The sequence below is a fragment of the Astatotilapia calliptera genome, chromosome 20, assembly GCF_964374335.1.
Source record: "Astatotilapia calliptera chromosome 20, fAstCal68.1, whole genome shotgun sequence".
NCBI classification, from domain to species: Eukaryota; Metazoa; Chordata; class Actinopteri; order Cichliformes; family Cichlidae; genus Astatotilapia; species Astatotilapia calliptera.
The window spans coordinates 2289005-2360861 of NC_137441.1; the positions used below are offsets into that span (position 1 = coordinate 2289005).

The window sequence follows — 71857 nt, forward strand, 5'->3', positions numbered from 1 at the left end:
GCGAAATGATGCACAGCAGAGAAAACATACTGGCTGTCTGTATAAATGTTTATTTGTTTATCTTTGTTTATTTCACATGCACGAATAACAGCTATCAGCTCAGCGCTCTGTGCAGAATATGAAGAAGAAAGTGGTTTCGCTTCTATTGTTCTACTATCTGTGGTTACTGCGTAACCTACACAATTTTGGCCTGTGCTGTAAGGTCAAATGCTGTTCTCCTAGCTTCCACACTTGCTGATCATAAGGTGGATCTGGGCCTGGAGGTTGTTTAAATGTCAGAATGTTGTGATACTCGGTCGGTTTCTGGAAAGTGGATGTGGCGGGTGTCATTTAGCATGCACTCAGGTGTAATACCAGAAAAGAATGGCATGACTGCTATCTTAAGTTCTGTCAGAGCGTCTCTACCTAGCAAATTTACTGGACACGACGGGTCATATATGCATTTAATAAAGCACCTGCGGCCACTTGCTGTATGTACTAGTTCTAAAGGGGCAGTTAATTGTTGTACAGTTGTGTGGCCTGAAGCTGACTTTACAACTAATTTGTCCTTTGAAAACTGTAAGTTCTTAAGTGGCTGCCTCAAAACTGTTTTGCATTATTTCTCTGTGGCCTACTCCTACAATCTCGTGGGAAGTGACCTTCCTCTCCACGGTTCTAGCAGGCGTTGTCTCTATGTTATCTGCTGTTTCTGCGTGGCTGTCTGCAGCCTTGGTGTTTGTGACTTTGCTCGCCTCTCTGTTCCTGATAGCCACCTGCGAATTAGTGTTTTAGTCTATTGTCAACACGTCAGCCTTATTTTTAAGTTACAGAATGCTTCTTCTTTTTTTGTCTTGGTTTGGGAGAATAGGTGCAACACTACATTTTCACTTAAGGCAGTTTTAAATAATTTCTAGTTTGTCAAACAATTCATGGATCTCACACATTTCAAACTTTCAAGTTAGGGTTGTTTCCCATTTATACATATATATATTTAACTTTGCATTGCTCACAGCTCATAGCTCACAGCTCTAAACCTAGGCATTTTTCAATCATATGCCTAATCACTATGTGTCACTGTGACTCTCAAGTATTGTCACAAGTTCGTTTAAATTCGTTTCCAAAACCAACAAAATAATCAAACAAAAACAAAAACATAAACGTGTCAGGACACAAAAGAAAAAAGAAAAAAAAATGCTTTTAATAGCATGCAGCTTATAACATGGTAGACTAATGTGCCTGTGTTAATTCAGCTCCATATTATTGTGTGAAGTTGCACTGGGTTGGGAGTGGTTTTGTGCGTGTCACATTTTTGGTGAGCCAATGGCTGGAATGGGGTTGGACTAATTAGAGGCAGGTGTACTTGATTGCACTGATACACTGGTCTTCTTATAGCCCACACTACAAACACTGCTGTGTCGTTTTGTCTTTCTGTGCAGGTATGTAATGTGATGAAATCAGATATGTTTGGGATGGATGGGTTTTGCGCTATGAATTTTATATTAAGTGTGTCGTTTTGTCTCTCTGTGCAGTCCAGGGCCTATTATATGCCACAGCCTAAAGGCAGCAGAGTTGCAGAGGCTTGAGTGACCACTGACTATATGCTTGCAGGGTGGTGGGTAGTGATGGGCAGATGAAGCCCCATGAAGCACTGAAGCTTTTCATCCAATTGGTTCACCCCAACGCGAAGCTTCATGAAGCTTCATTTGCTCTAGCAGGACACCTACTGGACGTAAAAATAATAGCTGGCATGAATTTGAAGAGTGTGGCATTTTGCACACAGCCTGTAAATGTCAACAACAAAAGGAGTGTGTAAAACATGTATATTGTAGTGATGGCAGTATACTGTGTATATTTATACTGGCAGTATGGGAAATGATTATTTGGAAATGCTTGAAATGGAAATGATCATTTACTGTGAGGTGAGGTGTGGTTGGGGTGTGGACAGTAGTTGTGCTTTTGTAACGTTGAGGTATGGACAGCTACACACTGAGGCTTTGAGCCTCAGTCCTGCCTGTTCACATTTTATTCTGTAAAAACTAAATTTTCACTGCTTTTATGACCTTTTTAGTGGGGAGAACATAGCTAGGATTTAATGATTTAACAAATCTTTTGAATCCTTTGTCCTCCACAATGCTAAATGGCTGTGAGTCCTCAATCACCATGCTAACCAGGTCTTCATCTATTTGAGATTGTTCTCCTGAGGAAAGACAATAAAGACAAAGCACAAATATAAATATCACACACGTAACTTATAACAGTTGTATAATATTGTTATATCATTTAGTAACATTACTGCATGCTATATTATCATTGCATTTGATGGCTCACCTGGTCTTGCTCCACAATCGGTGTTCCTCTTATTCTCATGCAAAGCTCTGTAGTGCCTAAGCATGGATGAGGTGTTGTTGTTATATCCCAGCTCCCTGGCACATAGCAAACACTTCACCTTGTACAAAAGTCAAGACAGCTCAACATAAATTGTATTGCACCATCAGTATCATGACAATACATCTTCTGTAGAAATTTACATACCTTGTTGGGAGGAATAAAATCAAAATGTTCCCACACAGGGGAGGACATCCTCCTCTTCTTAGCTGGCTCCATTCTCTCCTGACTTTCTCTCCTCACTCTCATAAACCTCCAAACTGTCTCCAGACTCTCTCTAACCGCAACTCTCCATCAAACACCCACATTTTGAATGAAGTCTGAGGGTTTATATCGCTGTCATATCTCGCGGCAAAGTTCGAACCACTTCATGAACCAGTCACGTGGTACAGCCGGGCAGCGAGGCTTCGGACGTCATCATTTTCAGCTCCTCCCATAAATGAAGCAAGCCTCGATACGCGCTTCGCGGAAACGCCCCCTCCATTACTCGACACACGCTCCGAAGCCTCGATACAGAACGTCACATCACTAGTGGTGGGTCTCCAAGGACAACTTCTAACCCTGTTAAAGGCAACATGTGGAGTGCAACTTGGCCGTGTGGCATAGCTGGCTCTGGCCTTGGGACTGTGTGTTTTTATACAATTCATAAGTGGGACACTGGACTGTTTTATCTTTTATCTCTTGATATATTTTTCGTCAATAAATTATCTTTTAGAATTTTATTGACTGTCATCTTTTTGCCCACGACTGAGACGGTTGGTCAGACCTAGAGTCTTTCTTTGGGTGTGTTACAGCAGCTTCTGCTCTAAAAGAAACAAATGAATAAAAAGAAAAGAAAATGTGTAACATGCTCATCAGCTTAGCAGTGTCTACATATTTAATTCAGCTTCTCAATCCTGTAGTTTTAGCTGTTGTCTACAGGGTTTTGCTTATTGGTTGTTATTATAGGTGTGCTCTATATCTCAGCAATGTGTCATTCTAGGATGATAAGTTTCAAGCTGGTCAAGTGCCTCTATGCACTTCATTGGTTTAGTTATTCTCTGTATTGTCTTCATCTCACATGTCATTACACTGAGTTTCAGCAAACCTTAAGCTTGATGCAGACTACTGCTTAACAATTATCCACCTCACATCATAACCGATTAAGGTGCCTCTTCATATTAATATTATGTCATTGTTAATATTATCCTTTGTCTTATATAACAGCAATAGCATATTATATTTTATCAGTGTGTACCACTATACTACTACTGAGCCAATTTGATAGTTAGGATCATCTTATTCAGCAAACAGATAATTTTGAATTCATCCAATCTGCGGTCACATTTGTTCTCTCTGTTGCATGGCGGACCAGGCAGGTCTATTATAATGTATTATTTATATTTTATTTTGTATCCATCAAGGGCTTCAGATGACCTGCAGAATCACCATTTTCCCAAGGTGGAGACAGTTACCTTTTCACACACTGTCATTGGCTGAACAGTGACACAGCCTTAATATACTTTATTTATGTTATTAAAATATTTTCGTGTGAATTATTTGCTTTATATTCATTTTATACATTGTGGGCATGGTCATCATGCCAACTGTGCTTCATTGATAATATCACTTTACAGGTTGTTATCCTTGCTATTATTAATTTCAAATACTCTAAAGATCATTTCTACTGTAATTTTCCCTTTGTTTATCTTTATTTCGTACTTTTTATATTTATATCTACTCAGTGGGGTCTGTTTTCAACCCTTTTAAACTACTTCAAACTACTGTGATCTCTAGTTTTCACTTAATAAGGGATTATTATGTTCTTCCTGATATGGGTGTTGCTGCAGATGCGGCTGCAGGAGTGAGTGATGGTTTACTAAAAAGATTGTGGGGACTGCACAGTGTCTCGTCTTCTGGTTTTACTAAACTGGCAGTTGAGTTCTGTTCTTCTGACTGTTTATATTTTGTTTTCTTAAATCTCTCAGTTTACAGACACTGTTTTTGTCCGGCGTCTGGACTTTTCTTTTCTCACCACTGCTCGTCAGCAGGAGTGAGTTTTAATTTCACTTGCGTGATTACCCATCTTATTTATGTATTTACTTATTTTTGTTTAAGTAATATATACACGATACAGGTGCTATCACCTTCGCTGGTATTAGAAACGAGAGTGGTTGCTCACACGCCCTTCTACTTTCGGACTATTTCCAAAAGCGGTGTGAACTTTACGAGACGGAACTCGACCGTTCTCTCAACTCACCAGCACGTCAGTGAACAGCAGTAAAAGAAAACACAGTAGGAGCAGCTCAGTCTCTTATTGGACCGTGAAAATTCAGCTTGCTCCGTTAATTAAAACAATACACACACACAAACAAACACACACACACACACACACTCTGCTTCGACGCGCGCGTGACCGGAACCCTTATGATAAGGGGAGCTCCCAGAGCTACTTACTCCCTAGACCCAGTCTAGACCCAGCTGGGGGAGCTACCCAGAGCTCCAAAGCTACCAGTCGACGAGCTTCCAAAGCTTCCAGTCGACGAGCTACTTCCGCTATTTTAAATTCCCTGAATTCAAAATGCGCTTTTACGCAAGATTGTGTCAGTGTGTCTGTATCTACCTGGTCAGTGTCGTTGGGTCTGGTCCACCTCGATCGGGCCCCACCACCGTGGGTCGCTTTCTAAGACGTTGGCCAAGACCCGAATTTTAACGCTCTTGGTCTTTTATCACACACCTGGTGTGTGAGCTGTCGACAGGCGAACAACGTGGACTGGTCACGGAGATGGGACACGATGGAGGCGATCCGGCTCCGAAGGACCAAGAAATGTTGGGGGAAAACTCTGTTAAAGACCCAGGAGAAATAAAGACACAATGAGACAAAGTTACTTTCTTTATCAAACGTGTACACGGGTGAGCTGCGAACAACTCACAACGTGAACAGAGGCTTGGCACTTTTTTATAGGAAAGACAGTGAGAACAGGATAAGAAAATACAAAACAGATAAAATAAACAACTCCATATGTGGCGCTAGTCTCGTCAGCAGAGAGCTGTGAGAAAGCTGTGAGAGATAAAACAATCTAAAACAATATGTCCCAAAACAGTGTCTTTGCTGAGAAAGTCTAAAAGGATAATTCTAAACTAATCTAACCATAGACAAAGGGCATCTTTGTACATTTAAAAGAAGGTAAAGAAACACAGAATAATTTTTCCTGTAACATCCGCAAATCAACCTCACCATATGCCTCTCCAATAGTGTGTGTGAGGAGGCGGGATGGAGGCCTGAGACTGTGTGTCGATTATAGGGGCCTCAATAAAAAGACCATTCCAGACAGACACCCTATTCCACGAATACAGGAAATCCTTGATGGACTTGGCGGTAATACGTGGTTTAGTGTGCTTGACCAAGGCAAAGCGTACTATCAAGGTGAAATCAGCGAAGACTTGAAAATATATACCACCTTCACAACACCCTGGGGGCTGTATGAATGGAATAGAATTCCATTTGGACTCACCAATGCGCCTTCAGCTTTCCAATGTAGTATGGAGGAAAGTTTAGAAGGCTTGAGGGACAAAATATGCACTCCATATTTAGATGATGTTTTAGTGTACAGTCAAACATTTGAGCAGCATATTGAAGATTTGAGATCAGTTCTCAAACGTCAGCAGGCTTGGGGCGTAAAACTAAGACCTGATAAATGTGACTTGTTTAAAAATGAGGACGGTTACAAAATGGATGAAAAAGAGGTACAAGCAGGATGAGCTTTGAAGGACAACCCACCGACAAACATTAAAGAGCTGAGAAAGCTTTTAGGATACTACCGAAGCTATGCACAAGATTTTTCAAGACATGCAATGTGACTATATGATTTACTCTCAGTTGACCACACCCAAACACCAGCGCGGTCAGCCAAGGCGGGGCATGCTGCACCCACCCAAAAAAATCATATGGAGTGACAGCCACCCAAAAAGCACTAGACTATTTGGTGGATGTTTTGACTAATCCACCCGTGATGGCTTATCTCAAGTTTGAGGAACCCTTCATTCTGCACATCGATGCATCAGAAGAAGGCCCTGGTGCAGTTTTGTACCAGAGGCAGGACAGTAAATTAAGAGTAATTGGATATGGATCAAGAACATTAACACAAGCTGAGAAGAACTACAGGTGGCACTCAGGGAAACTGGAGTTTTTGGCACTAAAATGGGCGGCGACTGAGCGCTTTAGAGACTATTTGTTATATGTTTCCTCAGTGACAGTATACAGTGACAACAACCCTTTAACCCAGGGGTGGGCAATCTCAGTCCACGAGGGCCGGTGTCCCTGCAGGTTTTAGATGTGTCCTCGAACCAACACAGCTGATTTAAATGGCTAAATTAGCTCAACATGTCCTGAAGTTCTCCAGAGGCCTGGTAACGAACTAATCATGTGATTCAGGTGTGTTGACCCAAGGTGAGATCTAAAACCCGCAGGGACACCGGCCCTCGTGGACTGAGATTGCCCACCCCTGCTTTAACCTATGTTTTAGGCACAGGTAAACTGAATGCGACAGGACACAGATGGGTTTCCGAGCTGGCTGATTTTAACATAACACTGAAATACAGACCTGGAAAAAGTAACGTGGATGCAGACTTTTTGTCCAGAACACCTTCTAGTATGAACTCATACATGTCAGAATGTACTGAGCTGTGTTCGCCTGAAGTGTTAAGCGCAGTACTGAATGCCATTGAAACACAGGAAGAACAACAACTGGATTGGATATCAGCTATAACGTGCAATCCAGAAGTAAATAAAATACTTAGAGAAACTCAGCCAGATGTGAGAATCACAACACAGGAGCTATTACAAGCTCAAAAGCAGGACTCTGCCGTAGCTTATGTTCTCAACTTAAAGAGCACAGGTGCAAGCTTTGACAAAACATCAGCGACCAAAAATCCTAAAGTAAAACAGCTACTACATGAGTGGAAAAAGCTGTTTATTTCAGATGATGGGTTGCTGATACGAAAGATTGTGACTTATACTCAGATTGTGATTCCAGAATCGAACAAAGAACTGGTGTACAAACACCTTCACTGCGAAATGGGTCACTTGGAGGTGGACCGTGTGATGAATTTGGCAAGGAGTAGGTTTTATTGGCTGAATATGTACAAAGATATTGAGTTTTTCATCACACGTGTGCAAATGTAATATTCAGAAAAAACCTACAGTTCAGCGTAGCGCCTCCATGTGTCACATGCCGGCTACTGCACCCCTTGAAATGGTTTCAATAGACTATGTCCATCTCGAAAAGAGCAGGGGAGGGTATGAGTATATTTTAGTGTTACAGGACAACTTCACCAAGTTTGCTCAAGTCTACTCTACACGCAACAAATCTGGCAAAACAGCAGCAGATAAAATTTTTAATGACTTTTCCTTGAAATTTGGTTTTCCTGGTAAATTGCATCATGATCAAGGCAGAGAAAAAGTGATTTGATTTGATTTTTGAGAATATGAAAACCATTTATTCAAACAGCTGCAGAAGTACAGAGGAATAGCTAATTCAAAGACTACACCCTACCATCCACAGGGAAACCCAGTGGAAAGGTTTAATCGCACCGTGCTGTGAATGCTGCGGACCCTGGATGAGGAAAAGAAAGAAAACTGGAGTGACTATGTAAACAAAGTTGTGCATGCCGATAATTGCACAACTAGTGACAGGATACTCGCCCTTTTATTTACTCTTTGGTAGACATCCACGTCTCCCTATTGATGTAATTTTTGGACTGAGTGAGACAAACAAATGCAAATCAGGATAATGATGAGCCGGCCCATCTCATAATATTCGTGCTGTCAGCTTTAATCTAGTTAAAATGACGCTAACGCCATAACCGCACCAATGTGCAAATCTCCGTTAGCAAGTTCGCCCCGTGCGTGGGGCTGACCTGCTTTTGTGAAGAATGCGCCATCTTTACAGCCTCAATCAGCTTCTAATTCTGCTTCTACTGCATCAAACACTCAGTGGCTGTCTGTAAAGTGTGTTACGATTTCAAAATTGGGGATGGAGACAAGAGAAAAAAACCACAATAACAACACTGGTCCGGCCGGGTTAAGTCAAACGATGATTTTAATAGTCACACGCGTGGGAGATGGACACTGTATGCAGACAGCCTCAGATCTCAAAATGGTGGAGCATTGATCAAACTCTTATAGCCTCTGGTGCCCCCACCTTATCATAAAAGCCTAAACATTCACATGCTTTCTCTCACACGGCGCCTAAGCTACGACCTTGGCTCCCCGTTTATCTGCTCCTGCTGAGATGGGGCAGAAAACTCCAGCATATTCTGTTTTCTTCTAATCAGACAAATAAGGCGATGACTTTCTGCGAACAGTATTTCTTATAACTCAGCAGTATAATGCATCATAAAACAATATCATTCATCCACAATAAATCAGCAGTCTAATGTAATGCAAATCAGTTTAACAGATGCAATAGTTATCAGCTTCTTCTAATTCAGGAGAATAATGCAAACTAAAACTACATAATAATTCACAATCTTTAATTAGGGGTATAACATGGCATAAAATAATATTATAGTCTAACAAGTGCAACAGCGAAAAACCGCATGTATTAAAATTACAGTGAACTGTCACCAAATACCCAGCAAACGTCTTGTGTTTTAAATGTTAACAGGTAAGAATAAAACTATGTAAAACTATGCAAAGACATCATAATTAGATTTTTGTTTTGTTTGGATGATGATATTCACACAAAGCATAGAATAATATGATAATATGGCACAATAGCACTTGAAAGGTCAAAGGCGAAAGCAACAATTCTTGAACTATTTTCACACGATGCTCTTCTTCTTCGTTTCCTCGTCCTTGTGGAAGACCGATCCATCTGAGTGCTTCCTCCAGCTCAGTTTGACGTCTCCCTGTACTCCCTGCTCCTTCAGCTTCTGTTGGATCTGACACACACAAATACTTAACATTACTCAGACAATAATATACACTAAATTCTTCAGAATCTATTTTTAAGAGAAGATATTTAAATTTACCTGACTCAGCCTAAGGTACATGAGCTGAAGGAGGTGTTTGTGCAAACAAGCATGACAAAACATTTTGTGTAGACAACTTTAATACACAGATGAAATCATCTCTAATAGTCAGTGTTTTGAATATTGAAGAAAAATGTATTTATATGCTGTAATAAAGCACTTGTTTAGTGATCAAGTAGAAGTAATACGCTGCTTTAAGTTTGATTTGAGAAAAATTCTTGTTTCTATATTGTTGTGAAGCAGATACAGTCGACTGGCAGTTTCAGTGACACATCACGAGGACAGACCCAGAAGTAGTGAGAGTCTTAAGTTGTTCACACAGTCGTGCAACTGAATCCAGCCAGATTGTTAGGTCCACATTCAGTGTTGTGATAAAGCTGCAATTCAGTGAGAGCTTCAATTTTTAAATACATGCACACATACACAGATGTATGTGTGCATGTATAATCTCTCTCTCATGTATATTAATAAATAAACATGACTTGCCTGGTTCAGCGTGGCTACCATCACATCAGGGTGGGTCAGATCCAGACCGGAGTTTATCAGGTTCACTTTCACCACTTCCTTGTAAACAGGTGCTTTTAAAATAAGAACAAATTGTTACATCCTTCATCAGCTCTATCTTTCACTTGCATTTTCATATTCTGCTTTTAAATGCATAATTTACTTGCAATAAAAAACTTATGAGTGCCAAAATCTCAGATTAACCTTCCTGGTGTGTTGTTTGCTGTTTTAATTTTATATATAAGCGACAACCAGAAAACAGAAATGGCCCATTTGTTATGACCCATCCTGTCATACTAATATTCACAATAATTTTACAGTGTTCACTTCAAACCTCTGAACTGAACACAACGGTTGATGCAGCTTCCATCACAACACTGAATGTGGGTCTGGCAGAATAAACTGTGTGACCACTTGAGGTTTCTGGGTGACAAAATGTGAAGCCAGCAGCTAGGAGCTCACTGTACAGGACTGTTTTCTCACATACAGTTACTTTCACATATTGAGCAGCTGCCACCACAACAGCGGATGTACAGCAAGAACCTTTTACATTAGGGTGTAGTTTGTAAATTGTGACCAATAGCAGCCAATGATTCAGGTAGTAATGCTTACCAACATTGCAAACAAACTCCTTCTGTGAGCCACAGGCCCAGTCCTCCCAGTTTGCATTTTGTTCAAAGTTTGCTGCCACGCAAGGCTCTGGTCCATTGGGTTCATTTGTTTGCCAATATGTAAATGAGGAGTTACTTCCATCCATCCACTTCCAGGACTCTGTGAAAAGGCCGATCCACACCCTTATCCCTGGAGGTACCAGGTCATCTATCTCCTGGTTCTCTGTCATGTTCCTCACACTGGCCAGGTCGGTGTAATGAAGTCTGCAGTAGCTCTGGGCGTTCGCCCATGACGCTATAATGTCAATGAAGACAAATGTCCTAGTCGACCCTGAAAACAGACCATACTCAAGTGCTGTGTACAACTGTAAATGCATTTGTAAGTCTAAACAATTAGGCCGTTGTTGAAACATCAATAAAAGCACAGAACAGGACCTGTTTTGTTCTAAGCTTCTAGTTAAGTTGAAAATCCTCACCTGTGTTATTAGAGCAGACGAATCTGAACACATTCGTACAAGGGTCATAAAACCACGGTCCATCAAGCATAAATACGCAGTATTCTATAACCCATTGGTTATCTGGTTGTCCAGGTGACCAGTTTCTGAACTCACTGGTTTCTGACGTTGACCACTGCCAGCCAACGATGTCATCATACAGCCCGATCCAGGCTCTCTGAAAGCACCAGTGGGTTTGTTTCATTAGACATAAAATATATGAGTTAGGCTGTCAGATTATCAGTAAGCACTGATATATACAGTATAAAACATTTCACATCTTGTGATATTTTGTAATTTAGTTCTTTAATTTTTTCCATTTTTATTTATAAAGATTAATACAAATTAAGAAAATCTCAATTAATTTGTAGATTTTTGCATCACAATTTTTCTGTCAAAAACATTTTCCACTTGACAAAAATTATATTCAAATATTTGTAAGTTCACAAGATCCTAACGCTAACCTTATTCAATTCAATTCAAAATGGTTCATAATAATTCAGTTTTATTTTTATAAAAGCAAATCACAACAACTGTTGCCTCAATCTGCTTTATTATACTGTAAAGTCAACGATCAGATCACCCCATGTGAGCACTTGGCAACAGTGAGAAAAGAAAAGTGATCTTTCAAGAAAATATAGTTTAAATATAGTTCAGTACCATAAAATTTAAATAATGTGCAAAAACCTAAAGTCCTACTGTCACAAAAAAAGCCAGAAAAATAATTTACATTGCCGTTTGTCATGGTGGTCATTTTGCTTAAATCTACTGTGCTGGTCAGCATCTGCACATCCTGCATGTCGTCTATAGTAGCCAGGTCTATGTATTTGTCTCTGCAGTAACTCAGCGCTTCAGTCCAGTTCTTCTGTTCATAAACAAACTGGTAGTGATGTTTGGAGGCGATGGCACACAGGCCTGCAAACACAGTAAATAAATGAGTTTAGCTTCAATGCATTTCTGTGTAATCTATTCTGTTGGCAGAAAATTTGTGTCAGGAGTAAATATAACGCACTAATGCATCATCTTTTTCATTTCTGTGAAGAAAAACAATGAAAGTTGAAGTCCCTTAGAGTTACAGTAATAATCTTCATCACAAGGATCACACTTAAATATGATGATGGAAACGTAATAATTCAGACTTGCCTGATGCCGCTATGATGAACAGAGCTTTTTCCATTCTTGTATGTTCCCTGCTTTCTCCTTTGGTCCGACTGTTGTGACATGACTTCTCATCTTCATCCTCATGCAAAAGGAATATGCAAGTTACTTCCAAGGACGCGATGGATGCATGTGTGTGTGCAGAAGTCAATTCAAAACAAGTCAAATCAGTTTTCCTTAAAGTCAATCATTTGCATGAGGGCGTCCTAGCTAATTAGGACATAAAGGGGGCGATCGTGGCTCAAGAGTTGGGAGTTCACCTTGTAATCGGAAGGTTGCTGGTTCGAGCCCCGGCTCGGACAGTCTTGGTCGTTGTGTCCTTGGGCAAGACACTTCACCCGTTGCCTACTGGTGGTGGTCAGAGGGCCCGGTGGCGCCAGTGTCCGGCAGCCTTGCCTCTGTCAGTGCGCCCCAGGGTGGCTGTGGCTACAATGTAGCTGCCATCACCAGTGTGTGAATGTGTGTGTGAATGGGTGGATGACTGGATATGTAAAGCGCTTTGGGGTCCTTAGGGACTAGTAAAGTGCTATACAAATACAGGCCATTTACCATTTTTTACCATTTTAAAGGAAACCTACTTACACCCCATCTAGAAAAACATGGATGGAACAGAAGTAATAAGATTCACAGATATTTTATATACACTTTTATACCACTTCATGAAAAAGGTAAAGCCCTCAAATCACACAAGCACGAATATCATGAGATGGGCCGGCTCAAAACTGTGTTAAGGGTTCAAATATCGAGGAGGGATACAGGAGGGATTCAAAATCCCGTGTGGGGAGATGAACGGTCACACACTCAGCGTCGATCTCCACCCAATAATACACAAGCAGTTGTTTTTATAGCATCAGGGTATTATTGATGGCGCCCCCTCATGCGTCAAAGCAGATACAATACATGCATAACTTCCAAAACCACAAATGTTCTGGTAACGACTTTTGACACAGTTTGAGAAGAACATTTTCTTCACCTCCAAGCCAGGTGCTTCCAGCTCATATACCAATATAAACAAATAAAAGACAATAATGAATAACCTGGTTATTCAAATAGCCTCATCCAGACAGCTCCTCAAAATAACCACCAAGAAATGCACACTTTACAGAGAAAACAAAGACATTTCAGAAGTACACTTCCTGACTTATTCTGAGTCATCTGTTACCAAGCAAACTCAAACGCAGCAGGTTGCTGAATACCCTCAGGCCTTTATTCAGGCCAGTTTCTAGATTATATGTGATATATGTATTGTAAGCATGTATGCAATCCTTCCATAGCTCTAGGCCACTTTGCTCAATAGATCGGCCGGACATCGCGCCGGATGAAGCTTCTGACCATCAATTAACTGACCGAGCTTCAACTCTTTAACCCTTTAAGACCTACCATAGAACCAAGTCCATCAGAGCTTATATTATATTTTTACCTGCTGTGGAGCCATGTTTGGGAGCATTTCAAGTTGCTATACATCAATACAACCATTACAGCCTAAATTTTAATAATATGTCTGCATTAAGTGCATAGATAAATAAATAAATAAATAAATCGTTTTTTTTTAACATATATTTCTAGTTAGAGAAATTTAAGAGGCTTATCCCTCAAAACTGTAAATACAAAAAAGTTGCACAAAATAGTTTCCCACCACTTCATAGTTTTACTTTTGAAATACACCAATTATTATACACTGCAGGAAAAACGAAAATTAGAGTACCACTTCCCCTGCCGGTGGCAGACGCCCTCAGACGTTGGTGCGTTGGTGTTTCTTTGTGTCCGGGGGTGGGCGTCCAGGTACACACCGGCTCACTCCTTGGCGGCCGCTTATCGGGGCCTGGAGCCTGGGGCTCGCTCGGGCCACTTCGGGGGTGGGGTGCCCCCGGCCTCTCGGCCTGGGGCTCGGTCACTCAGGCACGGCTGGCTGCTGGCAGGGCTCACGGGCACGTCACTGCAACCCCCCCTGGCTTCTGCTCCGCTGCTGCTGAGTGAGCCCTCATCTGGGACTCTCCTCAGCTCTTTCCGGGACAGTGGCGCGGCTGCCCCTCTGTTGGTCTTCCTTGGTCTCTTGTGTTCTGGGGGCCTCTGGATGTCTGGAGTTTTGATCTCCTGCATACCTGCTTCATGCCCTGGAGGACGGGGCTGTGGCCCCCCCACACCCTCTAGCAGATCATTACATGAAGGAACCTTTTAAAAAAACAAGCGCGTCCATGCTCACAGGTGTACGCACCTTCCCCCAGTCAAGTCTGTCCCGTATTCAGCAAGTGAAAATAAAATAAACAATAAAGGGTGAATCAAATGGACCATTACGGCAAGGCTGGGATGGTCAATTTGGTAAAGTAAATCCGTTGGGCATCTTTCTTCACCTTTAGACAATAATTCTGATGCGAAAGAGCCAAACGGGACAGGCAAAAAAAAAGGGAAAAAAAAGGGGAAAAAAAAGATATTGAGTTCTTCATCACACGTGTGCAAATGTAATATTCAGAAAAGACCTACATTTCAGCGTAGGGCCCCCATGTGTCACATGCCAGCTACTGCACCCTTTGAAATGGTTTCAATAGACTAAAATACATCATGATCAAGGCAAGCAAAAAACCGCATGTATTAAAATTACAGTGAACTGTCACCAAATACCCAGCAAACGTCTTGTGTTTTAAATGTTAACAGGTAAGAATAAAACTATGTAAAACTATGCAAAGACATCATAATTAGATTTTTGTTTTGTTTGGATGATGATATTCACACAAAGCATAGAATAATATGATAATATGGCACAATAGCACTTGAAAGGTCAAAGGCGAAAGCAACATTTCTTGAACTATTTTCACACGATGCTCTTCTTCTTCGTTTCCTCGTCCTTGTGGAAGACCGATCCATCTGACTGCTTCCTCCAGCTCAGTTTGACGTCTCCCTGTACTCCCTGCTCCTTCAGCTTCTGTTGGATCTGACACACACAAATACTTAACCTGGGACCTGGGAAATTGTCAACCAGCGGCCGCTCAGGGTTAATTGATCCCTTACACTGACCACAGGAGCCCCTTAAACAACTATGCCCCAAGTGTGGTCCTTTGCTGGGCCTGACAACCTTGTTAGTTTGAGAACCATGAGTGACTGTTTTCAAATCAGGCCTTCTTCCCTTTCGATACGCTTTCCGCTTAAGTGCCAGTTTCACACAATCAGCAACCACATGGCCAGGCTTGTGGCAGAAGAAACACAGTTTTGTTTTGGGTCTCGAAACCACAACTTTTTCAGCCTTGTTAGCTGGCTCCCTCCTAGCTCTCCAAGATGTGTTACCGTGAGAAGGGATGTCACATTCCACCGCGTTTGTTTTATGAGTTAGGGTAAACCCATCCGCCAGTATGGCAGCCTGCTGTAGAGTGGAAACCCTTTGCTCACTTAAATAACACGAAATAGACTCAGGAACAGAGTTTTTAAAATCCTCCACAAGCTTGAGCTCACGTAACGACCCCAAACTGTTAACCTGGCTTGCAGAGCACCACCTACCAAAAAGCTTTGCCTTCTCCCGAGCAAAGTCAAGGTAGGACTGACCCTGTGCCAACTCCAAACCTCGAAAGTTCTGCCTATAGGCCTCAGGCACAAGTTCATAGGCTTGGAGGACGGCACTTTTAATCTTTTCATAAACTAGGCTGTCTTGCCTAGACAGACCAAAGCAAGCTTCCTGAGCCTTACCTGTGAATTTACACAGCAACATCACCCCCCACACGTCTTCAGGCCACTGTAATGCAGTTGCTATGCTTTCAAATACACTGAAGAAGCTCTCAACACTGGATTCACAGAAAACGGGAACCAGGTGGATGTTATTACTTACAAACGAGCTTCTAGGCACCTGTGCACTTATGGCTGCATCAGCCATTTTAGGGGCCGGAGAAGGGTTAGAAAACACACCCTAATTAAGACACAACCACACCTCTCTGCCAACTCACTCCAAAACTACACAACTTAGTTTAAATGACCAACTTACCTCTTACAGTTTACACAATAAACAAACACAACTTACCCAGTTCCTAAGCACAACAAACTTTATCTTCTGGAGCGTGCCGGGCTCGAGGCAACTTGAAAGGCGAAACTTCAGCGACTGGAGCCCTGAATTGCCTACCCCCAACAGGGAACTAATCCCCGCCCAGGATTACTCCGAAAATAAAAAAGGCAAAACAAAAAAAAGAGTGCCCGAAGGAAGAACTTAAAACAAAGCTCAGCTGGACACTCACCTAACTAAACTGGGAAGTTGAATCTCCAAAGGTAAAAAACAGCCAGATAATCAAAAACCAATTCCAACTCAAAACTCCCTTTTCAACGATCCCGGACGAGCCCCCACTTGTTACATTCCCCCGAGGGGTCTAGGCGGTGAGGGGGAAGTAACAAAAGGTGTCCAGGTCAGAAAAAGGAGTCAAGGAGGCAAAAGGGTTAAATTAAAGAGTTTTATTGAAGTAGCTCAACTAAGAGAGACGGACAAGCCGCTATCACCATTTAAGAAAAACAAACAAAACTCAGGCGTTGGTCAATAAAGCAAAGTCAAAAGGAAAGCGCAGCTCACTAGCTGCAATCACCACAAAACACAGACAGCTCACTAGATGCAAACACCACAAAACACACACAGCTCACTAGCTGCAAACACCACAAAACACACACAGCTCACTAGCTGCAAACACCACAAAACACACACAGCTCACTAGCTGCAAACACCACACAAAATGGCACTCTGGCCCAGAGCTCACCTTTCCCTGGGCTTAAATACTTTTAATTACTGATGTGAGTCAGCTGTGTTACAGGGAAAGGTGGCACCTCAGGCAGAAGAGGTGGTGGGACACGCCCACACAGGCACCTTCAGGAGGAGGCCCTGCTAGGGCCGTAACACTCAGACAATAATATACACTAAATTCTTCAGAATCTATTTTTAAGAGAAGATATTTAAATTTACCTGACTCAGCCTAAGGTACATGAGCTGAAGGAGGTGTTTGTGCAAACAAGCATGACAAAACATTTTGTGTAGACAACTTTAATACACAGATGAAATCATCTCTAATAGTCAGTGTTTTGAATATTGAAGAAAAATGTATTCATATGCTGTAATAAAGCACTTGTTTAGTGATCAAGTAGAAGTAATACGCTGCTTTAAGTTTGATTTGAGAAAAATTCTTGTTTCTATATTGTTGTGAAGCAGATACAGTCGACTGGCAGTTTCAGTGACACATCACGAGGACAGACCCAGAAGTAGTGAGAGTCTTAAGTTGTTCACACAGTCGTGCAACTGAATCCAGCCAGATTGTTAGGTCCACATTCAGTGTTGTGATAAAGCTGCAATTCAGTGAGAGCTTCAATTTTTAAATACATGCACACATACACAGATGTATGTGTGCATGTATAATCTCTCTCTCATGTATATTAATAAATAAACATGACTTGCCTGGTTCAGCGTGGCTTCCATCACATCAGGGTGGGTCAGATCCAGACCGGAGTTTATCAGGTTCACTTTCACCACTTCCTTGTAAACAGGTGCTTTTAAAATAAGAACAAATTGTTACATCCTTCATCAGCTGGTATACAATGTACTCACAATTCGAAGTTTTTAACTCCGGATCCGAGCTGGCCGAGTGAGATCTTGAGGGAGAACAAAGGGAAGCGGCGGCCTAGAGGGAAGCGAGCCGGCGTCAGGAACAGGCTGAGAGCTCGTGCACACCGCACACCTGTGCCTAGCATCCTGCTCGCCAATGTCCAGTCACTGGAGAACAAGCTTGACGACCTCAGGGCCAGCATAAAGTTCCAGAGAGACATTCGGGACTGCAATCTCCTCTGCTTCACCGAGACATGGCTGAACCCAGCGGTGCCGGACCACGCCATCCAGCCGGCCGAGTTCTTCTCGGTTCACCGCATGGACAGGACACGGGACTCGGGGAAGTCAAGGGGAGGCGGCGTGTTTTTAATGGTGAACAACAACTGGTGCAACAGTGCGAACGTTGTTCCTCTCACACGCTCCTGCACACCAAATCTGGAACTACTGTCCATCATGTGTCGTCCTTTTTATCTACCTCAGGAATTTACATCGGTCATTGTAAGTGCCGTTTATATTCCACCACAAGCGGACACGGTCACCGCCTTATGCGAGCTGCATGAGGCACTCACACAGCACCAGACACAACACCGGGACGCTGCGCTTATTGTGACGGGGGACTGTAATAGCGCCAACCTCAAACGCGCAGCGCCGAACTTTTATCAACACATCACCTGCCCCACCAGAGGTGAAAGGACACTGGACCACTGCTACACTACGGTCAAGGACGGCTACAAGGCACAATCCCGCCCTCCGTTTGGCAAATCTGATCACGCCGCCATCTTCCTCATGCCAAAATACAAACAAAGGCTGAAACAGGAAGTTCCGGTTCAGAGGAAGGTCGCGCGCTGGACGGATCAATCAGTGGCCGCGTTACAGGACGCACTCGATGACGCAGACTGGGCCATGTTCAGAAACAGCTCCGATGATGACGTCAACGTGTTTACGGAAGCGGTTGTGGGATTCATCGGGAAACTAGCGGACGATACCGTGGAGACAAAGACTATCACAATGTTTCCCAACCAGAAGCCGTGGGTGGATAAAACCATCCGCGACGCTCTGAGATCCCGCACCGCTGCCTACAACACGGGACTCACGACGGGGGACATGGACCCGTACAAAGCCGCGTCATATAACGTGCGGAGGGCGGTAAAAGAGGCGAAGCAGCGCTACGGGAGGAAACTAGAGTCACAACTCCAACAGAGTGACTCTATTCAATTCAATTTCAATTCAATTTTTCTTTATTGTCCCACAAGGGGAAATTAGTTTAGCAGCAGGAGGATAAGAACAACAGAACAATACTATAAAACAATAATAACAATAATAATGATAGAAAATTCAAGGACAATTATTTGCCATTAAGGAGACAAGACGCAGTAGGGATAAAAGAGACCTGGAGTCTTTTAGTCCTCCTCGGAGGTACTCTAAAACGGCGGCCGGAAGGCAACAACTCAAACTCACTGTGAAGTGGATGGTTCACACAATTAATAATAGAATGAGCCTTTCTAAGCACGTTTCTATTGTAAATGGCCAAAAGTCCATCTTGCCAGCGCCCTGAAATTTTGCTAGCGGTTTTTACCAGAAGTCCCAACCGATTCTTATTCTTCACCGTCAGGTTACCAAACCAGGCAGCGATACAAAAAGACATCACAGATTCGATAAAACTTCTATAAAACAAAGACAACATCTCAGATGAGACATTAAAAGATCTCATTTTCCTTAAAAAGAACAGTCTTTGTAGGAGCCTGTGGCGGGGACTAAGGACAATAACGGACTATAAAGCACCAACAACCGGTATGACGAGCGCGGCCGTGACTCTGGCAGACGAGCTGAACACTTTCTATGCTCACTTCGAGGCTGCAGCTAAGGACTCCAACGATGCTAATGCTAGCGGCGCTAACGGCTGCAGACAGGAAGATACTGCCAGCACCGGAAACGTGCTCGTCATCTCCGAGCATGAAGTAAGGAGAGCCTTCAAGAGAGTGAACACCAGGAAAGCAGCAGGACCAGACGGCATCCCAGGTCGTATCCTAAGAGACTGCGCATACCAGCTAGTTCCTGTGTTCACTGAGATATTCAACATCTCTTTATCTCAGTCGGTGATCCCCACATGCTTCAAAGAGTCCATCATTGTTCCTGTCCCGAAGAAACCCCACCCTGCTTCTCTCAATGACTATCGCCCTGTAGCCCTCACCTCAGTAGTGATGAAGTGCTTTGAACGCCTGGTCAGAGACTTCATCATTTCTTCACTACCAGACACACTGGACCCACTACAGTTCGCTTACCGTCCAAATCGTTCCACAGACGATGCCATCTCTCATCTCCTCCACACATCACTCACTCACTTGGACACTAGAAGGGGGAATTATGTTAAAATGCTCTTCATAGACTACAGCTCTGCATTTAACACCATAATTCCCTCCACACTCACCACCAAGCTGGAGCATCTGGGACTCAGCTCATCTATGTGTCAGTGGATCTCCAACTTCCTAACTGGCAGACGACGGGCAGTAAGGATGGGCGGACATGTCTCAGCCTCCACCACTCTCAGCACTGGAGCCCCCCAGGGGTGTGTTCTGAGCCCCCTGCTGTACTCTCTGTACACATATGACTGCGTGGCCACTACCAGCTCCACCACCATCATCAAGTTTGCTGACGACACCGTCGTGGTGGGCCTGATCTCTGATAACAACGAGACGGCCTACCTGAAGGAGATTAGGAATCTGGAGAACTGGTGCCAGAGGAACAACCTCCTTCTAAACGTCAGTAAGACAAAGGAGCTGATAGTGGACTTCAGCACTAAGCAGGAGAGGAACTACCAGACCCCTGTCATCAACGAGTGCCCAGTGGAGAGAGTGGACAGCTTCAAATACCTCGGAGTTCACATCACGCAGGACCTGTCATGGTCCTGTCACATCAACTCCGTGGTGAAAAAGGCCCGACAGCGTCTCTACCACCTCAGACGCTTGAGAGACTTCCAACTGCCCTCCAAGGTGCTCAGGAACTTTTACTCGTGCACCATAGAGAGCATCCTGACGGGAAACATCTTAACCTGGTTCGGGAACAGCACCATGCAGGACAGACGAGCTCTACAGAGGGTTGTGCGGTCAGCTGAGCGCACCATCCGCTCCGAGCTCCCTGACCTGCACTCAATCTACAGCAGGCGGTGCTGGACCAAGGCCAGGAAGATGGTGAAGGACCTCAGCCATCCCAACAACAGACTGTTCTCTCTGTTGAGGTCAGGAAAGCGATTCCGCTCCCTGAAGACCAACACAGAGAGACTGAGGAGGAGCTTCTTCCCGCAGGCGATACGGTCTCTCAATCACACCACAACACAGTACTGACCCACACATATGGTTCTTACACACACACTGGACTTTCTGGACATTGTTTTCACTTCATCACTTAAATCACTGCTGCTGTTATTGTGTATATATTTATTTTTACTTCTTGTGTATTTTGTTCATACATTCTTATATAGTTCTATATTGTGTATTTTGTTGTACAGTTATTTTATTTTCAATTTAATTTATATATTTTATCTTATTCTTTCCCAGTGTGTTGTACAGTTATTTCATTGTTAACCTTAATTTATATTTTATTCCTTCCTAGTTAAATTTACCCTTTTTAATTTTTCATATTTATTTCCTATCTTATTCATAGCCTTTTCCTTTTTTGTTTTCTTTAGGTCACGAGCAGTTGTCCAAGCATTTCACTACATATCGTACTGTGTATGACTGTGTACGTGACAAATAAAAATTTGAATTTGAATTTGAATTTGAGCTCTATCTTTCACTTGCATTTTCATATTCAGATTTTAAATACATAATTTACTTGCAATAAAACACTTATGAGTGCCAAAATCTCAGATTAACCTTCCTGGTGTGTTGTTTGCTGTTTTAATTTTATATATAAGCGACAACCAGAAAACAGAAATGGCCCATTTGTTATGACCCATCCTGTCATACTAATATTCACAATAATATTACAGTGTTCACTTCAAACCTCTGCTGATGTGTAATATAAACAACAATATAAGGTGGAACACAGCGTGTCTCTTTAGAAAAATGACTACACAGTAAATAGTGCTGGGTGTCGTCACTGATTTCTATAATCGATTCGATTCAGATTCAGTTTTGATTCAGTCAGAAATATTATAATTCTGATCATTTACCAGTACATATCCATATTTTTAAATCTGTGTATAAAAACAAAGCTGACACTGTGAGACTTCATCAGAGGCATCACAGCAGCTGCTTTTGTGTCAGAGTAACTGAGGACAAAATACAGAAAACCAAAGTTACAGAGGTTTTGTTAGAGACACAATTTGACATAATTTTAAAACGTTTACATTTCTTTGCTATTAAACAGCAGAAACGAGGCTTTCTTGTTAAAGGTCATTTTGGAAAAAAACCTTAAAATGAAACAAAGGCCAACAGCACTGAACACAACGATTGATGCAGCTTCCATCACAACACTGAATGTGGGTCTGGCAGAATAAACTGTGTGACCACTTGAGGTTTCTGGGTGACAAAATGTGAAGCCAGCAGCTAGGAGCTCACTGTACAGGACTGTTTTCTCACATACAGTTACTTTCACATATTGAGCAGCTGCCACCACAACAGCGGATGTACAGCAAGAACCTTTTACATTAGGGTGTAGTTTGTAAATTGTGACCAATAGCAGCCAATGATTCAGGTAGTAATGCTTACCAACATTGCAAACAAACTCCTTCTGTGAGCCACAGGCCCAGTCCTCCCATTTTGCATTTTCTTCAAAGTTTGCTGCTTCCAGGACTCTCTGAAAAGGCCGATCCACACCCTTATCCCTGGAGGTACCAGGTCATCTATCTTCTGGTTCTCTGTCATGTTCCTCACACTGGCCAGGTCTGTGTAATGAAGTCTGCAGTAGCTCGTTATAATGTCAATGTAGACAAATGTCCTAGTCGACCCTGAAAACAGACCATACTTAAGTGCTGTGTACAACTGTAAATGCATTTGTAAGTCTAAACAATTAGGCCGTTGTTGAAACATCAATAAAAGCACAGAACAGGACCTGTTTTGTTCTAAGCTTCTAGTTAAGTTGAAAATCCTCACCTCTGTTATCAGAGCAGACGAATCTGAACACATTCGTACAAGGGTCATAAAACCACGGTCCATCAAGCATAAATACGCAGTATTCTATAACCCATTGGTTATCTGGTTGTTCAGGTGACCAGTTTCTGAACTCACTGGTTTCTGACGTTGACCACTGCCAGCCAACGATGTCATCATACAGCCCGATCCAGGCTCTCTGAAAGCACCAGCGGGTTTGTTTCATTAGACATAAAATATATGAGTTAGGCTGTCAGATTATCAGTAAGCACTGATATATACAGTATAAAACATTTCATATCTTGTGATATTTTGTAATTTAGTTCTTTAATTTTTTCCATTTTTATTTATAAAGATTAATACAAATTAAGAAAAAAATGGTTCATAATAATTCAGTTTTATTTTTATAAAAGCAAATCTTCTATAGTAGCCAGGTCTATGTATTTGTCTCTGCAGTAACTCAGCGCTTCAGTCCAGTTCTTCAGCTCATAAACAAACTGGTAGTGATGTTTAACATCTGAGGCGACGGCACACAGGCCTGCAAACACAGTAAATAAATGAGTTTAGCTTCAATGCATTTCTGTGTAATCTATTCTGTTGGCAGAAAATTTGTGTCAGGAGTAAATATAACGCACTAATGCATCATCTTTTTCATTTCTGTGAAGAAAAACAATGAAAGTTGAAGTCCCTTAGAGTTACAGTAATAATCTTCATCACAAGGATCACACTTAAATATGATGATGGAAACGTAATAATTCAGACTTGCCTGATGCCGCTATGATGAACAGAGCTTTGTCCATTCTTGTATGTTCCCTGCTTTCTCCTTTGGTCCGACTGTTGTGACATGACTTCTCATCTTCATCTTCATGCAAAATGAATATGCAAGTTACTTCCAAGGAGGCGATGGATGCATGTGTGTGTGCAGAAGTCAATTCAAAACAAGTCAAATCAGTTTTCCTTACAGTCAATCATTTGCATGAGGGCGTCCTAGCTAATTAGGACATAAAGGAAACCTACTTGCACCCCATCTAGAAAAACATGGATGGAACAGAAGTAATAAGATTCACAGATATTTTATATACACTTTTATACCACTTCATGAAAAAGGTAAAGCCCTGAAATCACACAAGCACGAATATCATGAGATGGGCCGGCTCAAAACTGTGTTAAGGGTTCAAATATCGAGGAGGGATACAGGAGGGATTCAAAATCCCGTGTGGGTAGATGAACGGTCACACACTCAGCGTCGATCTCCACCCAATAATACACAAGCAGTTGTTTTTATAGCATCAGGGTATTATTGATGGCGCCCCCTCATGCGTCAAAGCAGATACAATACATGCATAACTTCCAAAACCACAAATGTTCTGGTAACGACTTTTGACACAGTTTGAGAAGAACATTTTCTTCGCCTCCAAGCCAGGTGCTTCCAGCTCATATACCAATATAAACAAACAAAAGACAATAATGAATAACCTGGTTATTCAAATAGCCTCATCCAGACAGCTCCTCAAAATAACCACCAAAAAATGCACACTTTACAGAGGAAACAAAGACATTTCAGAAGTACACTTCCTGACTTATTCTAAGTCATCTGTTACCAAGAAAACTCAAACGCAGCAGGTTGCTGAATACCCTCAGGCCTTTATTCAGGCCTGTTTCTAGATTATATGTGATATATGTATTGTAAGCATGTATGCAATCCTTCCATAGCTCTAGGCCACTTTGCTCAATAGATCGGCCGGACATCGCGCCGGATGAAGCTTCTGACCATCAATTAACTGACCGAGCTTCAACTCTTTAACCCTTTAAGACCTACCATAGAACCAAGTCCATCAGAGCTTATATTATATTTTTACCTGCTGTGGAGCCATTTTTGGGAGCATTTCAAGTTGCTATACATCAATACAACCATTACAGCCTAAATTTTAATAATATGTCTGCATTAAGTGCATAGTCATTACATAAATTGCAAAAAAGTGCAATAAACTACAAAAGAATTTAAAATCGTTTTTTTTAACATATATTTCTAGTTAGAGAAAATTAAGAGGCTTATCCCTCAAAACTGTAAATACAAAAAAGTTGCACAAAATAGTTTCCCACCACTTCATAGTTTTATTTTTGAAATACACCAATTATTATACACTGCAGGAAAAACGAAAATAAATATTATAGTGCAAATTTGCAAAAAAGCCGCATATGCATCAAAATAAACTATTTCCAGCTGTGCATTATGAGTCCTAAGCATCCCAGAAACGACACAGAAAGTCATAAAGTCAAAGATAACTTTTAAAAACACCAGTATAGGCTCATGAGGCCCTGATGGTAAAAAACTACATTTCTGCAAAAATGACATCACTTCCGGTTTTCGGGCAGGTAATGGTGGACATGCGATAGTTCATGCTGATGTCTATTCCAACATAGGAAGTGTTACAAACAGCTGATCGGCAAAGCGTGTTTCTGGAATATTATGTTTTTGTTGCTGCAAGTGCTTTTTATGCAGTTTTTGCAAAGCTATATGTGGAAGGAAACTGTGACCGAGGACAAGCTGATGGCATGAGATGTAATTACAGCTCCTCCGGTTTCATATGGAAAAAAATTATTGTGCTAGCTTACGTGGTTGCAGTGCTACTGGGATTTAAAAATAGTTACGCAAAACGGAGCGTGCCCGCTCTGATTGGTTTTAAAGGGTTAAAAGCACCAAAATGCAATGTGTATAAAATGATTACAGTTGCTCCTGCAATGAAAGATTATTATGTGATTATGCTAACACCTGAAATACAGACTTTAATGTAATATCAACAGCTCCAATAAATGCTTTAATGCAATGATTGTTATGTGGTTCTAATGCAATAATAATGACTTAATGCAAGGTTAATTAATGCAATGATAATACAGATAACAAGTAACAGTGAAATAATTTGTTTTATCCCACAACTGGAAGGTCCATGTCTGTAGGTTCAGCTGTGTCTCCCTCCTGTGTTTTGTTTCCCTTTGTGTATATAAGTGTGTCTTCTGTCGGGATGAGAATATTATTTTACTGTTACTATTCATAACCATTATTATTACTGTTGCATCACTTATGATTTATCATTTCATTAGAGCATTTATTGAAACTGTTGATGTTACATTAAAGTCTGTATTTCAGGTGTGAGCATAATTACATAACAATCTTTCATTGCAGGTCCAACCGTAATCATGTTATGCACATATTGCATTTTTGTGCTAATTAAAGAGTTGAAGGTCTGTCAAGTTAATTAATGGTTTGCTCCTCAAAGTACAGCTATTGAAAGGATTGCACGCATGCTTACAGTACAATTTACCACATATTATACATGCTGTCCAAAGATGGAATAAAGGCCTGTGTGCCCTGTGGTATTGAAGTTTGCCTGGTAACAGATGACGCAGAGGGAGGTCATGCACTAAGGTTAAAACACAGACACACAGTCTGCCTGAATACACATTCACAAATAAGTGAAGTGCAGTAAGTGATATAACAGGAAGCATCTGGCGGGTGGCGGAGGAACAGAGGAAGGAACTGTTCTTTTTTTAGAATATGTCCTTGGCAGAATTACTGGAACATGCATGTGTTTTTTATCTGCGTTGATGCATATTACTCGTCATCAACTATGTTATATATATGACACCCCATTTATTGTTCGGAGGAGATCAAGGCTGATGTTTTGCAGAGCTCATCTTCCCACATATATGTGTTTTAATAAAATCATTGTTTTGACGCACAATGGACCTTCAGTCGTATGTCTCTTTCCTCAAATACGAATCAGGACACTTCTCTCAGTGCTTGTTGTTGGTTCATCTGCTTTTCATGCCCTGTGTTTCATGTTTTCTTGTTTGTTTTGTTAGTTATCCCAGTTCAGGGGTCCGTTCTTCGTACCTCGCTTACTACATCCAAGATCAAATGACACATCCAAGATCAAATCATCGCGCTAACTTTGAGCTCGCTATTCCAGTTCTTCAAACACACCTGTTGTTGACGATTAGTACAGCTGGATGAAGTAATGTGAGATCACTGGGTGGCTTAACAGGGGCTACGCATCGAAAGTAGAAACATTGATCGGCAACCCTTTGATTGGTCGGCGAAAATGTCGAAGGAGCGCGCTCAGTATTTTTCTGCAGCAGAGGAAGAACTCTTGATTGAGGGATTTCAGGAGTTTCAGAGTTTAATTAAAACGCAAGGGAACACTGCAAAGGCTGCAGAAGCAAGGAGAGAGGGCTGGCAGGAAGTTGCTGACAAATTAAACTCGTAAGTAATTTAATAATAGAAATAATAATGGATTGGATTTATATAGCACTTTTAAAGGCACCCAAAGCGCTTTACAATACCACTATTCATTCACTCCCACATTCACACACTGGTGGAGGCAGCTACGGTTGTAGCCACAGCTGCCCTGGGGCAGACTGACAGAGGCGAGGCTGCCATATCGCGCCATCGGCCCCTCTGGCCAACACCAGTAGGCGGTAGGGTAAATTTATTATATTACACTATATTATATTATATTATATTACATTATATTATATTATATTATATTATATCCTCTTTCACATTAGAGCCACGACAGGACCCACTAGAACATGGGAACAAGTAAAAGTGGAATATAAGAATATTCTACAGAATGGTAATATCTCCAAATGGAAGTTTTTCCTCCTAGCAAGGAAATACAGGTGCAGCAGTCAGAGTATTGCTGAAAGGGATCTCCTGAGAAATCTTAAGAGATTTCTATTGCTTTTAGTCTCTTGAAAAGAGACCCTGAAATAATCTGTTTGTTTATAACAGCAACCAAGAAAAGGGCAGAGCAAAAAAAGACAGGTGGTGGTTGATAGGTTTGTAGCCTGAACTTATTCGCTGGAACGTTGACGACAATACAATTACACAACAAAGCAAGACACGAAGTAGGCAAAGTTCTTCAGCCGTTCCTTCGCTTGACCCCAGTTGCTCTCGTCCATTTTCCCGTAACACTGCTCTTTTATTGAGGTTACATGAATATGCATAGGTTCATTAACATATGACGTCTACATACACACAAAGAGTACCTTGCCTGTGTGTGTGTGTGTGTGTGTGAGGTCAAGATGTGACCCTGTGAAGACTCTCCAAAGCTGGTGCCAGGAGTCTAGCGGGTCCGTCTGAACAAAGGGCTCTTATACTTAAAGAGATGTACGTGTGTTTGCTATACCATATATCAATAAGAGAAGATACGACCTCTCCTAGGAGGTGTGTGATCTATGCCAGAACACTCTGTAGAGGAGTGAACGCACTCCCGTCTTCATGCTACACAGAGTTGTTACAGACCTCCTAGGATGAGACATTCTTTCAATCTACAAATGATTATATACTTCTAAGCATATATGAGTAAATATTTCTAAGCATAAATGACAATCAACAATACAAAACCTAACATTCCCCCTTTTGACAATTATGCTAGAAAAGTTCCCAGTTATGAATACCTCATGTCTGACAGTTTCAATACAAACCTTTTTATACTCAGCATATGTCAAATCACCCTAGATTACTGAAAAAGTACACAGTTTAACAAATGTGTTTGCAGTTATCCCATTCCTCATTGATCTCATCCAATGGCAAACTGCCATCCTCGAACTCCCTCTGCGCTGTCGATGGAGCTTGGCACGCTCCCCTCATCCTTCAGGTGTCCGTCTGTTGTCCACAATCTCCTCTGTTGGTCTCTGGAAATCCCCTTTGGCACAGCTCTCATTCCAACGCAGTTTCATGGTCCTTGCTGTGGCTCCAAAGTCTGGTCTCATGATGGGCCCCAACCAGCTCGACCTTTGACCTCAACCACTGCCTGGGCTGTCAGCTATGCCTGGAATGGTTCTTGCTTCTCACTGGGCCTCTTAAGATTTCTCAGGAGATCCCTTTCAGCAATACTCTGACTGCTGCACCTGTATTTCCTTGCTAGGAGGAAAAACTTCCATTTGGAGAGCATGTCAACAATCATCAAACCACATTTTTTAGTTCAGTGAACTTCACTTATAGGCCATCAAAGCCTCATCTGAACACGGATGTACGACTTGCATAGGTTTAATACCTGTAAATAAACGGTTAATCATAGAAAACATTATTTCATGTTAATCCTGGACCCCTCCTCTTGACTCATGGACACTCCCACGAGTCAACCCATCAAACCTGGATCCCTGTCCTAAAGAAAAAGGTTAGCTAGATCATGTCCCAGGCAACATCAGGGCATCTCCGCTGGAGTAGCTCCGTAACCCTGCAATAAAAGATGTTAGCGTGTTTTGCATATTAAGTTTGCTTAACACCTGGCTCTCCCAGGAGCCTGCATACACACCATCGTGGCCTGGAAAGCAAAATCTGGAAGTGAAATCAAACTTCACACTTGTAAATAATTGTATCATAAAAGTAATAAAGCATTCAACATCAGCAAGACAAGTGTCATGTGCAGGTTTTCCCAAATCAGTAAACTACAACTATTACCCTAATTTGCCTCAGACATGGATCATCCCATGTGCTCAGTTAACATTAATGTAATCGGTGACTGCCCTTAAGCAAAGTCACTCCACTCATATATTACTATGGGCTCAAAAGTGGCCAGCAAATGAGCCCATATTAAACTATCCCATAAACACTGCATCTCTTATTTGTTTTTCCTCATGTCACTTGTCCGCTTCTGCTGAATCCTCTACATGCATTCTTAGAAAAACAAACATTAGCAATACACATTGACTGTGGTCAGACGCAGGTCGACAGGTTCCAGAGGTGCCATAAAAAGACCATAAAGTTAGCCATCCATTGCTGTGGAAAGAAGTGACACTAGTTTTCAACACAGGAAATTTCTCACATGTTATTCACATCATCAAAGTAACCTTCACATTATCCCAACAACACAGTGTAACAGCACCACCACTCATGACCTGGAAACACAGTTTCTTCACATATAAACCCAGAAATCCTGTAGTAGGAAAAAACATCAACCAGTTGTCCTGGTATAAATCACGTGATCAAACCACATGAAGAACTGTAATGCTGTAGAAAAGAAAATGCAAATGTTAGCGCTGCGCAGGTGTATACACACTTTCTCACAGTTTCCTCTGTGAGCAACACAAGGTAGTGAATAACACCCCTGGTAGATGCACAGACACAGAAAGTGGCACTTAAAAGGTTAAATCATCACGCAACCTCGAATGTTGCTGTCATCTTTCTGCTCCTGTAAAAGGAAATACACATAGATTCATCTGCACCTTTGTCAGGTGGGGGTTAACTCCGCACAGTCGTGTTACATCAGTAAAGTCTTGTCAGCTTTTGTCAGCTTTTACCAGTCAGTCAGTCAGTTTTTTTTCTTTCACTCATTCATTCATACATTCATTCTTTCTTTCTTTGTTGATAGTCGAACCTATCGTCGCATTTAGTTTCCACTCTCAGCAAAATGACGTCATTTCAAAAGAAAAAGAACTTTAGCTCGGAATACATCGCTGAATCCTTTTTGGACAGGAACTTACTTTCTAATTGTCCCAAATAAGTGGCTTTCTCCAGAGCCCATTTTAATGTGGAGAAACTCGTAACAATTTCCTCGACGACGTGTCGTACAGCACTTTCTGTTCTAATCGTGCAGATCTGCTCAAACGACAGAGATTATCGAACAAAACTTTCAGTGCACTGTGAAAGTATCAAAATAAAAAAGCCTTGTTAAGTCATGACACAAGCTCCTCATCTCAGGAGGGTAAATCATACCATTAGCATGGTTTATCATACCATCATACTAATTGGCAGGCTCAACTTCACAACAAAAGGAAAAATTTTCAGCTAGATTCACTCCAAACCAACCATCAGCTGCACAACACACAACATAACCCTAATGTCCTATTAGCTATGAGTTTAATCCCCAGGTCTGTGCTCTTCACTCATTTAGGCCACAGATTTTATTCCGTTTTCCTTTTTCCCTTCATCCTAAAACATGTGACATGGTGTCATGAACTTCACAAAGGAAGTTTGTTCTGACGTATCCAGAATTGTGTATCTAGGTACAGGATTCACTCGCACATCAAAATAGGGCTTCGGAGTTGACGTCACGCCGCAATGCATTGTGGGAGCGCGGCGGCATTTTCGGGGTCTACGAATCAAATCAAACACACTGTGTTGGAACGACGATTACAAGATGCTTAAAAGCAGCTTAAAAGAGAATGGACTGTATAGAGACCGATTGCGTCCAGAGGCGAAGCGGCGGTACTTGCAGAAAATAGCCTGCATTGGAAATGTGGACCCGTATGAAATACGGCCGTGGAGTAGAAACCCTGAAGACCAACCGCTATTGACGTAGCCTGATATATTTCATACCTTATCTGTGGAGTCAGCGCGTACAAGTCGTCATTCAATCAAAGGTAAGTCAGTTCGAGTACAGCGAGTGAAATGCGTTTGATTTCCCTGCAAACATTCAGATTACTGCAGCATAAATTCATTCATGAGGGGAAATTACAGTGAGAACATGTGGAGACTGTTAGGTGGATAACATAGTGAGTTCAGTGCATTGATGAGACACTGTCCTGAAGGATTTAGTTATTCTCTATGGTTAAAGAAATTGCAATGATTTATTAATGTTTATTATAAATAATTCTAATTATACATCTTGCTTCCATATTTGTATCTTGTGTCACTGAAAATACATTTTATTTTAATTTTATACTTTGATTAATGACCTGCAGAATCTCCTTAACATATTAAGTGATTCATAATTGTCACTTTATGCTTTCTCCATCTCTAAAGTGATGACATCCTTGCATTACATACTTTAGGTTCATTTTCTGCAGGCAGGTTTCTGACAGAACAGACAGATTTAGACTATAACATGCAGCGTTCTATAGATGGACACATAAAGAAATGAAAAATGACATGTATGTGCTAACTTTCTTGACACTTTGTTACATTTATGATAAAGTAGATTAAACACATTTGTGTCGGCCTTGGCTCATAGTTCTTGTCTTTAAATGAACTTTGTCTGTGTGTGTTTCAGGTGCTGCACTCTAAGACTGAATGAACCAGCATTGCAGCCATGGGTCACTGTGAGCATCACAGGGAAGGTTGAAGCCGCCCGCTGCACCTGTATGGCCGGAGTCGCAGAGACCTGCACCCACGTCGCTGCTCTTCTGTCTAAAGTAGACGGAACAGTGTTGATCCGTGGCACAAGGACTGTTACAGATGAACCTGCATACTGGGTTTTGCCTGGTAATAATACCAAGATACACCCAGAGGTTGGCCATAAGATAGACGACTTCTCTTCAGCTGCCCAAAAAAAGGCTCTTGATCAAAACATACACAGACCATCTGTAGTGACGGGTAAAAGGAGCCGTCCTCAAAAAAGAAAAACCCCACCTGCTACTGTGGAGGAGTTGTCACTGCTATAATGCCATCATGTTTTATCTAGGGGTCTAGATGTATGCCTGTAGTGCACTGCTGTGTAAATAATTTGCATTTACTGAATATGTACTGACTGAGTCCCACTGTTCAAAAGTTGAATAAAGAAACTAAATTATTTTGCCTTTTTTTTTTATTAAAACCACTTTATAGAACATCACATCAGTAACAGTGTAGAATCCATGTCATTTACAGTTTACAAATGACAAAATGTTTACACCAAATCATGAGTGTTTACATGATATCACCCACTACTAACATTACTTTATTTACTGTATCTTTTGAAAAAATAACAGCACAAGACTTAAGAACATTTAACAGGAGCAGGTTTCATTCTTCTCTGGTTTTATTATCACACTGTTCACCAAACGCAGCAAACCTTCACCATCTTATCCAGAAGGGTCACCTCTTCACCCTCACATGGAAGAAGTAATCTGATTGGCATGGTGGTTTGTTTGAAGCAGGTCCCTCGTGTAGCGCTGGAAACCAGTCATGATGTTTCATCCATTTCATCGGCTGGTTTGCTGCAATAATGCCAAATAATTAGCAACTCTATAAATAGACGGTAGTTCTGCAAAATCACTCAGTAGGATGTTTGTTCTAATTTGCTATGAGCTCAGAGCGCATCGAAAATGAAACTAATAGGCTATAAAGAGAGATATGAACATATTTAGAACTTACCGGAATGAAACTGTCTGGAGCACCAACAGATATTTGGAGATGGAAGAGAGCTGCACGTCAGCTCGTCTCACAGCTGCTATCCAGGCTAGACGCCTTCGTTTGGTAACATCGATACACGAGCTGCCTCATGTCGCTTCCAGGTTGGGAAAGCATAAAAAGACAATCCAACCTTATTCCCGTGCCGGTCGTAAGATCGAACATTGCAGCCGAGCACACAGCAAGTACGAACCATGGCTATGCTATCGCTCCTAGCTTAGACCCCCAAAATGGTGAATCGGGCCAAAATCCTTTCCACGCCCACCCCCGTGACATCACGCTCCGAAGCCCTATAGGAAACTCAGTGTTTTAGAGTCTCCACTCAACACACAACAAACTCCAACACATCTCATTCACTCGTGCTAAAATTCAGTCACCTTTCCTTAATCTAAGAACGATCAACTAATTTGCATATCAGCTATTAACCCACTAAGTTGACAGGACAACAGAAATGCACGTTCAAAATGTTATCACAAAAATAGAATTTCCCTCATACAGTAAATTACTTGTGCTGCATCAATCAAGCAGCAAGCATTTCCCAATTTACTATATCAACGACTAAATTTATTGTCTGATCACTGGTTGGTCAAACCAGAATCTTTTTTTTTTTTCCACAAAAGTTAAACTGTTGTCCTGCAACCTAGAGAGTTAATTGTCAGCATTGGATAAATTCAGTATTTGATAACAAGTGTCTGTTAAATTCACACTATTTTAAACACTGACGAGAGATAACAAGCTAATTTTCATTGCATGTGTGTTTGTGTTATTAGGCAGGTTTAATCAATGTCTGTGGAGCTGCATCTCCAGCAGGGCATGTTCTTAAAGCTGCCTTTCCTACACACTTCTCTGCTATTATTTGACCATTTCTTAACTAATGTGCTATGAGTCCACTGGTCTTTGCATCACACGAGGTGACTTGGACAAGATGATAAACAGACTCACATGCTTAAGATGTTGTGTAATCTTCATGAGCTCTCTTGTGTTTGTAAGTGTTAGTAGGGTTAATGCATGTTCTGCTTGTGTGTGTGATTTTGTATATGTTTCTTTTTTTGCAGTGTTTCAGACTCCTTCACAATTTTCCAACTTAAGCAGTCAGTTTTCTTTTCCCCAGGTTTGCTAACCCAAATTTTGATTTCCCACATTAAATAACAGCATTCCTCTGTGTTTCCACTTACTCTCACTCTGTTGTCCTCTCCCACTTTGACAGTCCAACAGCCGGCAGTTCTCCTTCAACTTTGTCCTGTGTTTCACTGTCTCTTCTTGCCATTTTACTGCAAGGTGGCAAATGTCAAACTCCAACAGTCTCCTCAGTTCTCCTCAAACGTTCTTTTCACATGCACAGTGAATTTGCAGCTTCTTGTAAACACAGTGCCATTCATCCGATCAGGCAGGATGATGGGTTTGCTCTTCTTCTCCGATGCTGTTTGTCCACACTGCTGCTGCTTGCTGGGACTCTTTGCTCAGGACTTTGCTGCTGTCTCTTTATCTGCCATGCTATTGCTCTTTGGAGCTGCATTCCTTGTCTTCAGGGAGGAGTGAGAGCTTGCTTGTGAGGTTGAGAAACACATGGCGCTGTAAATAAGTCAGCCAGAAACTTGGCCTGCATGTTTCCAATGATGTTAAACTATAACTTTCTTCCGACCGCTGCATGTGGAAAATTGATTCAGGTCTGCTTTTCACCTGAAAGTGACAAACTAACAAACTAAGACATTTTCATTATTATCATCACTGCTTAATCAACACACATCTCTCTCTCTCTCTGTGTGTGTGTTTTTGTGAACAATCCTTTCTTAAAAGCAGAAAATGAAATTGTAGTTGTTTTTGGCTAATCAACACAAAACCTTTTTCCTATGTTTTTTTTTCATCTACAATACAAATTCTTTCTTCTTCACTCTTTTTTTCTTTCTTTACAATAGCTGGTGACCCGCAGAATCAGCGCTCTCACAATCAGAGGCAATTACTTTTACACAGCGCACAAAAACACTGTGACGTCAGACACATTCACACTCACTTTGTCAGTTGCATAAATAAATCATATGGCTGATGATATGTGCCATGGTGATCCATAGGCAGGATCACAAGTTTATCTAATTATTTTTAACTCAACAAAACAAATAAACAAAAACATGATGCTGATGCTATGAACACTCCACACACATGAGTCAAGATGCAGGAAAACTGCTCACGGAAACGCTGCACACTCCAGTTATCACAGTTATCATAGCTCTGTTTCCCTCTCTTTGAGTAGTCCTCAGACAGCTCTCGATCTGATAATGTGTAGCTTGCTCATCAGCTCAGAAGAGACCGCAACGCAACCTCACACAGTGGTTGTGTGCTTTGCCCACAGTGGCAAAGACTTGCACTTTCATATTCAATTCAGCTTCTCCATCATGTACTTTTAGATGTTTCATACAGGGTTCAGCATATTAGTTGTTTTCACAGGTGTGCTCTATATCTCAACAATGGCTCATAATAAGACGACAGTCTTTCACACAGGTCAAGTGCCTCTATGCACATCATTAGTTTAAATATTTGCCTATATCACTTCACCTCATATGTCATTGTACTGAATTTGAGCAACCACAAGCTTAATGCAGATTACTTTTAGCAATTATCCACCTCAATTAAATCTATGGTCTGGCACACAGGCTGTTGTCGAACAGGGCAAGCTAAAGAATAAACATTTTGTGTCAGCAAGGGGTGGGGGAAAGCCATTCACCAGAGCATATCTTAAGTGCTGCTGATGTGGGCTGGCCTTCTCCACACGCTCTTCACAACAACAGCTGCTGACGTCACAGACCACGTGTTCTGCTCCGCACACACTCACACAACAACAACAACAACGACGACGGCAACAACGACAACAACACAAAATAGGCCTATCGTCCAGCATAGTCTGGACCCCGCGGAACTTCTCAACGTCCCACAAAGTGGCGGAGAACTCACCTCTCGCTGCACAAAGTAGCGAGGAACCTCTCGCTGCACAAAGTGGCGGAGAACTCACCTCTCGCTGCACAAAGTAGCAAGGAACCTCTTGCTCCACAAAGTAGCGAACTTCTCAACGCCCCACAAAGTGGCGGAGAACTCACCTCTCGCTGCACAAAGTAGCGAGGAACCTCTCGCTGCACAAAGTAGCAAGGAACCTCTCGCTCCACAAAGTGGCGGAGAACTCACCTCTCGCTGCACAAAGTAGCGAGGAACCTCTTGCTCCACAAAGTAGCAAGGAATCTCTTTCTCCACAAAGTAGCGAACTTCTCAACGCCCCACAAAGTGGCGGAGAACTCACCTCTCGCTGCACAAAGTAGCGAGGAACCTCTCGCTGCACAAAGTGGCGGAGAACTCACCTCTCGCTGCACAAAGTAGCGAGGAACCTCTTGCTCCACAAAGTAGCAAGGAACCTCTTTCTCCACAAAGTAGCGAACTTCTCAACGCCCCACAAAGTGGCGGAGACTGCACAACCACACGGTTATAGAGTCGGGCTCTTTAAACTTACTCGGCGTTGCTTAGCGTGTAATATCAGCCTCGGATCCCGCCGATCGTCATTCATCGAGGAGAAAAGACAGACAGCTAATCCACAGGAACTTCCTGGCTGACGTCAGTCTGTCAACGTGTCCCTCCTCCCCTCGGTGAATGTCGATTCCAGGGAGCCGGCTCTCGAAGGACCAATTAATGATAGGTTTGTAGCCTGAACCTATTCGCTGGAACGTTGAAGACAATACAAATACACAACAAAGCAAGACACGAAGTAGGCAAAGTTCTTCAGGTTTCTTGTGCACGGGAGAGACCGGACAAACGCCGTTCCTTCGCTTGACCCCAGTTGCTCTCGTCCGTTCTCCCGTAACACTGCTCTTTTATTGAGGTTACATGAATATGCATAAGTTCATTAACATACACTGAACAAAAATATAAACGCAACACTTTTGTTTTTGCTCCCATTCCCCATGGGGTGGACATAGAGACCTAAAATTCATTCCAGATACACAATATAACCATCCCTCCCAAACAGTGGTCACAAATCAGTCCAAATGTGTGGTAGTGGGCACATCTGCTATATTGAGATAATCCATCCCACCTCACAGGTGTGCCACATCAGGATGCTGATCTGACATCATGAGTAGTGCACAGGTGTACCTCAGACTGCCCACAACAAAAGGCCACCCTGGAATGTGCAGTTTTGTCTCACAGCAAAATGCCACAGATGCCACAAGCAATGAGGGAGCGTGCAATTGGCATGCTGACAGCAGGAATGTCAACCAGATCTGTCGCCCGTGCATTGAATGTTCATTTCTCAACCATAAGCCGTCTCCACAGGCGTTTCAGAGAATATGGCAGCACATCCAACCGGCCTCACAACCGCAGACCTCGTGTAACCACACCAGCCCAGGACCTCCACATCCAGCAGGTTCACCTCCAAGATCGTCTGAGACCAGCCACCCAGACAGCTGCTGGAACAATTGGTTTGCACAACCAAACAATTTCTGCACAAACTGTCAGAAACCGTCTCAGGGACGCTCAACTGCATGCCCGTCGTCCTCATCGGGGTCTTGACCTGACTCCAGCTCGTCGCCGTAACAGACTTGTGTGGGCAAATGCTCACATTCGATGGCGTCTGGCACGTTGGAGAGGTGTGCGCTTCACGGATGAATCATGGTTCACATTGTTCAGGACAGATGGCAGCTGAGAATGTCCCAGTTCTTGCATGGCCAGCATACTCACCGGACATGTCACCCATTGAGCATGTTCGGGATGTGCTTGACCGGCGTATACGACAGCGTGTACCAGTTCCCACGAATATCCAACAACCTCGCACAGCCATTGAAGTGGAGTGGACCAACATTCCACAGGCCACAACTGACAATCTGATAGACTCCATGCGACGATGTGTTGCACTGCATGAGGCAAATGGTGGTCACACCAGATACTGACCGGTTCTGGGTCCCCAGACCCCCAATAGCGCAAAAAACTGCACATTCCAGGGTGGCCTTTTGTTGTGGGCAGTCTGAGGTACACCTGTGCACTACTCATGATGTCAGATCAGCATCCTGATGTGGCACACCTGTGAGGTGGGATGGATTATCTCAATATAGCAGATGTTCCCACTACCACACATTTGGACTGATTTGTGACCACTGTTTGGGAGGGATGGTTATATTGTGTATCTGGAATGAATTTTAGGTCTCTACGTCCATCCCATGGGGAATGGGAGCAAAAACAAAAGTGTTGCGTTTATATTTTTGTTCAGTGTAACAAACAAAACTCCCTAATGGTCCCTACGCTTTCCTACACAAAATGAAAACCAAACAAAAGACAATTCTCTTACCTAACTTTCTACATGAAAAACAGGAGAAAACTTAATCAACAAAAATGGCTTCTCACGCCTACTAGGCTGCTGATGGATATTAAACTCACTGATCAGATTCCTGTAGCCAAATCCTATAATGCGGTCCCACGTGCTCTCTATGATGAAGTAAAAAGTCACATTCAGGACTTGTTAAAAAAGACTTTATCCGCTGTTGGGGGAAACTCTGTTAAAGACCCAGGAGAAATAAAGACACAATGAGACAAAGTTACTTTCTTTATCAAACGTATACACGGGTGAGCTGCGAACAACTCACAACGTGAACAGAGGCTTGGCACTTTTTTATAGGAAAGACAGTGAGAACAGGATAAGAAAATACAAAACAGATAAAATAAACAACTCCATATGTGGCGCTAGTCTCGTCAGCAGAGAGCTGTGAGAAAGCTGTGAGAGATAAAACAATCTAAAACAATATGTCCCAAAACAGTGTCTTTGCTGAGAAAGTCTAAAAGGATAATTCTAAACTAATCTAACCATAGACAAAGGGCATCTTTGTACATTTAAAAGAAGGTAAAGAAACACAGAATAATTTTTCCTGTAACATCCGCAAATCAACCTCACCATATGCCTCTCCAATAGTGTGTGTGAGGAGGCGGGATGGAGGCCTGAGACTGTGTGTCGATTATAGGGGCCTCAATAAAAAGACCATTCCAGACAGACACCCTATTCCACGAATACAGGAAATCCTTGATGGACTTGGCGGTAATACGTGGTTTAGTGTGCTTGACCAAGGCAAAGCGTACTATCAAGGTGAAATCAGCGAAGACTTGAAAATATATACCACCTTCACAACACCCTGGGGGCTGTATGAATGGAATAGAATTCCATTTGGACTCACCAATGCGCCTTCAGCTTTCCAATGTAGTATGGAGGAAAGTTTAGAAGGCTTGAGGGACAAAATATGCACTCCATATTTAGATGATGTTTTAGTGTACAGTCAAACATTTGAGCAGCATATTGAAGATTTGAGATCAGTTCTCAAACGTCAGCAGGCTTGGGGCGTAAAACTAAGACCTGATAAATGTGACTTGTTTAAAAATGAGGACGGTTACAAAATGGATGAAAAAGAGGTACAAGCAGGACGAGCTTTGAAGGACAACCCACCGACAAACATTAAAGAGCTGAGAAAGCTTTTAGGATACTACCGAAGCTATGCACAAGATTTTTCAAGACATGCAATGTGACTATATGATTTACTCTCAGTTGACCAAACACCAGCGCGGTCAGCCAAGGCGGGGCATGCTGCACCCACCCAAAAAAATCATATGGAGTGACAGCCACCCAAAAAGCACTAGACTATTTGGTGGATGTTTTGACTAATCCACCCGTGATGGCTTATCCTAAGTTTGAGGAACCCTTCATTCTGCACATCGATGCATCAGAAGAAGGCCCTGGTGCAGTTTTGTACCAGAGGCAGGACAGTAAATTAAGAGTAATTGGATATGGATCAAGAACATTAACACAGGCTGAGAAGAACTACAGGTGGCACTCAGGGAAACTGGAGTTTTTGGCACTAAAATGGGCGGCGACTGAGCGCTTTAGAGACTATTTGTTATATGTTTCCTCAGTGACAGTATACAGTGACAACAACCCTTTAACCCAGGGGTGGGCAATCTCAGTCCACGAGGGCCGGTGTCCCTGCAGGTTTTAGATGTGTCCTCGAACCAACACAGCTGATTTAAATGGCTAAATTAGCTCAACATGTCCTGAAGTTCTCCAGAGGCCTGGTAACGAACTAATCATGTGATTCAGGTGTGTTGACCCAAGGTGAGATCTAAAACCCGCAGGGACACCGGCCCTCGTGGACTGAGATTGCCCACCCCTGCTTTAACCTATGTTTTAGGCACAGGTAAACTGAATGCGACAGGACACAGATGGGTTTCCGAGCTGGCTGATTTTAACATAACACTGAAATACAGACCTGGAAAAAGTAACGTGGATGCAGACTTTTTGTCCAGAACACCTTCTAGTATGAACTCATACATGTCAGAATGTACTGAGCTGTGTTCGCCTGAAGTGTTAAGCGCAGTACTGAATGCCATTGAAACACAGGAAGAACAACAACTGGATTGGATATCAGCTATAACGTGCAATCCAGAAGTAAATAAAATACTTAGAGAAACTCAGCCAGATGTGAGAATCACAACACAGGAGCTATTACAAGCTCAAAAGCAGGACTCTGGCGTAGCTTATGTTCTCAACTTAAAGAGCACAGGTGCAAGCTTTGACAAAACATCAGCGACCAAATATCCTAAAGTAAAACAGCTACTACATGAGTGGAAAAAGCTGTTTATTTCAGATGATGGGTTGCTGATACGAAAGACTGTGACTTATACTCAGATTGTGATTCCAGAATCGAACAAAGAACTGGTGTACAAACACCTTCACTGCGAAATGGGTCACTTGGAGGTGGACCGTGTGATGAATTTGGCAAGGAGTAGGTTTTATTGGCTGAATATGTACAAAGATATTGAGTTTTTCATCACACGTGTGCAAATGTAATATTCAGAAAAAACCTACAGTTCAGCGTAGCGCCTCCATGTGTCACATGCCGGCTACTGCACCCTTTGAAATGGTTTCAATAGACTATGTCCATCTCGAAAAGAGCAGGGGAGGGTATGAGTATATTTTAGTGTTACAGGACAACTTCACCAAGTTTGCTCAAGTCTACTCTACACACAACAAATCTGGCAAAACAGCAGCAGATAAAATTTTTAATGACTTTTCCTTGAAATTTGGTTTTCCTGGTAAATTACATCATGATCAAGGCAGAGAATTTGAAAACCATTTATTCAAACAGCTGCAGAAGTACACAGGAGCTAACTCAAAGACTACACCCTACCATCCACAGGGAAACCCAGTGGAAAGGTTTAATCGCACCGTGCTGTGAATGCTGCGGACCCTGGATGAGGAAAAGAAAGAAAACTGGAGTGACTATGTAAACAAAGTTGTGCATGCCGATAATTGCACAACTAGTGACAGGATACTCGCCCTTTTATTTACTCTTTGGTAGACATCCACGTCTCCCTATTGATGTAATTTTTGGACTGAGTGAGACAAACAAATGCAAATCAGGATAATGATGAGCCGGCCCATCTCATAATATTCGTGCTGTCAGCTTTAATCTAGTTAAAATGACGCTAACGCCATAACCGCACCAATGTGCAAATCTCCGTTAGCAAGTTCGCCCCGTGCGTGGGGCTGACCTGCTTTTGTGAAGAATGCGCCATCTTTACAGCCTCAATCAGCTTCTAATTCTGCTTCTACTGCATCAAACACTCAGTGGCTGTCTGTAAAGTGTGTTACGATTTCAAAATTGGGGATGGAGACAAGAGAAAAAAACCACAATAACAACACTGGTCCGGCCGGGTTAAGTCAAACGATGATTTTAATAGTCACACGCGTGGGAGATGGACACTGTATGCAGACAGCCTCAGATCTCAAAATGGTGGAGCATTGATCAAACTCTTATAGCCTCTGGTGCCCCCACCTTATCATAAAAGCCTAAACATTCACATGCTTTCTCTCACACGGCGCCTAAGCTACGACCTTGGCTCCCCGTTTATCTGCTCCTGCTGAGATGGGGCAGAAAACTCCAGCATATTCTGTTCTCTTCTAATCAGACAAATAAGGCGATGACTTTCTGCGAACAGTATTTCTTATAACTCAGCAGTATAATGCATCATAAAACAATATCATTCATCCACAATAAATCAGCAGTCTAATGTAATGCAAATCAGTTTAACAGATGCAATAGTTATCAGCTTCTTCTAATTCAGGAGAATAATGCAAACTAAAACTACATAATAATTCACAATCTTTAATTAGGGGTATAACATGGCATAAAATAATATTATAGTCTAACAAGTGCAACAGCGAAAAACCGCATGTATTAAAATTACAGTGAACTGTCACCAAATACCCAGCAAACGTCTTGTGTTTTAAATGTTAACAGGTAAGAATAAAACTATGTAAAACTATGCAAAGACATCATAATTAGATTTTTGTTTTGTTTGGATGATGATATTCACACAAAGCATAGAATAATATGATAATATGGCACAATAGCACTTGAAAGGTCAAAGGCGAAAGCAACAATTCTTGAACTATTTTCACACGATGCTCTTCTTCTTCGTTTCCTCGTCCTTGTGGAAGACCGATCCATCTGACTGCTTCCTCCAGCTCAGTTTGACGTCTCCCTGTACTCCCTGCTCCTTCAGCTTCTGTTGGATCTGACACACACAAATACTTAACATTACTCAGACAATAATATACACTAAATTCTTCAGAATCTATTTTTAAGAGAAGATATTTAAATTTACCTGACTCAGCCTAAGGTACATGAGCTGAAGGAGGTGTTTGTGCAAACAAGCATGACAAAACATTTTGTGTAGACAACTTTAATACACAGATGAAATCATCTCTAATAGTCAGTGTTTTGAATATTGAAGAAAAATGTATTTATATGCTGTAATAAAGCACTTGTTTAGTGATCAAGTAGAAGTAATACGCTGCTTTAAGTTTGATTTGAGAAAAATTCTTGTTTCTATATTGTTGTGAAGCAGATACAGTCGACTGGCAGTTTCAGTGACACATCACGAGGACAGACCCAGAAGTAGTGAGAGTCTTAAGTTGTTCACACAGTCGTGCAACTGAATCCAGCCAGATTGTTAGGTCCACATTCAGTGTTGTGATAAAGCTGCAATTCAGTGAGAGCTTCAATTTTTAAATACATGCACACATACACAGATGTATGTGTGCATGTATAATCTCTCTCTCATGTATATTAATAAATAAACATGACTTGCCTGGTTCAGCGTGGCTTCCATCACATCAGGGTGGGTCAGATCCAGACCGGAGTTTATCAGGTTCACTTTCACCACTTCCTTGTAAACAGGTGCTTTTAAAATAAGAACAAATTGTTACATCCTTCATCAGCTCTATCTTTCACTTGCATTTTCATATTCTGCTTTTAAATACATAATTTACTTGCAATAAAAAACTTATGAGTGCCAAAATCTCAGATTAACCTTCCTGGTGTGTTGTTTGCTGTTTTAATTTTATATATAAGCGACAACCAGAAAACAGAAATGGCCCATTTGTTATGACCCATCCTGTCATACTAATATTCACAATAATTTTACAGTGTTCACTTCAAACCTCTGAACTGAACACAACGGTTGATGCAGCTTCCATCACAACACTGAATGTGGGTCTGGCAGAATAAACTGTGTGACCACTTGAGGTTTCTGGGTGACAAAATGTGAAGCCAGCAGCTAGGAGCTCACTGTACAGGACTGTTTTCTCACATACAGTTACTTTCACATATTGAGCAGCTGCCACCACAACAGCGGATGTACAGCAAGAACCTTTTACATTAGGGTGTAGTTTGTAAATTGTGACCAATAGCAGCCAATGATTCAGGTAGTAATGCTTACCAACATTGCAAACAAACTCCTTCTGTGAGCCACAGGCCCAGTCCTCCCATTTTGCATTTTGTTCAAAGTTTGCTGCCACGCAAGGCTCTGGTCCATTGGGTTCATTTGTTTGCCAATATGTAAATGAGGAGTTACTTCCATCCATCCACTTCCAGGACTCTGTGAAAAGGCCGATCCACACCCTTATCCCTGGAGGTACCAGGTCATCTATCTCCTGGTTCTCTGTCATGTTCCTCACACTGGCCAGGTCGGTGTAATGAAGTCTGCAGTAGCTCTGGGCGTTCGCCCATGACGCTATAATGTCAATGAAGACAAATGTCCTAGTCGACCCTGAAAACAGACCATACTCAAGTGCTGTGTACAACTGTAAATGCATTTGTAAGTCTAAACAATTAGGCCGTTGTTGAAACATCAATAAAAGCACAGAACAGGACCTGTTTTGTTCTAAGCTTCTAGTTAAGTTGAAAATCCTCACCTGTGTTATTAGAGCAGACGAATCTGAACACATTCGTACAAGGGTCATAAAACCACGGTCCATCAAGCATAAATACGCAGTATTCTATAACCCATTGGTTATCTGGTTGTCCAGGTGACCAGTTTCTGAACTCACTGGTTTCTGACGTTGACCACTGCCAGCCAACGATGTCATCATACAGCCCGATCCAGGCTCTCTGAAAGCACCAGTGGGTTTGTTTCATTAGACATAAAATATATGAGTTAGGCTGTCAGATTATCAGTAAGCACTGATATATACAGTATAAAACATTTCATATCTTGTGATATTTTGTAATTTAGTTCTTTAATTTTTTCCATTTTTATTTATAAAGATTAATACAAATTAAGAAAATCTCAATTAATTTGTAGATTTTGCATCACAATTTTTCTGTCAAAAACATTTTCCACTTGACAAAAATTATATTCAAATATTTGTAAGTTCACAAGATCCTAACGCTAACCTTATTCAATTCAATTCAAAATGGTTCATAATAATTCAGTTTTATTTTTATAAAAGCAAATCACAACAACTGTTGCCTCAATCTGCTTTATTATACTGTAAAGTCAACGATCAGATGACCCCATGTGAGCACTTGGCAACAGTGAGAAAAGAAAAGTGATCTTTCAAGAAAATATAGTTTAAATATAGTTCAGTACCATAAAATTCAAATAATGTACAAAAACCTAAAGTCCTACTGTCACAAAAAAAGCCAGAAAAATAATTTACATTGCCGTTTGTCATGGTGGTCATTTTGCTTAAATCTACTGTGCTGGTCAGCATCTGCACATCCTGCATGTCGTCTATAGTAGCCAGGTCTATGTATTTGTCTCTGCAGTAACTCAGCGCTTCAGTCCAGTTCTTCTGTTCATAAACAAACTGGTAGTGATGTTTGGAGGCGATGGCACACAGGCCTGCAAACACAGTAAATAAATGAGTTTAGCTTCAATGCATTTCTGTGTAATCTATTCTCTTGGCAGAAAATTTGTGTCAGGAGTAAATATAACGCACTAATGCATCATCTTTTTCATTTCTGTGAAGAAAAACAATGAAAGTTGAAGTCCCTTGGAGTTACAGTAATAATCTTCATCACAAGGATCACACTTAAATATGATGATGGAAACGTAATAATTCAGACTTGCCTGATGCCGCTATGATGAACAGAGCTTTTTCCATTCTTGTATGTTCCCTGCTTTCTCCTTTGGTCCGACTGTTGTGACATGACTTCTCATCTTCATCCTCATGCAAAAGGAATATGCAAGTTACTTCCAAGGACGCGATGGATGCATGTGTGTGTGCAGAAGTCAATTCAAAACAAGTCAAATCAGTTTTCCTTAAAGTCAATCATTTGCATGAGGGCGTCCTAGCTAATTAGGACATAAAGGGGGCGATCGTGGCTCAAGAGTTGGGAGTTCACCTTGTAATCGGAAGGTTGCCGGTTCGAGCCCCGGCTCAGACAGTCTTGGTCGTTGTGTCCTTGGGCAAGACACTTCACCCGTGGCCTACTGGTGGTGGTCAGAGGGCCTGGTGGCGCCAGTGTCCGGCAGCCTCGCCTCTGTCAGTGCGCCCCAGGGTGGCTGTGGCTACAATGTAGCTGCCATCACCAGTGTGTGAATGTGTGTGTGAATGAGTGGATAACTGGATATGTAAAGCGCTTTGGGGTCCTTAGGGACTAGTAAAGTGCTATACAAATACAGGCCATTTACCATTTTAAAGGAAACTTACTTACACCCCATCTAGAAAAACATGGAATGAACAGAAGTAATAAGATTCACAGATATTTTATATACACTTTTATACCACTTCATGAAAAAGGTAAAGCCTTCAAATCACACAAGCACGAATATCATGAGATGGGCCGGCTCAAAACTGTGTTAAGGGTTCAAATATCGAGGAGGGATACAGGAGGGATTCAAAATCACGTGTGGGGAGATGAACGGTCACACACTCAGCGTCGATCTCCACCCAATAATACACAAGCAGTTGTTTTTATAGCATCAGGGTATTATTGATGGCGCCCCCTCATGCGTCAAAGCAGATACAATACATGCATAACTTCCAAAACCACAAATGTTCTGGTAACGACTTTTGACACAGTTTGAGAAGAACATTTTCTTCACCTCCAAGCCAGGTGCTTCCAGCTCATATACCAATATAAACAAACAAAAGACAATAATGAATAACCTGGTTATTCAAATAGCCTCATCCAGACAGCTCCTCAAAATAACCACCAAAAAATGCACACTTTACAGAGGAAACAAAGACATTTCAGAAGTACACTTCCTGACTTATTCTGAGTCATCTGTTACCAAGAAAACTCAAACGCAGCAGGTTGCTGAATACCCTCAGGCCTTTATTCAGGCCTGTTTCTAGATTATATGTGATATATGTATTGTAAGCATGTATGCAATCCTTCCATAGCTCTAGGCCACTTTGCTCAATAGATCGGCCGGACATCGCGCCGGATGAAGCTTCTGACCATCAATTAACTGACCGAGCTTCAACTCTTTAACCCTTTAAGACCTACCATAGAACCAAGTCCATCAGAGCTTATATTATATTTTTACCTGCTGTGGAGCCATGTTTGGGAGCATTTCAAGTTGCTATAAATCAATACAACCATTACAGCCTAAATTTTAATAATATGTCTGCATTAAGTGCATAGATAAATAAATAAATAAATAAATCGTTTTTTTTAACATATATTTCTAGTTAGAGAAATTTAAGAGGCTTATCCCTCAAAACTGTAAATACAAAAAAGTTGCACAAAATAGTTTCCCACCACTTCATAGTTTTACTTTTGAAATACACCAATTATTATACACTGCAGGAAAAACGAAAATTAGAGTACCACTTCCCCTGCCGGTGGCAGACGCCCTCAGACGTTGGTGCGTTGGTGTTTCTTTGTGTCCGGGGGTGGGCGTCCAGGTACACACCGGCTCACTCCTTGGCGGCCGCTTATCGGGGCCTGGAGCCTGGGGCTCGCTCGGGCCACTTCGGGGGTGGGGTGCCCCCGGCCTCTCGGCCTGGGGCTCGGTCACTCAGGCACGGCTGGCTGCCGGCAGAGCTCACGGGCGCGTCACTGCAACCCCCCCTGGCTTCTGCTCTGCAGCTGCTGAGTGAGCCCTCATCTGGGACTCTCCTCAGCTCTTTCTGGGACAGTGGCGCGGCTGCCCCTCTGTTGGTCTTCCTTGGTCTCTTGTGTTCTGGGGGCCTCTGGATGTCTGGAGTTTTGATCTCCTGCATACCTGCTTCATGCCCTGGAGGACGGGGCTGTGGCCCCCCCACACCCTGTAGCAGATCATTACATGAAGGAACCTTTTAAAAAAACAAGCGCGTCCATGCTCACAGGTGTACGCACCTTCCCCCAGTCAAGTCTGTCCCGTATTCAGCAAGTGAAAATAAAATAAACAATAAAGGGTGAATCAAATGGACCATTACGGCAAGGCTGGGATGGTCAATTTGGTAAAGTAAATCCGTTGGGCATCTTTCTTCACCTTTAGACAATAATTCTGATGCGAAAGAGCCAAACGGGACAGGCAAAAAAAAAGGGAAAAAAAAGGGGAAAAAAAAGATATTGAGTTCTTCATCACACGTGTGCAAATGTAATATTCAGAAAAGACCTACATTTCAGCGTAGGGCCCCCATGTGTCACATGCCAGCTACTGCACCCTTTGAAATGGTTTCAATAGACTAAAATACATCATGATCAAGGCAAGCAAAAAACCGCATGTATTAAAATTACAGTGAACTGTCACCAAATACCCAGCAAACGTCTTGTGTTTTAAATGTTAACAGGTAAGAATAAAACTATGTAAAACTATGCAAAGACATCATAATTAGATTTTTGTTTTGTTTGGATGATGATATTCACACAAAGCATAGAATAATATGATAATATGGCACAATAGCACTTGAAAGGTCAAAGGCGAAAGCAACATTTCTTGAACTATTTTCACACGATGCTCTTCTTCTTCGTTTCCTCGTCCTTGTGGAAGACCGATCCATCTGACTGCTTCCTCCAGCTCAGTTTGACGTCTCCCTGTACTCCCTGCTCCTTCAGCTTCTGTTGGATCTGACACACACAAATACTTAACATTACTCAGACAATAATATACACTAAATTCTTCAGAATCTATTTTTAAGAGAAGATATTTAAATTTGCAGTAATATTTCACAAGAGAGTTGATGACTAATAATAATGTCTAATAAAACTACAAAAGCACATGAGATTGGTCCAAATATTGGAAATGAAATATATAAAAAGTTATTATAATGTGTGATAAAAATAAAACAATCCCAGGTGTAAATGTGGCGCAGCTACTCTTAAAGGAGGACTATTTGAACACCTTGTGCTTTTCAGACTCTGGTTACTATTTTTTGATCGCTCTTTGCAAGCGTCGTACTGACCACGTGTACTTTTATATCTTCAGTGGATCTTAAACTTGTGCACAGAGCAAGCACTCGTGGATTAAATCGAACCTCATTTTCATAACCAGGACTACAACAAGCTACAAACCAGAGGCCAAACGGGATCATGGTCCTAAGCTGAGGCATTTGGCTTGAACACTGTGGGCTGATGATTTTCACAGTACTCGAAGGATTGCTCCCCACAGCTTCATCTGCCAGGATGAAACAGACTGACACTCATGGCTCTTACATATAACTGAGAACTCAAAACCTGACTCAGCCTAAGGTACATGAGCTGAAGGAGGTGTCTGTGCAAACAAGCATGACAAAACATTTTGTGTAGACAACTTTAATACACAGATGAAATCATCTCTAATAGTCAGTGTTTTGAATATTGAAGAAAAATGTATTTATATGCTGTAATAAAGCACTTGTTTAGTGATCAAGTAGAAGTAATACGCTGCTTTAAGTTTGATTTGAGAAAAATTCTTGTTTCTATATTGTTGTGAAGCAGATACAGTCGACTGGCAGTTTCAGTGACACATCACGAGGACAGACCCAGAAGTAGTGAGAGTCTTAAGTTGTTCACACAGTCGTGCAACTGAATCCAGCCAGATTGTTAGGTCCACATTCAGTGTTGTGATAAAGCTGCAATTCAGTGAGAGCTTCAATTTTTAAATACATGCACACATACACAGATGTATGTGTGCATGTATAATCTCTCTCTCATGTATATTAATAAATAAACATGACTTGCCTGGTTCAGCGTGGCTACCATCACATCAGGGTGGGTCAGATCCAGACCGGAGTTTATCAGGTTCACTTTCACCACTTCCTTGTAAACAGGTGCTTTTAAAATAAGAACAAATTGTTACATCCTTCATCAGCTCTATCTTTCACTTGCATTTTCATATTCTGCTTTTAAATGCATAATTTACTTGCAATAAAAGACTTATGAGTGCCAAAATCTCAGATTAACCTTCCTGGTGTGTTGTTTGCTGTTTTAATTTTATATATAAGCGACAACCAGAAAACAGAAATGGCCCATTTGTTATGACCCATCCTGTCATACTAATATTCACAATAATTTTACAGTGTTCACTTCAAACCTCTGAACTGAACACAACGGTTGATGCAGCTTCCATCACAACACTGAATGTGGGTCTGGCAGAATAAACTGTGTGACCACTTGAGGTTTCTGGGTGACAAAATGTGAAGCCAGCAGCTAGGAGCTCACTGTACAGGACTGTTTTCTCACATACAGTTACTTTCACATATTGAGCAGCTGCCACCACAACAGCGGATGTACAGCAAGAACCTTTTACATTAGGGTGTAGTTTGTAAATTGTGACCAATAGCAGCCAATGATTCAGGTAGTAATGCTTACCAACATTGCAAACAAACTCCTTCTGTGAGCCACAGGCCCAGTCCTCCCAGTTTGCATTTTGTTCAAAGTTTGCTGCCACACAAAGCTCTGGTCCATTCTTGTTATTGGGTTCATTTGTTTGCCAATATGTAAATGAGGAGTTACTTCCATCCGTCCACTTCCAGGACTCTCTGAAAAGGCCGATCCACACCCTTATCCCTGGAGGTACCAGGTTATCTATCTTCTGGTTCTCTGTCATGCTCCTCACACTGGCCAGGTCTGTGTAATGAAGTCTGCAGTAGCTCCGGGCGTTCGCCCATGACATTATAATGTCAATGAAGACAAATGTCCTAGTCGACCCTGAAAACAGACCATACTCAAGTGCTGTGTACAACTGTAAATGCATTTGTAAGTCTAAACAATTAGGCCGTTGTTGAAACATCAATAAAAGCACAGAACAGGACCTGTTTTGTTCTAAGCTTCTAGTTAAGTTGAAAATCCTCACCTGTGTTATCAGAGCAGACGAATCTGAACACATTCGCACAAGGGTCATTAAACCACTGTCCATCAAGCATAAATACGCAGTATTCTATAACCCATTTGTTATCCGGTTGTCCAGGTGACCAGTTTCTGAACTCACTGGTTTCTGACATTGACCACTGCCAGCTATTGATGTCATCATACAGCCCGATCCAGGCTCTCTGAAAGCACCAGTGGGTTTGTTTCATTAGACATAAAATATATGAGTTAGGCTGTCAGATTATAAGTAAGCACTGATATATACAGTATAAAACATTTCATATCTTGTGATATTTTGTAATTTAGTTCTTTAATTTTTTCCATTTTTATTTATAAAGATTAATACAAATTAAGAAAATCTCAATTAATTTGTAGATTTTTGCATCACAATTTTTCTGTCAAAAACATTTTCCACTTGACAAAAATTATATTCAAATATTTGTAAGTTCACAAGATCCTAACGCTAACCTTATTCAATTCAATTCAAAATGGTTCATAATAATTCAGTTTTATTTTTATAAAAGCAAATCACAACAACTGTTGCCTCAATCTGCTTTATTATACTGTAAAGTCAACGATCAGATGACCCCATGTGAGAACTTGGCAACAGTGAGAAAAGAAAAGTGATCTTTCAAGAAAATATAGTTTAAATATAGTTCAGTACCATAAAATTTAAATAATGTACAAAAACCTAAAGTCCTACTGTCACAAAAAAAGCCAGAAAAATAATTTACATTGCCGTATTCCATGGTGGTCATTTTGCTTAAATCTACTGTGCTGGTCAGCATCTGCACATCCTGCATGTCGTCTATAGTAGCCAGGTCTATGTATTTGTCTCTGCAGTAACTCAGCGCTTCAGTCCAGTTCTTCTGTTCATAAACAAACTGGTAGTGATGTTTGGAGGCGATGGCACACAGGCCTGCAAACACAGTAAATAAATGAGTTTAGCTTCAATGCATTTCTGTGTAATCTATTCTCTTGGCAGAAAATTTGTGTCAGGAGTAAATATAACGCACTAATGCATCATCTTTTTCATTTCTGTGAAGAAAAACAATGAAAGTTGAAGTCCCTTAGAGTTACAGTAATAATCTTCATCACAAGGATCACACTTAAATATGATGATGGAAACGTAATAATTCAGACTTGCCTGATGCCGCTATGATGAACAGAGCTTTGTCCATTCTTGTATGTTCCCTGCTTTCTCCTTTGGTCCGACTGTTGTGACATGACTTCTCATCTTCATCCTCATGCAAAATGAATATGCAAGTTACTTCCAAGGAGGCGATGGATGCATGTGTGTGTGCAGAAGTCAATTCAAAACAAGTTAAATCAGTTTTCCTTACAGTCAATCGTTTGCATGAGGGCGTCCTAGCTAATTAGGACATAAAGGAAACCTACTTACACCCCATCTAGAAAAACATGGAAGGAACAGAAGTAATAAGATTCACAGATATTTTATATACACTTTTATACCACTTCATGAAAAAGGTAAAGCCTTCAAATCACACAAGCACGAATATCATGAGATGGGCCGACTCAAAACTGTGTTAAGGGTTCAAATATCGAGGAGGGATACAGGAGGGATTCAAAATCACGTGTGGGGAGATGAACGGTCACACACTCAGCGTCGATCTCCACCCAATAATACACAAGCAGTTGTTTTTATAGCATCAGGGTATTATTGATGGCGCCCCCTCATGCGTCAAAGCAGATACAATACATGCATAACTTCCAAAACCACAAATGTTCTGGTAACGACTTTTGACACAGTTTGAGAAGAACATTTTCTTCGCCTCCAAGCCAGGTGCGTCCAGCTCATCTCGCTCTTGCTTCTCCAAAACCTCAGATGCATGCTCTGCAACAAAACTGTCAATTCTGCAGGCACTTTGTTTCACCTCTCACCTCGCCTACTAAAGCTCCCAACCAGACAGAGGCCACTCTCATATGTGTAACCATCTAACTACAACTATACATGTATATATTGAATAAATGCTTTAATTAAATTCCACCACTCAAAGCTTAATAAAAAGAATATAAACGAATAAAAGACAATAATGAATAACCTGGTTATTCAAATAGCCTCATCCAGACAGCTCCTCAAAATAACCACCAAAAAATGCACACTTTACAGAGGAAACAAAGACATTTCAGAAGTACACTTCCTGACTTATTCTAAGTCATCTGTTACCAAGAAAACTCAAACGCAGCAGGTTGCTGAATACCCTCAGGCCTTTATTCAGGCCTGTTTCTAGATTATATGTGATATATGTATTGTAAGCATGTATGCAATCCTTCCATAGCTCTAGGCCACTTTGCTCAATAGATCGGCCGGACATCGCGCCGGATGAAGCTTCTGACCATCAATTAACTGACCGAGCTGACGGATGTGGGTTACTGACCTGGTAGCCTGGCTGCCCCTGGGTGGGTCCGGGATGGGCGTGAGGTTCTGGGGGCGCTCCGTCTCTGGGCTGGGACCCGGACCGGGCCTCGGGGGCTTGGGTCCTGGTTGGTGTGTTGCCGGGGTTGTGGGCGGGTGGGTGCATGGGGGCCCAGCCCTGGAGCACCTGGGGGGCTCTTCAACTGGTGGGGGAGATTGTCACATCTTGCAGGAGCTTTCCTCTCCTCAGGAGCTCCCTCTGCAGGAGGGGGAGATACAGGAGAGGTGGAGGAAGATCTCAGCCTGGGTGTTTATTGTCTTATGTAGTCTGGAAGATGAGTGGATGGTGGGGTGGGTGCAGTTTTCTCTGTGGTGGGGTTGGGTGGACTGTCCCGGGCTCTGTGGGGCCGGGCGGCGCTGCTGCACTGGGCCCGGTCTGGATGGGCCTGGGCCCCCTTTCCCTGGCGGGTCGCGGAGTATGGGGGTGCCTACTGGGGTCAGCGGGGGAGCTGGCCCCAGGGAGGGGTCACTTGCCCCTCCCTTCCTTCCCTCCCCATCTCCAGCTGCCTCCCTCTTCCCGCTCCACCACAACCACCCACACATGCAGGGCCTTGGAGTAGGGGTATGTCACCAGGGTGCAGAGGAGGCTACCCCCCCCCCCCCCCCCCCCGTCCCCTTCTGGCTGCCTCTGCCTCAATTTTATCCCACAACTTAGACATTCACATTACTCACACTCTCATTACACATACATATAGGATCTTGGGGGTGGGCACGATACACGGAGTCCAAAGTACCATCAGGGTGTACACCCCACCCCTGGCATTGTTGCCCACCTCTCAATTTTAAATACACGTAGACATTGAGGGCTAGCAGGAGGGACCATGCGCTTACCTGCTGCTCTCTGGCAGGTAGCTCCATGCCCTCCTGGGTTTTAAATGCACCTTAGAACACACATGCATCAACACTACAATGAGCGGGTGGAGGGAGGTTTGGAGTCTTCTCTCACCCCCATTCTCTGCGACCTGCTGGAGCGGGGGGGCTAGGAGGAGGAGTTGGCCGTCCGACTGCGGTCTGGAGTGTGGGGCCTCCCTGCTGCTGCGGAGTCGGGGTGGTCTGCCTCTCCCCACCGCAGGGAAAAGGGTAACACCACCTGGGTCTGGGTGCAGTTCCCCCCTCCAGGGGCGGGGGCACCTAGACCCGGTTTGTAGAGTACGCTTGGGGAGTGTGATCGTGTGTACAACGTCTCTTTATGTCTGTCTCCACGTTGGTTGAGTGTGGAGTAAGTGCATATGAGAGCATGAGGGTGGGAATGGATGTTTGTATCTGTGTGTGCCTGTATGTCTGTGTCTATATGTCAGGTTGGGTATCAGGCGCCACCTCTCTGGGGACATCTCAGGCCCTCCAAGGTTTGGAGGCCTATCTCCCCCTACCACCACTTCCCCTGCCAGTGGCGGACCCCCTCAGACATCGGTGCGTTGGTGGTTCTTTGTGTCCGGGGATGGGCGTCCAGGTACACACCGGCTCACTCCTTGGTGGCCGCTTATCGGGGCCTGGAGCCTGGGGCTCGCTCGGGCCACTTCGGAGGTGGGGTGCCCCCGGCCTCTCGGCCTGGGGCTCGGTCACTCAGGCGCAGCTGGCTGCCGGCGGAGCTCACGGGCGCGTCACTGCAACCCCCCCTGGCTTCTGCTCCGCGGCTGCTGAGTGAGCCCTCATCTGGGACTCTCCTCAGCTCTTTCTGGGACAGTGGCGCGGCTGCCCCTCTGTTGGTCTTCCTTGGTCTCTTGTGTTCTGGGGTCCTCTGGATGTCTGGAGTTTTGATCTCCTCCACACCTGCTTCACGCCCTGGAGGACGGGGCTGTGGCCCCCCCACACCCTCTAGCAGATTATTACATGAAGGAACCTTTTAAAAAAACAAAAAACAAGCGCGTCCATGCTCACAGGTGTACACACGGGTGATCACACCCACAAACTACACCCTTTTTGGCTCCTACCTCAAAGCACACTGTGTTCTGTTGATCTTATGTGCTGCACAATAATGTTTAATATTTAGTATTTACTGTCATATTCCCATATATCATTGTGATGCTGTTTATTCTATTACTCTTGTTCTCTTCTGCTTGTTTTCTTTTTTCTTTCTCAGCAGGTGATCCAGGTGATTGATATATGCATTTTTTTTTCTCTGCCCGTTCTGTTGGTTTTTGTCTTTTACCCTTCTCCCCCGTCCCTCTTCTCAGCTGTTTCTCTTTCCCTCTTTCTTTCTCCCCTTCTTTCCCCCAGTCAAGTCTGTCCCGTATCCTGTAAGTGAAAATAAAATAAACAATAAAAGGTGAATCAAATGGACCATTACGGCAAGGCTGGGATGGTCAATTTGGTAAAGTAAATCCGTTGGGCATCTTTCTTTGCCTTTAGACAACAATTCTGATGGCAAAAGAGCCAAACGGGACAGGCAAAAAAAAAAAAAAAAGGCCACTTTGCTCAATAGATCGGCCGGACGAAGCTTCTGACCATCAATTAACTGACCGAGCTTCAACTCTTTAACCCTTTAACACCAACCATAGAACCAAGTCCGCCAGAGCTTATATTATATTTTTACCTGCTGTGGAGCCATTTTTGGGAACATTTGAAGTTGCTATACATCAATACAACCATTACAGCCTAAATTTTAATAATATGTCTGCATTAAGTGCATAGTAATTACATAAATTGCAAAAAAGTGCAATAAACTACAAAAGAATTTAAAATCTTTTTTTTTAACATATATTTCTAGTTAGAGAATTTTAAGAGGCTTATCCCTCAAAATTTTTATACACTGCAGGAAAAACGAAAATAAATATTATAGTGCAAATTTGCAAAAAAGCCGCATATGCATCAAAATAAACTATTTCCAGCTGTGCATTATGAGTCCTAAGCATCCCAGAAACGACACAGAAAGTCATAAAGTCCAAGATAATTTTTAAAAACACCAGTATAGGCTCATGAGGCCCTGATGGTAAAAAACTACATTTCTGCGAAAATGATGTCACTTCCGGTTTTCGGGCAGGTAATGGTGGACATGCGATAGTTCATGCTGATGTCTATTCCAACATAGGAAGTGTTACAAACAGCTGATCGGCAAAGCGTGTTTCTGGAATATTATGTTTTTGTTGCTGCAAGTGCTTTTTATGCAGTTTTTGCAAAGCTGTATGTGGAAGGAAACTGTGACCGAGGACAAGCTGATGGCATGAGATGTAAGTACAACTCCTCCGGTTTCATATGCAAAAGAAATTATTGTGCTAGCTTACGTGGTTGCAGTGCTACTGGGATTTAAAAATAGTTACGCAAAACGGAGCGTGCCCGCTCTGATTGGTTTTAAAGGGTTAAAAGCACCAAAATGCAATGTGTATAAAATGATTACAGTTGCTCCTGCAATGAAAGATTATTATGTGATTATGCTAACACCTGAAATACAGACTTTAATGTAATATCAACAGCTCCAATAAATGCTTTAATGCAATGATTGTTATGTGGTTCTAATGCAATAATAATGACTTAATGCAAGGTTAATTAATGCAATGATAATACAGATAACAAGTAACAGTGAAATAATTTGTTTTATCCCACAACTGGAAGGTCCATGTCTGTAGGTTCAGCTGTGTCTCCCTCCTGTGTTTTGTTTCCCTTTGTGTATATAAGTGTGTCTTCTGTCGGGATGAGAATATTATTTTACTGTTACTATTCATAACCATTATTATTACTGTTGCATCACTTATGATTTATCATTTCATTAGAGCATTTATTGAAACTGTTGATGTTACATTAAAGTCTGTATTTCAGGTGTGAGAATAATTACATAACAATCTTTCATTGCAGGTCCAACCGTAATCATGTTATGCACATATTGCATTTTTGTGCTAATTAAAGAGTTGAAGGTCTGTCAAGTTAATTAATGGTTTGCTCCTCAAAGTACAGCTATTGAAAGGATTGCACGCATGCTTACAGTACAATTTACCACATATTATACATGCTGTCCAAAGATGGAATAAAGGCCTGTGTGCCCTGTGGTATTGAAGTTTGCCTGGTAACAGATGACGCAGAGGGAGGTCATGCACTAAGGTTAAAACACAGACATACAGTCTGCCTGAATGCACAGTATTTAGAAACTGCTCGAAACTGCAAAAGTTATTGCATACGTGACAGTTTAGTTCTACTAATAAGTGAAGCGCAGAAAGTGAAATAACAGGAAGCATCTGGCGGGTGGTGGAGGAACAGAGGAAGGAACTGTTCTTTTTTTAGAATATGTCCTTGGCAGAATTACTGGAACATGCATGCGTTTTTATCTGCGTTGACGCATATTACTCGTCATCAACTATGTTATATATATGACACCCCATTTATTGTTCGGAGGAGATCGAGGCTGATGTTTTGCAGAGCTCATCTTCCCACATATATGTGTTTTAATAAAATCATTGTTTTGACGCACAATGGACCTTCAGTCGTATGTCTCTTTCCTCAAACATGAATCAGGACAGTTTTGGTGCCGAAAACCCGGTTTGAGGAGGGACTTGGGTTTGGCTGAGGTCTAGTGGTGTCAAACGGACGGACAGCCAGCAGGTCGACTGAGTGATGGGCCCGGAATAAGAGAGGTAAGCACCACCTGTTGATTAAAGTAATATCCAAAGGAGCTAAATTGGAAATTAAGCTAAATTAAATGTTCACTCAGTAGAGCTTCTGGTCTGTGTCCGTGGGGATTTTGGGGTAATTAGTGATAAAAGTTTGGGGAATATTTGACTGACAAAATGTATTGCTGTTAATTCTATATGACATCCCATTTATTGTTCTGGGGAGATCGAGGCTGATGTTTTGCAGAGCTCATCTTCCCACATATATGTGTTTCAATAAAATCATTGTTTTGACGCACAATGGACCTTCCGTCGTATGTCTCTTTCCTCAAACACGAATCAGGACACTTCTCTCAGTGCTTGTTGTTGGTTCATCTGCTTTTCATGCCCTGTGTTTCATGCTTTCTTGTTTGTTTTGTTAGTTATCCCAGTTCAGGTTGATCGTAGTTATGTTTTGGCCATCTCCACTTCTGTTTATGTTTTCACCTTTTGGAATAAAGCTTGCTTGCATTACAGCGTGAATGCATGATGCATGATGCAATAATGAACGCATGTCGCAAACTTAACATCCAGAAATCCAGTAATGAAAGCTTCCTGGGTTCTGTTTAGAGTTCAAAAAACAAAACAAAACCAAAAGGAAAAACTGAGTTTACATACTTTTAGAAAAAAAGGACACCAAAATCTGCTGAAGTAACTTTGAGTGTTTAATCCATCCAATTGTTTTGGTTGTTAAATCTGTTTAAACAGCTAGTAAAACAATGATGTTTTCCTAACCTGCACTGTTTAGTACAGTTAAATCAAACCCAGTTTTCTCCTTTGGACAGTTCCTTTGTGCAGATGTTTGGGTGCAGACCAAAATAACCCCACCAAGACTCTTTGCAGGAGTTAGCTTCAGTCTAGTTCTGAATGAACACCATAACAATTTGGTTATGATGATCTAACATCAATCTGACACAACAGCCTGGTGGACCTGTAAGTTTCTGCGAACCATCTTCTTGTAGCCAGATATGTTTCACATTCTGACACGTGACAGCGAGTATCACAGACATACAGAGTACACAGCACAAACTGTAGCATCTACCCATACGATTCTCCATTTTATCTACTAGTCCAGAATACAACACAGCACTTTTATTTCTCCCAACACAGCTGACCAGTATGTGGCCAGAAACCACAGGAAATCTCCTAGCAACCAAAGTCAATGCGATGAGGTTTACCTCTTTTCAGGCCATCCAAAAAGATGATTCTGTTTATCTGGACGTAGCGTTTTCTTCACCCCTCCAAGTGGCTTCTTCAGTCTAAGCTAACTGCAGGTTTCCCCAAACTTATAAACAGTACATTGTCATCATCCACTGGAGCACAAACTGGGCGTCGTCAGGACGCTACAGCACAGAGCGAACACCATCCCCACAGACACAGCGGCCAGGGAAGCAGAAGAACTTCACTTTAAGAAGGCCCTGAGTAAATGTGGTTATCCCAGCTGGACTTTTGTCAAAGCTGGAAGGAACCTAAAGAAAGCTCCAGCCGATCCAGGAGAGAAGGACAACCGCTGCCTAAGCAGAAACCCGTAATGATCCCATATGTGTCAGGAGTATTCAAACAGTTGAGAAGACACTGTGTCTCTGTGGCTTTTAAACCCCAAAACATGTTTCGTCAAAAATGGGTCCACCCCAAAGATCAGGTCCCCCGACACAAACAGAGTAACAGAGTGTGAGCTGTTAAGTGCCAGGATGTATCGGGGAAACCAAACAACCTCTGGCTTAGAGGATGGTACAACACTGAAGAGCCACCTCGTCAGGCCAGGACTCTGCAGTCTATTCACACCTACAGGCCAGTGGACACTCTTTCAAGGATGAGGATGTAACATCCTGGACAGGGAGGAACGCTGGTTTGAGGGCGGAGTCAAGGAGGCCATTTACGTAAAAAGGGAAAGACCATCTCTGAATCGAGGAGGGGGCCTAAGGGTCCATCTGTCACCATCTTACATGCTGTGATTGCAGCCATTCCCCAACTCTCTGTGAATGGGACTCATGGCCATTGATCAATGGTCATGACAATTTGCATATTAATGATCAAGCAACTGTTCTCCCAGCCCATTGTTCCTCAGTGGGCTGGTTTCAGTCATTATGCAAATGTACTGTTTATAAGATTTGGGGAAACCTGCAGTCAGCTGAGACTGAAGAAGTCACCTGGATGATGACGAAACGTTTCTCCCACAAAACGCTACGTCCAGGTGACCAGAACCAACATTTGGAGATTTGGAAATTTCAGTGAGTGCTGAAAGGAGAAACATCTCCAACAGCTCCATGTAGACATGTTTCTCAGGAAGGCCTTCATGTTTGAGCAGGACGATGATAAAAAGCAGACTGCATCTATTCCAGCAGCACAGCTTCACAGGAGAAGAGATCTCAGATGGTAGGCGAAACATCTTCAAGCAACTTAAAGAAGTCCAGATGCTTTTCTTTCCAAGCTCTTTAGACTACGATGAGCTGGATGACTGAGAATATACTCTTAAGTATTTGGATATACATGATGGATAATATTTGATAATATCCTTTTGGGGAAAATAAGTTAATGAGCCTGCTGCCTTCTCGTTTCCACACTCCTGAGGAACAGAGGCACATGTAAGAACACTCAAAATGTGTCAGGCTTACACTCACTGAACTTGCTAGCTGGACAGGGAGTGTCTCTCAACGATCCAGCGTGGAGGAGAGCTCAGCTACACTACTAAGTAGTGATGATCAGCTGATCAGCAGCAGGTGTGTGAGAGGGAAACCGGGGACACAAGCACAACACATAACCATGATACACCCCAGCAACATATAAACAAGTCCAAAAATGCTCGTGGACCCTGGGTCATCAGATGTTAGAGATACAATAATGTTGCTGCTGTAAATCAACATTTTGTTATATTTGAAATATCAATGTAATCTGTTTCTTAATGTATTTTCTTTAAAATAGAGTGTGTGTGTTTTAATATCATAATTATAATAATCCATAATCATTTGGACATACATATTAGATAGTTTTTAGTGAAATATAAGCCCTCCAGAAAGGCAGGAAAAGCCCTGTAACTTACTTTAAAACGAAACATGTCTCTAAAACGGTGGCCAGAGCTACAGACCCATGACACCCTCGCCCAGTTAGCTAGCAGCTAATAACCGTGTCCTTTGTGAGTTCGTTCCCGGCTCGTAACCAGCCCGCATTGCCTAATGATCATGATGTGACTCACAGCATGCATTTAGCACCAATAATTAGCATGCTTTTATTTATTGTAGAAACACAATTCCTCTGAATACATGTAAACGAAAGTGCTCTTTTGGCTTACAAAGAAATATGGACACAGACTTTTTGATCTGCTGCCCTCTGGCAGACGGTACAGAAGCCTGCAGACCAGGACCCCCCAACATAGGAACAGTTTCTTTCCCCTCGCCATCTCCCTTCTTAACAGTTGACCTGTCACACTGCTCCCACTGCCAGACTGCAACTGCACCTTATGCACATTCTGTAGTATTCATTCCACCTCATTCATTTATGTATTTTATGTATATAAGTTTAGATTAGTTATTTATAGTTGGTTTACACAGCTTTGTCTATGTATGTGTATGCATGTGTAATGTATATATAGACACGTGTGTGTGTGTGTGTGTGTGTGTGTGTGTGTGTGTGTGTGTGTGTGTGTGATTTGCTTGAGAGCCACCATCTACTGGAACCAAATTCCTTGTGTGTGTCTGCACATATACTTGGCCAATAAACACGATTCTGATTCTGATTCTGATTCTCACAGTCACAGGAAGCTCATTAGTGATGAGAAAGTGGAGAGTAATGAGGCACTTGTGAAATAACTATCGACAAGTGCTTTAAGTTTTGCGCTACATGAATAAAACTGAATTGATGTAAAACATGAAACACAATGAAAGAAAATTAAACTTCAGAGTAAAACAGGAAGTAACTAGAAGATAACACTGTTAAGGCTACCGCTGAACACCTGAATAGCTCATTTAAGTAATGGAAAAATGTCCTAGCTAACATATAATATATATTCACTATTTAATAACTAAGAAAAGGGAATCTGACTCATTATCACGTCTTGGGCCATCTTTGGGTTATAGTCTTTTCATTCTTTGTGTTTATTAAGTGAAGTTAGCGAGTTTCTCTGTGTGTTCCTGCTAAAACTGTAATTTATCTTAGAACGAACTGTATCTTCCTGTTTCTAACTGCATTTCAGTTTCAACTGATGATGGCGAAACCAGTAATTTGTGTTGTAAACACTGTCACCAGAGTTCCTCAAGGTGATGGATGTAAGTGTGAAAAGCATCAACTCAGTTAAAATTCCCATTCCCACTCACGACGAGGGGCAGGGATACCTGAGTAAGTAGAGGAAGGTTGGGGGTTTGAATCCACTGAATGGCAACCCTGAGGTGCCCACTGGCTGCCCAACTTTCAGATTCTCTCACAGATTCTAACGCTATATTTTATTATTATTTTATTTCATTATTATTTTAATATTTTATTACAGTTTATTTATTTATTCATTTAACTAAAAAGTTATTTTGAATGTATTTTTTTATCACCACATTATTTATCCAATTTCCATTTTTCCCTTCTATTCTCATCTCTATTGCTGTTTCGTCACTCATCCAGGTGACGTCTTCAGTCTCAGCTGACTGCAGGTTTCCCCAATCTTATAAACAGTACATTTGAACAATGACTGAAACCAGCCCACTGAAGGAACAATGAGTCATGAGGTTAGTTTCTTGATTATTAATATGCAAATTGTTAGTCTTTGACCTCTCTATTTTTGGTTTCTACGCCGCCCATGTCACCTCTACTTGCAGCCCGCATGATGACGTGAAGAAATATTTTAAAAAATTATTAAAAAATTATTTAACATGAAGGCAACAGGCAGAGTGTTACGGCATAGCCCTAAAGCATGCAGCCTGATGGGCAGTGTAGTCCGTGCTGCAGGGAGAATGGACTGTCATACCCGTGATGTGTCTGTGAGCGAGGAGGGAGAGAAAGGAAAAGTACGAGCTGTCACGGAGCAGAAACGGGAGCTGGAAGCATGTAAATATAATAATAACCACTGCAGCCAAGAAGAGAGCCTGACGAGCCCAGTTGTAAGTAAGCTGTTAAGACTCGACTGTACGCTGTGTTCGTGTTTTCCTCTGAAACAATACGTTTCGTTGCAGCAGCCTTTCAACGCCTCTCTCTGTCTCTCGCTAGCAAAGTTGACCCAGACAACAAAGTAGTTGATTTCAACTCTTGGCTCTTGACGGAGGCGATCGCACTTTCTCCCTCTCCCTTATCTTTCCTGATTGGCTTCTCATGTCCTTTGTATAGTCTCGCTTATTCTCTAACCCTAAGAGAGTCTCCCAGACTTGTTCTCTAAAAACCTGAAGAAGAATTATGGATTTGATCAACGGGTCCCTTAACGAAACGGACACCCTCCTGGGCTTGGGAGAGCCTTATTGTCCTGTGGAGATGTTTGCTGTCGGATACTTGATGGTCCGTTGCATTGTGTGTCTGGCGACACTCTCGGTGGAGGACACTGAATGACATCTACCAATTCGGAACTACGGTAACAGAGTTTTGGCTGATTGGAGCTGGATCGGACCTGGCTTATCAAAGAACAAGAAGCAGCTACAGATGTTCAAAACCCCACAAGGCTGCCCGACATGATTGGTAAATGGTAAATGGCCTGTATTTGTATAGCGCTTTACTTAGTCCCTAAGGATCCCAAAGCACTTACACTACATCCAGTCATCCACCCATTCACACACTGGTGATGGCAGCTACGGTGAGGCTGCCGGACACTGGCGCCACCGGGCCCTCTGACCACCACCAGTAGGCAACGGGTGAAGTGTCTTGCCCAAGGACACAACGACCGAGACTGTCCAAGCCGGGGCTCGAACCGGCAACCGTCCGATTACAAGGTGAACTCCCAACTCTTGAGTCACGATCACCCCGTTGATGATGTCACGGCTGTGTGTACTCAAGACTGAGTTTGTTGAACACAATATGGATAAGATCTTGGAGAAGAACAACGGGAATTGAGAGACCTGGTGAACAGTGACGGAAATTAGACCAACTGTAAAATTGGAAGCAGTTTCTTTGCACTAACCAAAACAACTACCATCTTCATCTCATGCGGGCCCCCCAGCGCCAGCTGGATGCTCAAGGCAAAAGGTGAAGGGAACAACAAAATTCTCCTTTAGATAACAAAACTGTATTGTGACTCTCTCCCCTCTCATTCAAGGCCACCCGAGTAGACCGAAAAGTGTTGGCTTTTGCCTAACCGAGTGAAGGGACACTTTATCTCGATTGAACATGGAACACACCCCCTCCGAACGCCTTTTAATGCTCATGTCTTCTGTGTTGTGAGTTTTCCCCCCTTAATAATAAACACCAGAAACTGCATTTATTTTTACTTTATCTTTATCTAATATTTAAATTTGTTTGATGATCTGAAGCAAAATGTGCAAAAAAATGAGGAAATGGTGAACAGAGTTTCACACCACTGTATACGACAACACCAGCATCAACAGTGAAACGCAGAGAACAGAGAGACACAATCAGAGACACGGGGAAGATAAAAATTACAACGAGCACTACAGATAAAATCAAATGTGTGAACACAAGATGTTACAAGCACTGAACTCATCAACATATTGTAAAAAGAACCAGAGACTCAGTATCATGAAAACTGGATGAAAATACAATAAACACAAAAATTAAGATTAATAACAATGAAAACAACTAAATAGAAACGATCGTAATGCAAACATGCATTTGGACGCAGTGTTTGGAGTGAGAGAACCGCTTCCCCGCTCATCCAGGACACTTCTTCAGGCTCCGAAAGTGTGACGTCCAGATGAATAGAACTAACTTTCCAGCTCGAAACAGAATCTCAAACTTGAAAATATTAAATACGTTTTCCAAAGTCAAAAACACGACTAATACCCGAAATGAGAAACTCTGAAATAAAATCTTTCTTTTTTCTGTTTGTAAAATCATCGGTCTGGGCTTCACATCACAAACGAGTAGCTAAAAACAGCTGTTCCACTTAAAATGTTTGATGTTTAACTTCATGTAGCATCAACTCTGACACCTTTTAAACTGATATAGTCACAAACATTAGACGGTAAAAAAATCCTAATAATTTTGAAAAGAACAAAGAATGAAAACTCTTCACAGGCTACTCTTGACTTTTCGAGCTTCCTTCTTTGTTTGCTTCTCATCCTTGTAGAAAACCTCCCCACCTGACTGCGTCCTCCAGCTCAGGCTGATGTCTCCATCGACTCTCTGGTCCTTCAGCTTCTGTTTAAGCTGCAACACAAAAAACATGTTTGCCTGAATGTCACTCAGAAAAACGTCTCCAGCTATATCCTGCATATTTTACTCAGCTGATTTGAAGGGATCATATTAATTAGAATTTAAATATAATTTACACTGAATATACTGCTGTCTTTTTGTGGGCAGTGACATCACAGGCACATAAATTACTTCACTGGAGGGCGATTTGAGGCATGCACTGTGTTCAGCACACACCCCACACAGTTTGGCTGAGCAATCATGGCGGCTACTCTAGAGGTGGAAAACTCCTGTAGGTGGCACCAGTGGAGCAATAGATATCCATGTCATACTGCATCTGTGTGCCAGGAGCAGGGAGGAAAGCCCTCCACAGGGTTATTACCACCACTCAATGCGCTCTACCCGCCCACGCAGACTATTGTCCTTCCCACCCTGAACCTCTGCCAAACTTCTCAGGACATTAAACACAAAGATAAATAGATTAAAAATGACAGTAGTTATAGCTTTTGGTTAAAAACTAAGTGCTGGTGGAAGTTTGCAGTTGTTTAAATAAAGAGTGCATGCAACAAATGTCCATGTGAAATGTGTTGTGTTATCTTTGTTTTTTTTTCCAATAGAATTGTTGTGATATTTTGATACCACGGTAGCATTTACAGGATATTGTTTTGTAGTGAAAACTGTTACTCAATAAGGCCCATTTACTAGTTGTTTTTCTCTTTCTCTGTGACCCAAGAATTGATGTGTAAGAATCACAGGCTGGTACCCCAAGGTCGAAAATACCACAGAGACGAGACCACTTCCTTACTCCCATCCTCCCTTCCTTATCCTTTAGAAAAGAGCTTGTTAAAGGCCAGGTGGTTTGTTTCAGAATTCACTAATGAAAGAACTCTGTATTCTATGTCTAGGAGTGTATTTTGCTGGGATGATCATAAATTGTAGCTGAAGAGATAAACTACACAAAAGATACTTCTTTGCTCAGAAGGCAGGAAGACGTTTCCTTATTTGGTCTGTACCGGTTTGAACTGAGAACTTGCTGACACACGAACCTTTTTCCTCTATATAAACTGTTGTATACTTAATAAACCTTTGAGTTGATTGTGGGAGAGCAATCTGAACAGTCTGTGTCACTTTGTTCTCCTAACTGCTCCCGGCGCTGTAACTAACCTGCTGAACGGCATACCTGAGTGTTACTTTGAATAATTAGGAGTCTTATAAGGAAAGGACAAAACTCTGCTTATCGCTCACGCCACGGAGGAAACCCGGGATGGAAATTTCCTTCAAGAATATTTACTGGTTACTTGTATGTTTGAGCTGGTTTTTCAAAGTTTTTCACTTTGTCGATCATAAAACTGGTTTTGGACATTTTTCAGTTGGGTGTCTACACCACATGTGTAGTTGTAGTTTTGTTTCCAAAATTCAAAACCCAACAGAGTGCTGAAAAAGATGAAAAGGAAACACAAAGTAAAAATCTAAATGATCTGCCTGTTTCAGCACGTCTTCCATCACAGCAGGGTCACTCAGGTCCACACTGGAGTTTTTCACCAGTCCCAGTCTCACTACATGCTTGCTGCGAGCACATACTTCTGTAAATGAAAGAAAATAATGGTTAGGGTTAGCCGAAGAGAGAGCACACGCTGCTGTTTTTTCACTGAAAGGTGCTATCATCTCCAAACTGTACAAAAGTGGGCATGAAACTCTACATGCACAAAGCCTAATTTACATCATGGAGCCCTGCTCCCCAAAGATGACATAGATGTAACACTGTGAAGCTGGGTTTTGGAAATAAGTAGTTAAAGCTTTTAAAACATGTTTAATGCCCTTTTCTGTCAGCACAGGACCTGACATTACCAGGTTAGCTGGTCGCTGCTAAAAGTCTTACATTAGTTTATATTAGCTAACTAATAGTAACAGGAAAAGTCTTTTGCTTGTCCAAATTAGTTTTATGTAAAGAACCGAGGATAAACTGCCCACTTTCACTCTGTTTCATAAGCAGTCAGTGGGTTTTTTTGTCGTTTGGCTAGCTGCACTGAAACTGGAGATCCAGCTGTTAGCTGCAATGTTTGGGTTTGCAAAGCACTTTATGAATGAGGACTGTGTGGAGGAGAGCCTTGGAGCCAGTTTACAACAGCACAGGTTACTACATGCACATCACACCACAAACATAACTGTGTTTCTTGATTTTTAGTTAGCTAAAGTAAACTAATGCAAATCTACTGACTGCAACCAAACAGCCAACCCTGTGATGTCACGTTACGTACTGACAGAAGATGGTGCTAGACATGGTTTTAACTTTATGCAGCTGAGCGACAGTTGAATCTGTGTCAGTGTTTGATAGATAGATAGATAGATAGATAGATAGATAGATAGATAGATAGATAGATAGATAGATAGATAGATAGATAGATAGATAGATAGATAGATAGATTCATGCACACTTTAAAGGTTTCACTTCCTGGTATTTTGTTACATTTTTCAATGCAGCCTCCAGAACAGTTACTGTACAGGTTTGTCATTTTTGCACAAACAGAGGCACAACAGCGCTGCCCTGTCTCTGCAAAGTTGAGCTAAATGACAATACTGACGGGATAGCATAGGCTAGCTTACCACTGTAGCAAACAAATGCTCTCTTATAATCACAGTTCCAATCTGCCCATTTTCCTTCATTTTCAAAGTATGCTGCCACACACATCTCCTTGTGAAAATTGTTGTTTGGTTCTTTTGTATCCCAGTATCTAAACGAGGAGCTGGATCCATCTATCCACTTCCAGGAGTCTCTGAAAAGGCCGATCCAGGCTTTTTTTCCTTTGGGTATCAGCTCCTTTATCTTCTGGTTCTCTGACATGTTTCTCACACTGGCCAGGTCGGTGTAATTAGCTCTGCAGAAGCTCTGGGCGTCCGTCCATGTCATCATGTTTTTGATGAAGACAAATGTCACATCTGACTCTGAAAAAGATAGAAACAATAAACATGAAGGCAAATAGAAGCAGAGTCAGGAAAGAAATCACAGAAAAACCCTGTATGTTTGAATGGTTCTGTATTATTTAAAGTCCTCACCTGCGATGTAAATGCAGACTGCATTACGGACGGCATCACAGTCTCTGTCATTCCATAATCCGCTGTCAAACATCTCTGCACAACATTCAGTGCCTTTATAGTTATTCGGTTCCTCAGGTGACCAATTTCTGAGCTCAGGTTCTCCATCTTTGTAGAAACCCGTGTCGTCCATCGACCACCTCCAGCTGTTCACGTCGTTGTACAAGCCGATCCAGGCTCGCTGTGTTTCATGTGTTTCATTGGGCAAAGGTGTGACATAAAGAACATGAACTCAACCGTTGGCCCAATAATACAAAGTAAATTTTAGCTCTAAGGACTTAAAAGATTTAAAATGCACGAACAAAAAGTATTTTTCTCACACGAAATACAGAATTTTACTTTACAGGCACCTTCTGATTTTCACATTACAAATTTCATGTGGATACCTTGAGCATCATCTGCATCTTATATAATTATTAAAAACGATGTTAAGGAGATATTTACATTGCTGTATTCTGAGTATTTCATTTTTTCCAAGTCTGCCATGTTGTTCAGAGTCTTCACATCCTCCATGCTTTCTATTGCAGCCAGGTCTGTGTAATACTGTCTGCAGTGCTGCTGTGCTTCAGTCCAGTTCTTCTGCTCATAAACAAAATGGTACTGACGCTGAGCACTTGAGGAAACGGCCCACAGCCCTGACACAGATGTGAATATTAATTACATGGTGAAAAACAAGCAAAACTAGTCTCTCATCCATTTCAGTCTGCTCGGTCGTGTCGATTATTTAATCAGTACAGCGATTAAAGAATGGTGTGTAGTTAAAATATTATTTATAGTTGTGAAAGTCACCAGATGAAAAAAATAATAAAGCTATTCATTTATTGTTAACTAATATTAAGAAAACAGATTAAAATACTTGCCTGAAACCGCTTTGATGAACAGAAGAAACTTTTCCATCCTCGTCTGTTGCCTGTTTCATGTATGAAGGTAAACATGGAGCTGCAAAGTAATAAGGAGGAAATAATTTGGATCAGATTTGCATGTCATGAAGGGGTAAATGAACTCAGTCATGCCTCAGTCGTTATTTAAATGGAGGGAGAGGGGGGGGGGGGAGTTTCAATAGTAACCAGAGTATATGTTGCATGTTCTAGTTTTATTGTCTTGTTGTACTGGAGTCACACTGGGTTAAATACTTACACTTGGGCTTTAAGAGGTATTTATTATTTTCTTCATTATTTTATTTACGGGTTGTACGGAAGCCCCAAACGTAATTTCATTGTTCTCTGACAATGACAATAAATAAATAAATAAATAAAATAAATATATGGGTCGTCTTTTTTACATGTGACTTCGAGCTTATGTCCCAGTGGCAGCTGGGTCACAAACTGGGCTTAGCATGACTGTGTAGCATTGAGAATTTATACCCAACAGCCTGTACTGTTCATGTTCTAGAATAAGATCTTCATGAAAACATCACTTTCTCTTGGGTCTTGATTAGAGTGAAGACTTAACACTGGTTAGGCTCCAGGGGACTTTCTGCTTGTTGTAAAGCATTCTTGAGTTTGGGAATGGATGGCCTGGAGGACGTGTTACTATCCATCCATCCATCCATCTTCATCCGCTTTATCCAAGGCCGTGTCAACACCAAGGCGTTCCCAGGCCAGGCGAGAGATATAATCTCTCCAGTGTGTCCTGGGTCTGCCCCGGGGCCTCCTCCTGTGTTACTATGTAAATAAAAAGATGCAGCACCGGTGCTCACACGTTTACTTTAATCTTAAATTGTGTGTGAGGCTAAGCCGGTGAGGAGAACACCAGGTCTTTATTGGCACAACCCATAAGATGTCATCTGTGCACAATGTTCTTCTTCTGCTGTCTGGTTTTCCACCTTTCCAATTTCTGAACTCAGCCTCACTATTTTCATAAACAGCTGTAAACCTACAGCTGTTTACATCATCATACAGTCCAGTCCAGGATCGCAGCCAGCAGGTGAAACTTTGATCTCATGAGCCTGTCCTGTCAGTGATTACTCCATGTGTCCAATGAAGACGTGACGTGTACGAGTGTCAAAAATATGTTTCAGTTAAACAGAGAGAGTGAATTTACATCGCTGTCTGTTATCAGATTTGCTCAAGTCCACCATGTCAGGGTCTTCACATCCTCCATGTTTTCTATGGTGGCCAGCTCCAATGCAGCGGCGATGACCAGAACAAGTTTCTCCATCCTTGTTTGTTCTGCTCGTATCTGTCACTGCACACACTCAGATAATAAAATAACTCAGGAAGTTATACATGAACACGTTAATGTTTACATCATGCAAAGTTATTAAAAGGAGAATATTTGCTTGTGAGGTTATTTCGTGTCATATAACTGATACAGGAGACGCTGTTGGCTGGATGATGTAACCGTGGAGCTTTACTGATGCTGTTGGGATGTGATGAAGTTTCCTGAATGAACATAAAGGAAATGTGTAAGGAGTGATCATAAGGCAGCGATGTCTGTATGTGGATACCTGCTACCAGCTCCATCACAAAGCTGCACATTCAGTGTCATTTAAGAGAAACAGGAGAGAGCAGCGTCAGACTGCCAGCAGCTGAAAGATCAATGTTTGAATTTTGTTCTTGTTTTCACATATGGCAAATTTTATATTACTGTAAGTAATTCTCTCCTTCAGCTGCATAAATGAACTAAAGTGGCTGTTGATGTAATTAAGGCATCAATTTAATTTTTTTTTAACTGATACTAGTAAGAGGAGACGTTACAGTTATAGGTCATAATTCTGGGCTCTTGGGAAAATTAACCCCAAAAACCAAAAGGTTTGACCAAAACCACCTTTGCCATAGAGTAGGCTGAAAATTAATATGCAGCATATTCCAGTTGTTGGATGTTTGTAAGTCTCGATCCAGCATCATCCAACCATCCAGTGCCCGGGTGTGGTGAGCGGCTATGGAAGGATTATCTCCAGCAGTGTGAGGCCAGGTAAAGACATCTGTGGCCTGTGATGAGATGAAAACTTCCCATGCCAAGGCTGTATGGAGGAAACACTCACACCTCTCTGCAACTTTCCCCAGACACCTCCACATTTCCACCTTTTCCTAGCCTGTCTGCTTTGGTGAGGGACAAACCTGACAGACACACTCTGCACAAGGTCAAATAAACAAGGGTTGACACCCGCTGTGTGGAGCAGGGTGCGTGCTATATTATAGATTACACATCAGAGGAGAACTAGAACAGCGACACAGGAGGAGCGACACATCCTCCTGCTTTAAAGGAAAGGACTTGTTTCATACACTTTTTTGTGACAACAATCAAAATTCATCAAAAAATTTTCTCCCATTCTTTGTTTTCCTTTTATTTATCAGCACAGGTTATGCTGCTGTCACACGTACAGTTACTCAATGTTACCAGGTCAGTCCAGCAAGCCAACTTTCAGAATCGATCCTCATCCCATCATGAAGCTGATGGATACAAAGAAACTGAAAGTAATATTTATCACATTTCACGGGATCCACACAAGGATTTAATGAAAAAAATGACTAAAGAGGCAAAAAATAATGAAAACAGATGAGGATAGCAGGTAAACAAAATCAAATGAAAACAGCACAAAACTCCACAATAGTTGAAACAGTTAAGATCAGTAAAAGAATCAAAAGATAAAAGGGACAAATCCTCAGCCAAAGACACTAGTGACAGACTTAAACTGAACGTGAGCCTTTATTACAACAAAGCAAAATACAGACAAAAGCAAAGGGTGACAATGACGAAACTAGCAAAACCTAAACTGGAAGAAACCTAAAAACAAGCACAAAGAAACTAAAGACCTGAGACATGGAACAAGGTGTCGCGATCCTGGGTCTTTTGATGTTTATGGTTTATGTTTAAGTTCATTAGGTTATCTAACTTCATTTGTTTATTAGTTTCCCCTTGTGTTTTCAACCCCTGTTAAGTCTCCCTTGTCCTTCATGTGTTTCATGTCTGCGTTTCATTATGTTTCCTATTTTATTTTGAAAGAGGTCCTGTGTTGTGTTCTGTTTTACTCTTCCC

At 41.9% G+C, this 71857-nt stretch overlaps 4 protein-coding genes and 3 long non-coding RNA genes across 7 annotated transcripts in view; 1 reads left to right on the forward strand and 6 right to left on the reverse strand.

The window, feature by feature from the left end:
* Positions 1-8426: 8426 nt before the first annotated feature.
* On the reverse strand, positions 8427-22637 carry LOC145423283 (secretory phospholipase A2 receptor-like). The gene is made up of 7 exons (XM_080295559.1): positions 22412-22637; positions 12406-17647; positions 12131-12227; positions 11718-11902; positions 10970-11165; positions 10495-10824; positions 8427-9956 (listed from the first exon to the last, which is right to left on the reverse strand). The coding sequence occupies exons 3-7, from the start codon at positions 12162-12164 to the stop codon at positions 9775-9777; spliced, it is 927 nt and encodes a 308-aa protein (XP_080151685.1). The 5' UTR covers positions 12165-12227; positions 12406-17647; positions 22412-22637; the 3' UTR covers positions 8427-9774.
* An 8212-nt stretch (positions 22638-30849) lies between these two features.
* LOC145423284 (uncharacterized) lies at positions 30850-32310 on the forward strand. The gene is made up of 2 exons (XR_013904364.1): positions 30850-31162; positions 31792-32310. It is a non-coding gene; the product is annotated as an uncharacterized LOC145423284 (long non-coding RNA).
* LOC145423285 (uncharacterized) lies at positions 32311-33178 on the reverse strand. Its single transcript, XR_013904365.1, has 2 exons — positions 32874-33178; positions 32311-32716 (listed from the first exon to the last, which is right to left on the reverse strand). It is a non-coding gene; the product is annotated as an uncharacterized LOC145423285 (long non-coding RNA).
* Positions 33179-41638: 8460 nt separating this feature from the next.
* On the reverse strand, positions 41639-45821 carry LOC145423051 (secretory phospholipase A2 receptor-like). Its single transcript, XM_080295158.1, has 7 exons — positions 45617-45821; positions 45342-45438; positions 44929-45113; positions 44182-44377; positions 43707-44036; positions 43077-43168; positions 41639-42500 (listed from the first exon to the last, which is right to left on the reverse strand). Exons 2-7 carry the CDS (start codon positions 45373-45375, stop codon positions 42381-42383), a joined length of 957 nt encoding a protein of 318 aa, XP_080151284.1. The 5' UTR covers positions 45376-45438; positions 45617-45821; the 3' UTR covers positions 41639-42380.
* Positions 45822-45977: 156 nt separating this feature from the next.
* LOC145423052 (uncharacterized) lies at positions 45978-51630 on the reverse strand. Its single transcript, XR_013904166.1, has 3 exons — positions 50481-51630; positions 49997-50335; positions 45978-49458 (listed from the first exon to the last, which is right to left on the reverse strand). It is a non-coding gene; the product is annotated as an uncharacterized LOC145423052 (long non-coding RNA).
* Positions 51631-63889: 12259 nt separating this feature from the next.
* On the reverse strand, positions 63890-70822 carry LOC113014035 (macrophage mannose receptor 1-like). The gene is made up of 7 exons (XM_026155354.2): positions 69920-70822; positions 68737-68815; positions 68321-68511; positions 67838-68057; positions 67388-67726; positions 66266-66366; positions 63890-64798 (listed from the first exon to the last, which is right to left on the reverse strand). The coding sequence occupies exons 2-7, from the start codon at positions 68771-68773 to the stop codon at positions 64661-64663; spliced, it is 1026 nt and encodes a 341-aa protein (XP_026011139.2). The 5' UTR covers positions 68774-68815; positions 69920-70822; the 3' UTR covers positions 63890-64660.
* A 686-nt stretch (positions 70823-71508) lies between these two features.
* The window catches only part of LOC113014036 (putative C-type lectin domain family 20 member A), a 4739-nt gene continuing 4390 nt past the window's right edge, over positions 71509-71857 (reverse strand). Inside the window, exon 7 of the mRNA XM_026155355.2 lies at positions 71509-71857. This exon is cut by the window's right edge and continues 938 nt beyond it. The gene's annotated coding sequence lies outside the window, so the exon portion shown is untranslated.

Excerpts from the sequence above, each read along its gene's own strand:
- LOC145423283 (XM_080295559.1), bottom strand. The coding sequence starts at position 12,164 with ATGGAAAAAGCTCTGTTCATCATAGCGGCATCAG. Across the intron at positions 11,166-11,717 it reads CCACCATGACAAACGGCAAT|AGAGCCTGGATCGGGCTGTA; the intron begins GTAAATTATTTT and ends TGGTGCTTTCAG. Across the intron at positions 10,825-10,969 it reads CGTCTGCTCTAATAACACAG|GGTCGACTAGGACATTTGTC; the intron begins GTGAGGATTTTC and ends GTCTGTTTTCAG.
- LOC145423051 (XM_080295158.1), bottom strand. The coding sequence starts at position 45,375 with ATGGAAAAAGCTCTGTTCATCATAGCGGCATCAG. Across the intron at positions 44,378-44,928 it reads CCACCATGACAAACGGCAAT|AGAGCCTGGATCGGGCTGTA; the intron begins GTAAATTATTTT and ends TGGTGCTTTCAG. Across the intron at positions 42,501-43,076 it reads TGGAAGCCACGCTGAACCAG|ATCCAACAGAAGCTGAAGGA; the intron begins GCAAGTCATGTT and ends TGTGTGTGTCAG.
- LOC113014035 (XM_026155354.2), bottom strand. The coding sequence starts at position 68,773 with ATGGAAAAGTTTCTTCTGTTCATCAAAGCGGTTTCAG. Across the intron at positions 68,058-68,320 it reads AATACTCAGAATACAGCAAT|CGAGCCTGGATCGGCTTGTA; the intron begins GTAAATATCTCC and ends CATGAAACACAG. Across the intron at positions 66,367-67,387 it reads AGCATTTGTTTGCTACAGTG|AAGTATGTGCTCGCAGCAAG; the intron begins GTAAGCTAGCCT and ends TTTCATTTACAG.